Raw genomic sequence first — 72,089 nt, forward strand, 5'->3', positions numbered from 1 at the left:
CAGTTTCAGTTTCGCACGCACCATTCGTTAAAGTGGTTTAACTGTCTTTGCAGAGCTGAGCAGTTCAAAACGCTTCTAAAATCATCACCGTTGTTAGAAGCGTTTTGAACTGCTCAGCTCTGCAAAGACAGTTAAACCACTTTAACGAATGGTGCGTGCGAAACTTCCTGACGATCAGCATAGAAAAGTGTAGCACAATCTCTTTCCACCGTAAACTCAAACCCGTGGTCTTCGACTATGCCATCGCCGGAAACACTCTTGCTCGGGTAACCCAAGTACGTGACCTGGGCGTTACCCTTGACAGCAGTGAAGGGTAGTGAAGTTGACACTCCTTGGATTCGCGCTCAAATTCAAATCTACACACCTGCTCGGCCACTTCGTCAACGCCAATATCTACAACTTGCTCACCGCAACACCAACTATGGACAGCACGAACCAGTTTGTTTCATGTGTAGTCGATTCAACGTATTTTCTCACCTGTACGATCCCAACATCTCCACCCCGCAGTTTCACCAACGAGCCCGACTCTGGTACTCTCATCAGCTTTAATCTGTTTTTGTGTTTCGTGTTGTTAGCATTTGTCTTTAGTTAAGTTAAGTTTTATCATTAAGACCACAAGTTGTCGGATGATTCAAATAAACAAACAAATAAATAGTCAAATCTCACCAAGTTTCTGGAACTTCCGGTAGCCCTCTTTATCTGTTGCTTCAAAGCATCCGAACGTTTTTCATTCGCAGGGGACGTCTCCGGACGTCCAGTTGCGGGTCCTCAATCACGGACAGCTTGATCTTCCTCATGCCGATCCGACACATATCCTGGCGAGCGTCTTGTGATGATTTTCCTTGGCAGCTACGAACACGATCCTACGGTTTCATCTTCAACAGGAAATCGGGATTTACGAAAACCCCCGAAAAGAGCTCACCGGAACTTATGTTGGTTCACTCTTTAACACGATACAAGCATACAAAAGTTTACATAACTCTTTGATTAACATGATCAATTTTGACTGAAACATTTTCACAAAACAAAACTCCGCGTCAAAAAAAAAACAATTCATTCCGCAACACTGTATCTAAACTTCATGCACTCATATTTGACGGGGAAATGTAAGTTCCGTTAGAGCCCCGCTGACGTTTGAAAGAGTGGCGGACTGTGCAAACCAAAGCAAAACAACAACAAATATGAAGAAGAAATTCACAAATTTAAATTATAAAATTATTGCAAAAATGCTGTTATTTGCACTGAACTTCACTGATTTCCTAATCTTGGTGCCTTTTTTTTACCACTACACGCCAGCGGATGCTTTGAAGGCTGTGAAAAACACACCGAAAAACGTTTAAAATCGCAGACCGATCGAACGCGCTTCTTTCTCGTTTCACAGACAAGCAGACTCTCTTGTTTGCGCATAAGTCATACATTGATTTAAAATAAACATCTCAAAGCAAAAATATAATGTTTAAAATGTGATTGACACTTAACCGAGCAAATGTGAAAATATCGTGCAAATCGTTCTGTAAAAAAAAATAAACTGAAAATGTTGGGGAATAGTTAAAATTGTCACCGACATTTTAAATTAATTTAGGTGTGTTTTACGATCTGGGCGGCTTTGCGAAGTTTGACAGTTGCGTTGGAGATTTTGAACTGTGCGTGTCGCGTTTATCACGCAAGATTTTTGTTGCCGTTTCCGTCTTTGTTGTCCCTCCGATTGTGTTTGTTTTTCGATCTGGGCGGTTTTGCGAAGTTTGACAGTTGCGTTGGAGATTTTGAACAGTGCACGTCGCGGTCATCACGCAAAATTTTCGTTGCCGTTTCCGTCTTTGTTGTTTCCCCGATTGTGAGTGTTTTGTGATCCGGGTGGTTTCGTGTTTTCGAATAGTTTTTGGTTTTATCTTTCCACAGCCGGCTGTCTAAGATTGAATCATTTATTCTTAATCAATACCAAATACCGGGAATAGTCTCATCCGTATCATCCGACTGTTTGCCTTGAGAATGCATAATACATCACAGCATAAAACAACATTTTTTGATTCGCATCATCCTCTATGATGAATCCTGGCCATTACCCTTACCCACTAATGAAATCCCAAGTAGAAGTAGTTTTTTTTTCGGCACACGTGGGGAACCCACCCTTTGTAGCAACCTATGCTAACTAACATTTCCGTCCCAATCCCCCCGAGATCTACAAACTGACATGGCGGGCGCCGTTGGTTGCCAATGACTGTTACCTATTTGCTCCAGATCTAGTTTCAGCGCATTCGTACATGCTGTTGATAAGGAAAACACAATTAGATCGTTCAAGCGTACGGTCGGTTGTATTGATAGGATATTACGGTCCTGTTCAGCAACGAAGAAGGACAACCATGCTCATGCTCACCGATATTTTTTATTAATTTATTTATTAATTTATCTTCATCTTGAACAGATTGTTTTCTAACTTCTAATTATTTTCTTAAAACTATCTTTACCCAAGTAACCATCCAGCACTAAACAAAGTCTCTGTGCAGATAAGTGCATCCCTTAACTAGGATATTTTGCTTTAAATAAGATTAAATGATTTTTATTTCGCATCAGCATTTTTTTTCTAAATTTCAAGATTATGCCAAATAAGTTGACACCCGTTTTCACTTCTCCAAGACATCTGTTTTGTCATGTTGGAATTTCGCTGTCGCTGTCAAACCAAGTAAAGAATCGGAAGAGGAAATGACTATTTTGCCGTTCGGAGTGAAGAAAAGTGGTCGTGGTGTTCTAGCAAACCCGAGCATGGGTAAATAACAAGGGAAATGCGTAATAATACCTTTCTCTGGTATCAATACCAAATTTTGTTATTCCAGGACCCTTTAAAATTTGTCTTAAGGATTATGCAAGAGCAAAATGTGCTATCATACCAATTTGAGGTATTGTTTTGATATTGCAAAATTGCAGAATTTTTCAATGGTCGAACACCACATTTTGGTATTCTTTTGGTATTACAGTATTTTATCAAATTCCTCTGAAACTATGGGAAAATTTTGACCAATTTTGACAAAATAATTAATTTCGCGCTAAAATGATGTCTCAAAGCGAATGCTTTCATTGAAAACCGGAAATTTCAAACTTGATTTTAAACATTTTTGATATACCCCCTAAAGAAATGACTTGAAATTGTGGAAAATTTTCTAAGTCAGGATGGCACATTTTGGTATTATTTTGGTTTTGAAGTGTTTTATCAAATTCCTCTGAAACTATGGGAAAATGTTGACCAATTTTGACAAAATAATTAATTTTGCACTAAAATGATGTCTCAAAGCGAATGCTTTTATTGAAAACCGGAAATTTCAAACTTGATTTTAAACATTTTTGATATACCCCCTAAAGAAATGACTTGAAATTGTGGAAAATTTTCTAAGTCAGGATGGCACATTTTGGTATTATTTTGGTTTTAAAGTGTTTTATCAAATTCCTCTGAAACTATGGGAAAATGTTGACCAATTTTGACAAAATAATTAATTTTGCACTAAAATGATGTCTCAAAGCGAATGCTTTCATTGAAAACCGGAAATTTCAAACTTGATTTTAAAGATTTTTAATATACCCCCTAAAGAAATGATTTGAAATTGCGGAAAATTTTCTAAGTCAGGATGGCACATTTTGGTATTATTTTGGTATTAAAGTGTTTTATCAAATTCCTCTGAAACTATGGGAAAATTTGGACCAATTTTGACAAAATAATTAATTTTGCGCTAAAATGATGTCTCAAAGTGAATGCTTTCATTGAAAACCGGAAATTTTAAACTTGATTGCAAACATTTTTGATATACCCCCTAAAGAAATGACTTGAAATTGTGGAAAAATTTCTAAGTTAGGATGCCACATTTTGGTATTATTTTGGTATTGAAAGGTTTCAATTAATTCCTCTGAAACTATGGGATTTTTTTTATAAATTTTGATGAGATAATTACTTTTGCGCTAAAATGACTTGAAACCCAAAAATGTTAAAGCTGATTTTCAATTTTTTTTATATACCCACTAAGATTTTTTTTAAAACGTTGAAATTTGTCTAAGTTGGGATAACCAAATACTTTGAAAAACGAGTTAATCGACATTTTATTGAATTTTGGTGAATTTCAATCCAGTTTCATTTTAATAACACTTATATTTCAATCTTGTTATTTTTTAGAATCTTCAAGAACTTCAAGCACAGGCCGTTCATCAACGACGAATGCATTCGATGTGGTGAAGAATATCACTAAGAACAACAAGGAATCATCAGGTGAGTAGATTTGGCTGTTGCATATGGATCATTTCCGTTTTTTCACTAACTGCAATTGTTGCACTAAAAATGGTATGAAAATACCAAATTTTGGTATTTCTTGCGCAAATAACAGGTACCAAAATGTGCTCTTGGTTGCCCAGTAATAGATGGTAAAATACCATGAAATCATACCAAAATCATGTATGTGGAAGACCACAGGAATACCAAAATCTGATTTTCCAAGGGCGCGGGAATACCTAAAAATTAAACCATGGCAAAACCAAGTTTTGGTATTCAAGCAATGTTCAAAAATCCAGAAGACCTCAACTTGGTATTGAAATGGTTTTATTTTGAGGTATTATTTTACCCTTGGAATAACATGGTTTGGTATTGTTGGCCCTTCCACATACTGGACTTTGGTATGATTTCATGGTATTTTACCATCTATTACTGGGCAACCAAGGGCACATTTTGGTCGCTGTTATTTGCCCAAGTAATACCAAAATTTGGTATTCCCGTGTTATTTACCCCTGCTCGGGAAGACTCCGCACTCCAACTTAAACCGCAATTTGCGCCTAATCCTAACGTTCTACCACCTTCACTAGTCTCGTCTTTTCATCCGGCTTCCAAGCACCATTTCACATTTTTGATTGCCAACTGAACGTCAACAAGCCTTTTTCCATCTGTCACTGTCAAACAAAACGCACCCTCCAGAATGCACAGGGCAGTTCCATCAAAGTGCACAGTGCGCATTTCGACTGAAGTTCCCCGTTTCGAGCAGTGGTGGCGCTGTCGGCAGTGTCGCTTGACGTTTACAAGGGGGAATCGGCAAGTGGCAATTCTACCTATCTCTATTCTATGCTTTATAGCTGTCGGCCACCATTGATAGTACCAACCACTAGTGTCTTCCTTTTTATCTACAAGGACTTCGCCGTCCTGGGCTCCTAAATGTATGAAAGTATGGCACGGAACGATGACGCCGAATACCCATATTTACACAAAGAATTATAGAGCGCCCGCCGCGGGATTCGAACCGGCGACCTCTGGATTTTACAACACATTTACAGCTGGTTTTGTACTTTATATTTCTGTTTTACAGCTGAGCCTCTACTGTTGTTGCTCCACCCTTGCAAAATGTCAAAAAATTTAAGAGTTGTTGTCCCTTTCCCTCTCTCGTCTCTGCTTCAACTTAATTCTGTTTTTGGATTGTTTTCTACTTTGTCGACTCAGCTGATTGAGAGGGGAAGTTGAATTATTTGCTTGAATTTGCGGGTGATGTCGATATGATGCTGGATGCTGCTGTTGTTCGATGAATCCTGAGCCCGTGTCCTCACGGCTATTTGAGGTATGGATTCCCAGGATGGTTTTCAGAGCTACATAAACAGTGCTGTTGCCTTGGCTGTTGCTCAGTTAAATGCATGGACTCTACTAAATATGGACATAATCCAGTCGACCATGTCACTAGGAATTTTCTCTATGCATTTCTAAAGACATTTCTCTGTAGATTCTGGATAACTTATTAAAATTTAAATACAATCATTTCACAGCCTCCATAACTGCTTAAGCCGTTTAATTTTACTTTTCCACCCCACCGACCCACCGCATCTCGGAGAGTTGGAGGACGTTCCTCGGGATGTTCCCTTCAATCGCCACTTTTAATCACTACTCTGGACAACCGGGATGTTGCCCATGTTGAGTACACGAAGCCGGATGTTCCAGGTTTCACGAAATATGCATTAATGTGCCACTATTCCTCCGTATCCGTAAGTTAACGTCACCTGCTGGTGGCCACTGCAACGGTAGTAGAAGAACGCTAGTAGTTCTTTTATAATTATGAATTAAAAATAATAAAATTAAACTTACCAACATCATTCCAACATGATTCAAACTTTTTTTTCCAATCGTTAAAAAAAAATCTCAGCAGACTGCATTTTTCTCCTCGAACGATTTGTTTTGGTTTAATGGATGAGAGAGTAAGCAATATTTTTTATTTTGTTTGTTGATGCTCTCTGTTTCGCTCTTATATGGAACAAAATCGTATTTTGTTGCAGTGTTGCTAGTAGCAGCATCAAATCAGCACTATTCCGGCTATTACTAGAGCAGTTGTTTTAGAGCTAATTTGCAATCGCCTTAGCTGTTTTATGACTGATAAGCTGGTGAATGCTGTTTAGTAGCTCATTTATGATTTCTTTTAGTACTAGATGGTTACTTGGGATATCTCATGCCTTTGATTAAAAACGAAAAAATGTAAGTTCATTTGTTTTTAATTTATATTTCTAATTTCCACAAGCTATACAACGAAAACTACGAGCAACACTCACTTAAAAACATGTTACTGGCCAAAAACCTCGTATACGTGAGGTTTTTGGTCAGTAACATGCATTATAAGCATAATATTCTAAATCAAAATATGAACAATATTTATTATTTTTTAATTTCAGGTATGTTAAAACCAAAAAGAATACACCAGAAGAATCGGAGAAATTGGCTGAACTGAACAAAAATATTTTAAAACGGAAAGCTCAATTGCATGAAATCGAACAAGGACTGCCCCAGAAAAACAGCCTCTATCTAAACATAATTCTTGGTGATGTGAATGTCTCTATCCTAAATAGAAGTGACAAAGTGCGCTACAAAGATGACTACGAAAAATTTAAACTTATTCTAAATGTGATAGGTTTATTGCTATCATTTTTAAACATTGTTATTAACTATCGGTTAGTATGAACACAATATTTGTAAAGCTACATAACACATTCTTATTTATTGGTTTAGAGCGTTGGAACTGGCCTTCATATTTTTGCTGGTATGGTACTACTGTACACTGACAATCAGGGAATCTATCTTGAAGGTAATTGTATTTTTTCATCATACAGTTCATAAGCTTCATAAAAGTTGTCATATTGTCACCTTCTATTGGAATTTTTCTTTAAAAAAAAAAGAAGTACAAGTGCCGAGCAAATCTTATCCAAACTAATTCAGTCTAATTTTCAAAGACATTCCAAAGAAGGCGATTCTTGGGATCTTTAACCTAATGCTTTCAAATGACTCGTCATGAAGGGCAAATTTGATATGCAACGTTAAGATTAATGGCATAGAAAAATTGTGAGATTTCTTGTGCAATATATTTTTATTTAAAATTACAGGTGAACGGTTCAAGAATCAAAGGATGGTGGAGATTACATCACTTTATTTCTACTGCCAGTGCCGGAGTTCTACTAATCTGGCCACAAGGGGAACCTTGGCAACTTTTCCGGACTCAGTTCATGTACTTTAACGTTTACATAAGTTTAGTACAGTACATGCAGTTCGGCTACCAGAAAGGAGTGTTGTACAGATTGAAAGCACTTGGCGAGAGACATGATATGGACATTACAATTGAAGGCTTCCATTCATGGATGTGGCGCGGATTGAGCTTTCTTATTCCATTCCTCTTCATCGGATACATTTTCCAGGCATACAATGCTTGGACATTATACAAACTAACTGAACATCCAGATGCAACCTGGCAGGTAACATCTACCTATACAGCAATTCCCCTAAACCAAAAAAAAGGTCTCCGATAGGGATAAAAAAAATTTGTGGGGGTTCCTGGGCCAAAATAATTAGTCCCGTATTTTTTTGTTTGGCCATTAGGGTGACCTACATCGTGTTAGGGTGGTCAAAAAATGGCAACTTTCGTCATTTTTCGCAAAAAACACATTTTCCAAAAAATCATATCTCCGCGCCATTTCATCCGATTTTAGCTGTCTTAGACGCAAAAGAAAGGTGAGTTTGGCTATTTGAGAAAAATAGTAAGAAGTTTCTAGATTAGCTTAACATTTAAAAAATTCGCATGAAAAATTAAACAGAATGGACCATGGGGGCAGAATGGGCCAACCTTGGTTTTGGGCTGTAGAATGGATTAAGACCAACTGTAAGGCAAGGGTCAAATAACATCACCACACCGAAAACGACGTTTGAATTCATTGTATTTTTCGAATTAAAAGCAAAAATGTAAATTTATTGACAAAACCACGCAAATGTTGTTTATTTCGAGGTTCTTAACTAATCTTTCTCGAAAGTTAGATTGTTTGGAAAAGTTTGTTCAATGTTTATAATGTTACCAGGAGCTATTACGAAGGTAATCAAAAATCAATGTGGATCAATCGGACCGCGCACTGGACTTACAATCCAGAGGTCGCCGGTTCGAATCCCGAGGCGGACGCAATAAAAATCTAAGTGTAAGTAATAGGTATTCGGTGCCCTCTCCCCGTGCCATACCTTCACACTTAGGAGACCCGGGAGGCGGAGTCTTGTCGCAAAAAGAACGATACACGCCTGTGGATCCGTTGACGAAACCGCAAAAGGTTTAAGAGGACCACATTATAAGGTGTTACGTCGATTCCGTTTTTTTCAATCAAAAACCAACGGCTTGGTGGTGGGAGTGTTAAATTAAAATCCACTTGGGGGCAGAATACCATACCATACCAATCAGCTTAGAACATGTTGCTCGGTTCTGGGCTGCAGCTCGCCAGTCTCCTAGGTTGCAGATCTTTCTTAGGTCCGCCTCTATCTGATTTCCCCATCGTGCACGCTGTGCTCCTGCTCTTCGGCCTGAGCCGCCATCCGGTCGCGCGCGGTCAAAAAGCATCCTGACAGGATGGTCTTCGTCCATCCTCGCGACATGTCCGGCCCACCTGTGCCTCCCGATTCTCGCCAGGGTGATGATTGTCGGTTCTCCCAGCAGCGCGTGCAGTTCGTGGTTCATGCGCCTTCGCCACTCGTTCTGAGCTGTACGTACTCCACCGTAGATCGTTCGCAGCACCTTCCGTTCGAAAACTCCAAGGGCTCGTTCGTCCTCTTACCGCAGCGTCCAGGTCTCTTGGCCATAGAGGACAACCGGTCTAATCAGTGTCTTGTACAGGGTAAGCTTCGTGGCGCGTTACACTCGATCAGATGTCAAGGTTTCCGTAATCCAAAGAAGGCGCGGATCTCTAAGCTGGTGTCGTTGTCGGCCGTTACCAGCGATCCCAAGTACACGAATTCGCTCACCTCCTCCAGCGCATCGCCATCCACAGCTAAAGGGGTGAGTCTTGGGGGGTTAACGTCCTTTGAGCCCCTCCCTTTCATGTACTTTGTTTTCGTCGTATCCATGGCCAATCCAATTCGTCTTGCTTGCGTCTTTAAGGCGGTGTAAACCCCTTTCACCGTCTCTAAGTCTCTCGCTATAATGTCAATGTCGTCCGCATAAGCAAGAAGTTGGACTGTCCTGTTGCAAATCGTGCCTCTCGTGTCTATACCCGCTCTTCACACAACTCCCTCAAGTCCGATGTTAAACAGCGCATTGGATAAGCCGTCACCTTGTCGTAACCCTTGGTGCGATTGGAAGGGGTCCGCTAGCTCCCCTGCCACTCACACGTGACACATCACACTATCCAAGGTAGCCTTGATCAGCCGAGTCAGTTTGTCCGGAAATCCGTTCTCGTGCATGATCTGCCATAGCTGTTCGCGGTCGACTGTATCGTACGCTGCCTTGAAATCGATGAAGATGTGATGTGTGGGCACGTTGTACTCAAGGCATTTCTCGAGGATCTGCCGGAGCGAGAAAATTTGGTCCGTTGTGGCCCGAGCGCCAGTAAACCCCGCTTGATAGGGGCCCACGAACCTCCGTGTGTACGGTGTCAGTAGACAGCAGAGGATCTGGGAGAGGATTTTATAGGCCGCGTTGATAAGCGTGATGCCGCGGTAGTTGCCGCAGTCCAGCTTATCGCCCTTTTTGTAGATGGGACACAAGACATCATCCATCAATTCTTCTGGTAGTTTCTCCTCCCTCCAGATCTTAGAAATCACCAAGTGGATCGCCCTCGCCAACTGCTCTCCTCCATATTTGAAGAGCTCACCGGGTAACCGATCTTTACCGGCGGCCCTGTTGATCTTCAGCTGCCTAATCTCCTTCTTCACCGTCTCCAGATCAGGTGCCGGGAACTGTTGGTCAGCAGCGGGCGGTCCAAGTTGGGCTTCAAAGCCGTCTTCATGCGCTACATCGCCGTTGAGGTGCTTATTTAAGAACTGCTGCCACCTGTTCAACACCTCGCCTTTGTCCATAAGAAGGTTTCCCTCGGAGTCCCGACAAGCGTTGGCTTGCGGCGCATAGCCTTTGCGGGACCGGTTAACCTTCTCGTAGAACTTTCGCGTCTCGTTCTGCCGGAACAGCTGCTCCATTTCGGCGCGATCACGATCTTCCAGCTGGCGCTTCTTGAGCTTGAAGACCGTTCTCTGCTGTTTCAGCGCTTGTTTGTATCTGCCCATGTTCTCATCAGTTACAGCTCTCAGCTTCACCGCATAAGCTGCTTTCTTCTCGTCAAGTAGCCGCTGGCACTCCTCGTCGAACCACCGCTGCTTTCCAACTCGGACCGTACTACCTAGCGCGGCTTCAGCGGTACTGCCGATGGCCGAGCATATTCTGCTCCATCCATCGTTGAGCGAGGCAGCGCCGAGTTCCTCCTCCGTTGGCAGGTTCGCTTCCAGCTGCTGCACGTAGTGCTGAGCCGCAGCCGTGTCCTGCAGCCGCTCGGTGTTGAACGGCGGTGGGAGCCGGCACCGTCGTCGGTGGTACGTCGTCGACAGTTTTGAGTGCATGCTTGCACCCACCAGGTAGTGGTCCGAGTGGATGTCCGCACCGCGGTACGTGCGGATGTTCCGTATGTTCAAGAAGAATCGGCCGTCGATGAGGACGTAATCGATTTGTGTTTTTGTTCGTTGGTTAGGCGATGTCCAGGTGACTTTGTGGATGTCTTTCCGGGGGAAGAATGTGCTCCGTACCACCATACCGCGGGAGGCTGCGAAGTTGATGCACCGCTGGCCGTTGTCGTTCGTGACGGTGTGTAGGCTGTTCGGCCCGATCACCGGCTTGTACATCTCCTCCCTTCCTATGCGGGCGTTCATATCTCCGATGACGATCTTGACGTCCCTCTGCGGGCAGCTGTCGAACTTCCGCTCCAGCTTCACGTAGGACGCTTCCTTCTCGGCATCGGATGATTCCTCGTGTGGGCAATGTACGTTGAAGATGTGATAGTTGAAGAAACGGCCTTTAATCCTCAACCTACACATCCGGTCGTCGATCGGCTCCCAATCTATCACACGACTCCACATCTTGCCCAACACTACCCGAGCAGGGGTAAATAACACGGGAATACCAAATTTTGGTATTACTTGAGCAAATAACAGCGACCAAAATGTGCCCTTGGTTGCCCAGTAATAGATGGTAAAATACCATGAAATCATACCAAAGTCTTGTACACACAAAAAAATATTATGGTAATGACAAAAGTAACTTACTTTTGAATTAAAAAGTTGTTAACATTTGCTACATTAAAAGTTTTTTTCTTGTTTTGAAAATGAAAACTTTTACTGCTACAGTTTTTGAAAATCTCATGGCTCACTGATTTAAAAGTTTTTACTTTTAATTCGACTTTGAATTCATTTTGACGTTCTCGTGTAACCGTGTACGCCTAAGTCGCAAATGTAAACAAACACTTTGGTGGGTCCGGTGGTGCTGGTGAGTCTAGGACGCAAAGCAAAGCCGACCGCGGCAGCAGCCAGGACTCGGACGCGGAAACCTTCGTGAGCCAAACAGCAGCAGCGGAACGCCTTCGAAGGAGGGTGGTGCAGGAGCGGGACGAGGTCGAGTGCTCGAAAAGGACAAGGCCAGCTTCCTGCAGGAACTGCAACTGTTCCACGGCCGAAATGCGTAAGAAGGAAGCTTGGGTGTTTTATGGGGTTTGTGATTGATTTTGTTTGTTTTTGTAGGATGAGAGGTAGGAATGTGGATTCGCACCGGTTGTATTGGGTGGTGGTGGCCCGGGATTGGTGGTTGAGGGTCAATTCGCGTGAGGACCAGGGCGAGATCATCGAGGAGATGGCGCTGCCGAAGCGTTGCGTGAACAACGAGATTGCGTTGAAGAAGATTAACTTCCGGTTTTTGGACAAGTACGCGAAAGTTTATATTCACGATGGGCCTCCGACGAAAAGGAGGACGACGAAAAGCTACATAATTGGAGGTGGTCAGCGCAGATGTTGCACTCGGTGCCGGCGGTTTACAGCACCGGTGAGTATTGAGAATGTGTGCAGTGGCTAGCCAACTTCACTTACTTTCCATCTCTTTTAGCAACTTCCCGCCCACAAACACTCACGTCGCGACGGCGCAGCTTCAGCCGAATGAATCTGGACAGTGAGCCAAAAAAAATCTGTGTCATTCTCGAAGTAGGATTACGTGCTCAAAATCGAACTCCGTACCGAGGGCCTCATCAACTCCATGTTCCGGATGCGCTTCCAGGATCGGGAACTCCCCGTTCAGGCACTTTACTTTCCAGCCGGAAAACGTCGACCACCCTTCCCGAATCAATGGCCAAATCCTCCAAGACTGTCCTGATTGACGCCGGAAACGTGACCATCGTGTTACACTACTGTCGCGCGTCAAAGCCTCCATCCGGAACCGTCCAGCCTGGGGTATTCGGAAGTGACCGGTGGCGTACCGTATGAAGCAAAAGCTAGTGGAGAAGCGTTAAATACAAAAAAAAAAGTGTTTTCCTAACATACTGTTTAATTATTTTTTGTAATAAATGTAAAAAACCAAGCACATTTTTCTGAAATTATCCCTGTAGTGCTAAATGTTGTGTATTCTTGCCATAAAAGGTTTCTTTTACAATTAAAAGTAAAATACTTTTACCAATACAACGATTTTGTTCCATAAATGCATGGTAGTATCAAAAACTTTCCAACTTTTAAATTGAAAAGTTTGAACTTTCTACGAATATTCACCAACGCGAACTTTTAATCCAACGAACGATCTTTTTAAATTTAGAGTAATTTTTCTTTGTGTGTATGTGGAAGGGCACAACAATACCAAACCATGTTATTCCAATGGTAAAATAATACCTCAAAATAGAACCATTTCAATACCAAGTTGAGGTCTTCTGGATTTTTGAACATTGCTTGAATACCAAAAATTGGTATCAGCATTGTTATCCGAGCATTCGTTGGTGAAGGTTGTCTGAATCAACATGACTCGTCGCGTCCCGGCGCAAAACGCCGGCAATATTGCCCTACCTGCGGCTCAAGCAGGCAAAAAAGTGGGAATTTCCAAAAGGAAGGTTGAGGCCTCAACTGATGGCCAAAAACCGGGAATTTCCAAAAGGAAGGTGCTTTTGGAAGTGACATCGAACAGCAAAAAGACGAAAAAGAGCGACGGTACTGTACCGATGGATGAGGAGGAGGAGAACTCTTCATCGCACGAGGAGCAGCTATTGAAGAACAACAAGTTTGCTGGACTGCCTGACGAGGACCAGGTAGCGGAAGCAAAGGAGAATGAAGTGAAACAGCGAAAGGAGAAACTGCCTCCTTTTTATGTGCGGCAATCAGCAGCAACGATCGACTTTCGTGCGGGGCTGGTTGAACTCATCAAGTCTGGGAAAGTCCTAGGCAACATTCGTCTGTGTCAAGACGGATTTAAGGTGCTGGTGCAATCCAGGCAGCACTATCAACTGGTCAAGGATTACTTGACCGAAAACGAGGCGGAGTACTTTACCCATGATGTCGTCATGGATAAGCCGTACAAAATCGTTGTCAGAGGTCTGTACGACATGCCAGTGGAGGAATTAGCTGCCGAGCTAAAAGTTTTGAAACTGGATGTGTTGGCCGTGCACAAAATGAGCCGACGCAACAAAGACATCAAGTACCGTGACCAGCTCTACCTGCTGCATTTGGCTAAGGGATCGACGACGCTTCCTGAGCTGAAGGCAATTCGAGCGGTTTTCAACATTATCGTTTCGTGGGAGCGATACCGACCAGTGCATCGTGACGTCACACAATGCTTCAACTGCCTGGGCTTCGGGCACGGAGGTAAGAACTGCCACCTGAAGCGTCGTTGCGCCAAATGTGGTACCGATGCGCACATCACATCCCAGTGCATCCAAGATTCGCTGGTGAAGTGCCTCAACTGCAACGGTGAGCACTCTTCAACCGACCGAAAGTGCCCCAAGAGAGCTGAGTTCGTGAAAATTCGGCAGCAAGCATCGACGAAGAATCAGCCTCAGCGTCGTAGAACTCCTCCAGCCCTGGTGGAGCAAAATTTTCCACCTCTTCAACCGCGACGCCAGGTCCCGAACTTGGCACCGTTGCCGTTGGATCCCAGGAAGAGAGCTGAGATGAATCATCCACGGCCGGGTTCCAGCCAGGAGCCGAGACCGCCACCACCGGGCTTCAGCCAGGAGCCAAGACCAACCCAAGAACCAGCAGTTGAGGAAAATGGTAATGATCTTTACACCTCAACCGAACTCCTCAATATTTTCAAACAGATGTCCGCTGCACTGCGTGGATGCAAAACCAAGACCCAGCAGATTGAAGTGCTGACCTCGTTCGTCATCCAGTATGGATCGTAGGTCCCTCAAGCTGCTGAATTGGAACGCTTGCTCCATTAGGAGGAAGCACTTAGAGCTGGTGGATTTTCTTCGCGAGAAGGAGATCGACGTAGCTGCCATCACGGAAACTCATCTGAAGCCCGGTGAAAAAGTTTATCTGCAAAACTACAAGATCGCGACGCAGCTCGATAGGACCACCTCTGGAGGAGGAGGTGTGCTTGTGGCTGTTCATCGTGATCTCAAGCCACGCCGGCTGCCACACTTCAAGCTGGACATCATCGAGGCCGTTGGGGTGGAAATTCCCACTTCGGTTGGCCCAGTACTCTTCATTGCTGCATACTGCCCACGTCAGGTGAATTCCAGAGATGGTTCAGCAGCAAAACTGAAGGGCGATATCCAGAAGCTGACACGGCGGAGCGCAAAGTACATCATTGCTGGTGACCTCAACGCGAAGCATGAAGTTTGGGGCAACAGCAGGAGGAATCGGAACGGAGTGATTCTGCACAACGATCTGCAAAACGGATACTACAACGTTGTGAGTCCGGATCGTCCAACGAGGGTGGCTCGGTCTGGGAATCACTCAATCATCGACTTCTTCATTACCAATATGGCTGAGAACGTGGCTCATCCTGAGGTGTTTGAAGAGTTGAGTTCTGATCACTATCCGGTGGTTGTGGAGGTTGGAGCTTCCGTTACTCCGCAGCGGCAGCCAACCCGGAAAGATTACCACAACGTTGACTGGCAGCAGTTTCAGCAAGTGGTCGACAGCAACATCGACTATGATCAACACCCGGAAACTTCTGCCGATATTGATCGTTCGCTGGAGGTGATCCAGCAGGCTATCAACCAAGCAGAGGCTGCCAACGTTCGGGAGGTTCCTGTTAATTTTAAGGTAACTGATATTGACGTAGATACTAAACACTTGATTAGACTTAGGAATGTTTATAGGAGACAATATCAACGGACTGGGGACTATGACAAAAAGATTTCAGTTAACAATTTGAACAAAATCATACAAGACCGACTTGACAATATCAGAAATCAAGAATTTTCAAAACATGTAAGCCAGCTTGGGAATTATTCAAAACCATTTTGGAAACTTTCAAAAGTTCTTAAAAACAAACCAAAGCATATTCCTCCTCTTATTGTTGAGGATTCTCCTTTGATTACATCCGAGGAAAAGGCAAATGCACTTGGGCTTCATTTTGTTAGTTCACATAATCTTGGCGCTTCCATGACCAGCCGTAAAGAAACATCAGTAGCCAATAGTATTTCAACAATCAATGACTCTACCTTTGAATTTCCTGCAGATTCCCATGTTTCTGGTGAGGAAGTCAAAGTTGCAGTTAAACAAATGAAAAATATGAAAGCTCCAGGCTTTGATAACATTTTTAATCTAGTGTTGAAAAAACAGAGTGATCAGTTCTTTCAACATCTAGCCAATATTTTCAATAAATGTTTGCAACTTGGTTACTTCCCCACCAATTGGAAACTGGGCAAAGTCATACCAATTTTGAAGCCTCAAAAAGATCCAACATCGCCAACAAGTTATCGTCCCATTAGTCTTTTAAGTAGTCTGTCCAAACTCTTTGAGAAGGTCATCTATTCAAGGCTTTTGGATTTTACCAACGATAATAATATAATTTTGAACGAGCAGTTTGGCTTCCGTAAGGGACATAATACTGCTCATCAGCTTACGAGAGTAACTAAAATCATCAAGCAGAACAAGCTTGAGTCTAAATCAACTGCTATGGCTTTGTTGGATGTTGAGAAGGCTTTTGACAATGTTTGGCATGATGGTTTGATACATAAACTGTATTTATACGGTTTTCCAATGTATCTTATCAAAATTATCCAGCACTATCTTTCGGAGAGATCGTTCAGGGTTTTTCTGAATGGGATTGCTTCTGGATTATTCAACATTGATGCTGGGGTTCCCCAAGGAAGTATTCTTGGCCCACTTCTGTACAATATTTTTACATCTGATTTGCCTACTCTTCCTGGTAATGGTGTGTTGTCACTTTTTGCTGATGACACTGCCGTTATTTATAAGGGTAAAATAACCAGATATTTAGTTGGCCGTCTTCAGAAGGGTCTTGACGTTCTTTCCGAATACTTTGGCGACTGGAAAATTCGCATAAATGCAGCCAAAACTCAAACCATCATTTTTCCACTTTCCAAATCGGCCAGATTTGCCCCAAAGGATGATGTTTTGATTAAAATGAATGATGTTTCAATACCCTGGTCAAAGGAAGTTGTCTATTTAGGTCTCATACTTGACTCGAAACTATTGTTTCGGCAGCATGTAGATAAAATATTGAACAAGTGCAGCATTCTCATCAGGTGTTTGTATCCTTTAATTAACAGAAAATCAAAGCTTTCTTTGAAAAATAAGTTAGCAGTTTACAAACAAATAATTTACCCCGTTATTGAGTATGCAGTACCTGTTTGGGAGTGTTGCGCTAGAACTCATAAATTGAAGCTCCAGCGTGTCCAAAACAAGGTACTCAAAATGGTTTTGAATGTTCCTGGCTGGACAAGATCAAGTGAGGTTCATGAATTAGCAGAAGTAAAAATGTTGGATCAGAAGATTCAAGAAAAATGTTTGAAATTCAGGGAAAAATGTGCTATTTCTGAATACCCCTTGATTCAAGGATTGGTTTAGTTTATTGTAAGTTTAAGTTAGTTTTAGGTTAGGTTATGTTTTCTTAACATTTTTTTTTTTCCTCACTGTACCTAGTGTTACAAAAATGATAAATCATATACTTTTAAAGTTAAGAAAATGAACAGTGTTTAAATCACGAAAAGCAAACTAAAGCTGAAGAGCCACAGCTGACCACTTATTATGTAAACCAAATGTAATTATTATAAGAAAGATTCAATAAAGTATATTTAATTCAAAAAAAAATTCAAATTCCAAAAATTGGTATTGCCATGGTTTTAATTTTAGGTATTCCCGCGCCCTTGGAAAATCATATTTTGGTATTCCTGTGGTCTTCCACATACATGATTTTGGTATGATTTGATGGTATTTTACCATCTATTATTATTATTATTATTATTATTTGTTTATTTATTCATGTAATATAAGGCACGTGCCTTTTAATTCATTACATTGTGGCGAGAATTCACTTAGTGATGGAGTTATTCAATTTCACTTAACATAAATAAATTAATGCTAATTTTCTCAAATTTACTACACATTTTCTCAAATGTATCACTGATTCGGGTTGTTGAGTTCGGCCAGGAGTTTGCGCTTGAAATAAGGTATAGACATACTTGTTTTGATATTTAAAGGTAATAGATTCCAGGTTGAAATGCCTCTAACGAATAATGATTGACTATAATAAGTAGAATAATGTTGAGGTATTAGGAATTGTTTAGATCTGGATGATCTTAGAGGAATTATATTGGAACTAAGATAATTAGGTTCACCTGTATGCATTACTCTAAAGAGCGTGAGACATGATCTGTACTTGTAAAAGTCAGAGAAACTGCAGCCAATTAAATTTTTCTGTAAATGTGATACTCGGTGATATCGAGATAAATTGTAAACATATCTGACACAGGAATTTAGAGCCACTTTGAGTTTATTTAGGGACTCAACAGTTGCGTTAGGATATATAAAATCACCAAAAATGAAGTGTGGGTATAACAGAGATTTAAACAGTTTAAGTTTAGTATGTGAATTAAGAAATCTTGTAGTTAAATTCAATTGTTTCAGAGAGCCATAAATTTTTCCAATTTGAGAATTAATTTGCTTGTCCCAATCTAGGTTATTTCTAAAGATGACGCCAAGATTACAAGCATGATCGACAAATTCGAGCAGTTCGTTTTTGAGGAAAAGCTCTGGAGGATTTGGGGGTGTTTTGAGACGACTTATTAATAAGGCTTTAGTTTTTGCGGGATTTATTGCTAACAAGTTCTTTTCTGACCAGCTCTGTACTTTTAGTAAATCGCTATTTATTTTTCTTTGCATATCAGCAATGTTAATATTTGCATCAGAACAAAGATAAATTTGCACATCATCAGCAAAGAGGTGCACAGAACAAAATTTTAAAACTGGAGGTAAATCATTTATAAACAACGAGAAAAGTAAAGGTCCGAGTACTGAACCTTGCGGAACACCGGAGAGAATATCAACAAAAGAAGAATGATAGGCCTTAAATTAGTAACATCACAGGACGATGATTTTTTCTTAATTGGAATTACTTTAATCTTTTTCCAATCCCGAGGAAAAATACAAGTTGTAATAATTGTGTTAAATAGATGTTTGACTATTGGTAGGATGAGTGGAAGCATAAGATTAATAAATCGTATTGGAATGTTGTCTAATCCAGAAGCATTAGAAGTAATTGAAGAGATTGCATTCACTATTTCATAGTCTTCAACAGCGCGGAAATGAAAACCATCCACAGCGGCTAAATTAGAGTTAAAATCACCTTGAGAAGGCGAAAAGTTTGAAGAGAAATATTGGTTAATATTTTCAACTGAGCTGTTGCAGACAACTGGAGATTTAGTTTTACTTGCTATTCCTAAGTTTTTAATATTACTCCATAGTTTTGCCTTTCTTACTAAAGAAAGGTATAGTGTTTGCTTTTGGCTCCGACTCCAATTCAAGCTTCGTTCTCAAATCATTTCTCGAGAAATATAAATTCGAAAAATTTGCAAAAAATCATGGACGATCGATTTTCGACGCCCGATCGATTGACAATGACAGAATTGGTCTACCTCCAATATCCGAATTTTGGCGCTTAATTTACTGTAGAGCACGCGTGACGTCCGTGTGTGGTAAAAAAGTGCTCAATTTTGTGGTAGGGGGTTTCTCAGAGCCCACATTATGGATTTAAGCTCTCTTGGGCGCATTTGAAAGGGGATGTGCTGAACCTGAACCAGTTCCATACCAAATTTGAATTTATTCATTTTTTATGGGGACTCGGAGTGTGTTTTCACCAAATCAGGCGGTTTTCAAATGAAAATTCGGTCGAAAATTGAAGTATTGAAATCGTTTATTTATCCAAAAAATTGCATTTTTCCAGCCCTACATCCTCCCTAATTTTCATCCACGTCGGTAATGTGGTTCTTGATTTACAGCTTGTGGACTAATTCTCTGTGAGGGGGAAAAACCCCTAAAAAAGGTAAAAGCCAACTTTCACCATATGCCAAAACTATTCCTTTGGCATTTTATCTAATTTTTTTTCTCCACATCATAATCTAGATCATACTCGATGTTCTGAAACAAATTTGACCTCATTCGGATTTACTGTTCAGATTTTAGAAAATTTCCATTTTTGCCTTTCTTACTAAAGAAAGGTATAGTGTTTGCTTTTGGCTCCGACTCCAATTCAAGCTTCGTTCTCAAATCATTTCTCGAGAAATATAAATTCGAAAAATTTGCAAAAAATCATGGACGATCGATTTTCGACGCCCGATCGATTGACAATGACAGAATTGGTCTACCTCCAATATCCGAATTTTGGCGCTTAATTTACTGTAGAGCACGCGTGACGTCCGTGTGTGGTAAAAAAGTGCTCAATTTTGTGGTAGGGGGTTTCTCAGAGCCCACATTATGGATTTAAGCTCTCTTGGGCGCATTTGAAAGGGGATGTGCTGAACCTGAACCAGTTCCATACCAAATTTGAATTTATTCATTTTTTAAGGGGACTCGGAGTGTGTTTTCACCAAATCAGGCGGTTTTCAAATGAAAATTCGGTCGAAAATTGAAGTATTGAAATCGTTTATTTATCCAAAAAATTGCATTTTTCCAGCCCTACATCCTCCCTAATTTTCATCCACGTCGGTAATGTGGTTCTTGATTTACAGCTTGTGGACTAATTCTCTGTGAGGGGGAAAAACCCCTAAAAAAGGTAAAAGCCAACTTTCACCATATGCCAAAACTATTCCTTTGGCATTTTATCTAATTTTTTTTCTCCACATCATAATTTAGACCATACTCGATGTTCTGAAACAAATTTGACCTCATTCGGATTTACCGTTCAGATTTTAGAAAATTTCCATTTTTGCCTTTCTTACTAAAGAAAGGTATACCAAATTTGAATTTATTCATTTTTTTATGGGGACTCGGAGTGTGTTTTCACCAAATCAGGCGGTTTTCAAATGAAAATTCGGTCGAAAATTGAAGTATTGAAATCGTTTATTTATCCAAAAAATTGCATTTTTTCAGCCCTACATCCTCCCTAATTTTCATCCACGTCGGTAATGTGGTTCTTGATTTACAGCTTGTGGACTAATTCTCTGTGAGGGGGAAAAACCCCTAAAAAAGGTAAAAGCCAACTTTCACCATATGCCAAAACTATTCCTTTGGCATTTTATCTAATTTTTTTTCTCCACATCATAATCTAGACCATACTCGATGTTCTGAAACAAATTTGACCTCATTCGGATTTACCGTTCAGATTTTAGAAAATTTCCATTTTTGCCTTTCTTACTAAAGAAAGGTATAGTGTTTGCTTTTGGCTCCGACTCCAATTCAAGCTTCGTTCTCAAATCATTTCTCGAGAAATATAAATTCGAAAAATTTGCAAAAAATCATGGATGATCAATTTTCGACGCCCGATCGATTGACAATGACAGAATTGGTCTACCTCCAATATCCGAATTTTGGCGCTTAATTTACTGTAGAGCACGCGTGACGTCCGTGTGTGGTAAAAAAGTGCTAAATTTTGTGGTAGGGGGTTTCTCAGAGCCCACATTATGGATTTAAGCTCTCTTGGGCGCATTTGAAAGGGGATGTGCTGAACCTGAACCAGTTCCATACCAAATTTGAATTTATTCATTTTTTAAGGGGACTCGGAGTGTGTTTTCACCAAATCAGGCGGTTTTCAAATGAAAATTCGGTCGAAAATTGAAGTATTGAAATCGTTTATTTATCCAAAAAATTGCATTTTTCCAGCCCTACATCCTCCCAAATTTTCATCCACGTCGGTAATGTGGTTCTTGATTTACAGCTTGTGGACTAATTCTCTGTGAGGGGGAAAAACCCCTAAAAAAGGTAAAAGCCAACTTTCACCATATGCCAAAACTATTCCTTTGGCATTTTATCTAATTTTTTTTCTCCACATCATAATCTAGACCATACTCGATGTTCTGAAACAAATTTGACCTCATTCGGATTTACCGTTCAGATTTTAGAAAATTTCCATTTTTGCCTTTCTTACTAAAGAAAGGTATAGTGTTTGCTTTTGGCTCCGACTCCAATTCAAGCTTCGTTCTCAAATCATTTCTCGAGAAATATAAATTCGAAAAATCTGCAAAAAATCATGGACGATCGATTTTCGTCGCCTCGTCGACAAGTTTTTTTTTTTTTTCTTCATAGCTTATTTTTATTAGGTCCTTTTAGGTGCTACGACCAGGTTAGGACCGAGGGTCAATGGTTCAAAATTAATAAAAGCAAAAAAAAAATAACTGAAGTAGATGATCATTTTCCCGCGCCATGTGTCAACAAGTGTGCGATCACATCAATCTGTTCCTCGGGTGTCTTGCACTGCCTCAAGCGTACTCTGTATTCTCGGTAAATGGCCCACAGCTCCGACTCGCTGTACAGCTTCCGTTCGCCTTGTTGCTCCTTCGGGGTTGCACCGGCGCCGGCGCCAGTATCTTCTCGACTTCTTCCTGCGGGACGAGGATGTTTATTTCCCGGTTCAACGGACGGCACCGCTCCAGGTAGCGGAGGAAAATCGGCCGCGGTGAACGTGGCTCCTGCCGGAGTCTGTTTGTCCTTCTTCCATGCAATAGTCGTCGACAAGTTGTCAAGTTGAGCTTCACATGCAGACGCGAGCAATGCTGGCGCGTGATGCTGGCGCGTATAGAGTTTTGATACTAGATTACCCCCTTTTAGTGCAAGTTGCTTTATCGATTGCTCGTTCATCACATATCGCCTATCATTATTTTCTATGCTAAGCTTCAGTGAACGCAAACTAGACGCAAGCAGCTATCTGTTCTGAAGCCTCATGCTCATTCTTTTGCCTTTCTTTTTTGTTTTGCTCATTCTCTGATCGAACTCTGAGCGAACGAATTTCTGGGAAGCGTCCAAGCTTCCCATTAGCGTGGTTCACGTTTCTATGAAAAAGACAAAAGTTGTTATTTTGTCTTGCATCAACCGGAATATCGTTCTTTTATGTCCCCAGAAGCACTCCTGAAAATTTGAGCCCATTTGGTAAGGTCTAGGAGCTCCAGTTTTAATTAGAAATTTATATGGGATTTTGATTTATTTTCCATGGGAAACTATCTTTTTTTACATTGTATTAGGATTTTTTTTTATAAATCGATGAAATGACTTGATTCTTATAGTAGGAGATAGGTTTTGAACTGGGGAACAACTTTGTAGAACATACCAACATGCTAGGAAGTGACCCTTTAAAGATACAGATACTTTTAGATAATGGCTTTTGAAGGGGCCAGCCACCATCTAAAAGTATCTGTATCTTTAAAGGGTCACTTCCTAGCATGTTGGTATGTTCTACAAAGTTGTTCCCCAGTTCAAAACCTATCTCCTACTATAAGAATCAAGTCATTTCATCGATTTATAAAAAAAAATCCTAATACAATGTAAAAAAAGATAGTTTCCCATGGAAAATAAATCAAAATCCCATATAAATTTCAAATTAAAACTGGAGCTCCTAGACCTTACCAAATGGGCTCAAATTTTCAGGAGTGCTTCTGGGGACATAAAAGAACGAAATTCCGGTTGATGCAAGACAAAATAACAACTTTTGTCTTTTTCATAGAAACGTGAACCACGCTACTTCCCATGTGCCAGTGACAACGCACATCGCGGGTTTGGTTTTCTAGCTTCGGTACTAACCTTTTTGTGTATTAGTATTTTTGTTCATCGTACCAGCGCACCAAGGTGGTTTATTCGGTACGTTTGCGTTTGTCGTAGTGAAGTCCCACCGAGCGCTCAGCCGTTGTATGCTTCCCAATCCCAAAAACGCCTAAATGCATACTACATACTCATGCATACTTATTGAAAGCTCACAATTTTGCCTAACGCCTAAATGACAGTTTAGTGAATTACAGTAGGCGTTTCAAAGCTTTCAAGAACATTTATGCGGCTTTACCGTTACATCGTTGTTTACAACACGGAAAATTCTCGGGTGTTGAAACACTTTCTGCTAGTCATTTTGTAACCACTTTAACGCATTGGAGCAAGACGGAATTATTTTGTTTTCTCGTTAATTCTTGATATTTTGAAAAGTGCAAAAAAAAAAAACACTCAGAGAATACGAACAATTTAGCGATATGCAGAAAACATTACGAACATCGCAAATTGTGAGCTAATTCTCTGTCTCAAAAACAATGTGTTCTGATTTAAAAAATCGAAAATGTTTGTGTGCGAGCACAGCTTACAACCGGCCATGGCAAATGGGGCAGAAACCAGCGCTTTTCAGTTATATGAAAAAATATGGTTGAGTTTCGAATTGTATTATGAATGGACCATTCTTTATTTTGCTATTTCTTTGAAAAAAAAAAAATCAACTACCGTTAACTTCCTTTTGTAAGAAAGGCTCTATCTCACCCCAGGTGGGATTAAATCGGGTTTTTTACTTGGAACATTTGTGTTGAGAATACGATTGCTATGATCAGATTTAGCTTTTTCGATTAAAGAATTTACTCTATTTCTTAAAATTTTGAAATGATTTTTGTCTTCAATGGATTTGCTACGTTTCCAGTTCCTATAGGATAGATCTCTATCAATCATGGCCTTTTCAATGGCTGCATTGAACCATGGATTTTTGCGTACTTTGAACTCCTTTAAAGGAACAAATTGCGTAAATAGATTTAGCATATTTACATTGAAAAATTCTAAAAGTATATCTGGCTCAGCACAATTCAAAAAGTTTGCCCAATTTATTCTGCTGAAGGCTTCATTTAATTCAGCATAATTAATATTATTATAGTCATGATAATAAGAACGATTTTCAGGTATGGTAAAAGAAAATTCAAGTGAAGCTAGGATTAGATCATGATGAGAAATGCCTGGCATGGAGACTTGGTTGAATTTAGAAATTTGATTTGGGGAATCAGTTAATAGTAGATCAAGAAGAGAGCATCCTGTTTGATAGAAATATGTTGGTTCCCTATTAGCAAAATGAAAAGCTAGTCCACTTAAAACATCATTGAAGCGCTTTGATTTCGCGCCAGATCTATTTGGATCGGTGTTAAAATCTCCTAATAGGAAGCAAGCTTTATATTTCATTGAGTATTTTGAAATTTGTGCAGAAAGGATTTCAGAGCAATCAACAGTTGGGGGATTGTAATAGACTCCCATTAACAATTTATCATTGAGACATTCAATTTCAAGTAACAAAAATTCGGTAGAACTAGTCTCACGTACGGATTTTGATTTTTCGACAACTCTGCATTGAAGGCCTTCTCTGTAATAAACGCAAATGCCACCTCCGTGTCTATTACGATCATTTCGTATCAAGTTGTAACCATCAATTGCGATTAAAGCATCAGTAATGGAGGTATCAAGCCATGTTTCAGTAAAACAAACAACATCCGCTTTACTATCCTTGAAAACTCGTCTTAATTCTTCAAGTTTAACTAAATTTCTTGCACACAAGCTTTGTACGTTGATTTGACAAATGTTTAGTTTAGTATTATCAAAGATTGCATTTACAACAGCTCTTGTTATATATTGGTTAGCTGAGGCATTTCCAGTTGTTGAACTAGCCATTATATAGGTAAATCGAAGGAAGGCGCAAACCTAACCTGTACACAACAACAGAATCAGATTCAACATTTGAGAAAATAAACTTAATTCTAAAACTAAAACTATAATTTTTAAATTGAAAAAGCATAGAAACGTATCAAAGAACTCCTTCAAAAAAACTAGTGAATGGTGTTGGCAATAACTCACTCAGAGGTTAGGATCACAGTAAAGAACTTTGATCAGCACTGAATCAACGATAGCCGCCCGCAGGAAGGAACCAGCAAACGAAACATCACAAGGCCACGTCAGGAGGGCAGCAAAAACCGACATCTCAGCACCAACACAGCAGCAACAACAGCAACAGGCCAACATCGCAAATGGTCCAGGATCCGACAATCCAGATTGCACGGGGATATACTCGTCTCAGGGTCCACCGGAACTTAACTTTCAGGAAGGGAAAATGGAATCAAGGATAACTGGGAAACGGATTCATAGGAGAAACTTGGGGAAGGAAAAAGAAAAGCGTAAAGGGAAAAGGGTTTGTTTTGGAACAGCCGTCAGTGGCCTCCACTGGCTCGGGGGTTCAGCTCGCCCCTACGGAGTAACCACTTAACCTACCACGTCCTGCGCACCCCTACGGAGTGACCGCAGGACGCATTGTAGGTCAGGCGACCGACCCACAAGGAGTCGGGTTTCTCCTACGGCTGAGTCCTCTATCTCAGCGACACTTGGCTTGTGTCACCTACGGACTTTTAATAATTATTATTTTTTGTATTTTTTGTCGTTTTTTTATTTTTTTTTTTGATTTTTTTATTTTTTTTTGTTTTTTTCTTTTTTTTGATTTTTATTTTTTTTTGTTTTTTTTTTGGTTTTTTTTTACTTTTAGGAGAGGAAAATGGAGTCAAGGATAACTGGGAAACGGATTCATAGGAGAAACTTGGGGAAGGGAAAAGAAAAGCGTAAAGGGAAAAGGGTTTGTTTTGGAACAGCCGTCAGTGGCCTCCACTGGCTCGGGGGTTCAGCTCGCCCCTACGGAGTAACCACTTAACCTACCACGTCCTGCGCACCCCTACGGAGTGACCGCAGGACGCATTGTAGGTCAGGCGACCGACCCACAAGGAGTCGGGTTTCTCCTACGGCTGAGTCCTCTATCTCAGCGACACTTGGCTTGTGTCACCTACGGACTTTTTAATAGTTATTTTTTTTTGTATTTTTTTGCGTTTTTTTATTTTGTTTATTTTTTCTTTTTTTTGTTTTTTTTTTTTGATTTTTTTTGCATTTCTTTTTTTTTGCATTTCTCTTTTTTTTTTTTGCTTTTGGGACGGAAGAAAACATGGGAATTTTGGGGATTGGATACAAGGGAAGAATAGAAGGAAAAAGAGTAGCTTGTTGGAAAGGGATTATTTGCTGCAGGATCTCAGATGTTCAACGGTGTAGCAAGCTTCAGCAGGACCTCCTCAAGACTTGACGTGTACAACTCCATCTCTGCTGAACACTTGCTGGATTCGACCTTCTTTCTTCAGCTTGATAGCAGCAGTACGGATTTCGCGATCTTGGGGGGTTAGATTCTCATTGATGAAAATGCGGTTCTTGTTGTTGAAGCCGATGTGCTCGAGGTTGAGGTTCCTTAGGCTGAGGTACTTGCTGTAGAAGGCGTTTCTCTCGTTGCGAATGGCGAACTGGCACAAAATCGGCGGCGCGGATCCGGCAGCGATGGGGGGCTTGGCCAAACGTTTGAGATCTACCATTGGGACATCGAGTGGATCGTATGCGAGCTTAGCTGAAATATCACGGAAGACAGTCTTGAGATTTTCCGTCGGTGAGTAGGGTACGCCGGTAATGATGAGGTCCTGGTACTTCTCGACCCGTCCAATCCAGTTTGAAGCGAGATTCAAGTCGGCGCGCACTTCGACAACAGCTTCCGAAAGATCATCAATCCTTGCAGTGCACTCCGTCTTCAGCTGCGAAAGTTGCGTTTCCAGTCCATCGATGCGTTTGTCGAAATCCTGCTTGAACGAGTCCATTTTGGACTCAATTTTGGTCCAAAGGTCTTCCAGCGACATTGTTGGCACAGAATCCTTGTTAAGTTCTTTGCGGGATCGTTTGTTTTGATTCCCATTCTCGAGTTCGAACAGTGATGCCAGTGACGGCACTGAGTTAGAGCGAGTTGAGCGGTTACTCATTATAGCAGAGCACTGGAACTCAGAGAGACTTCTGAAGGGAGTATAGCTTGTGGCGTGCTGGCTGAGTTCAACTTTGTTGCGTTACGTAGTTTGTGAATGACTAGAGTTAAGTCTTTTGTTGACGTTCCCTCCGAACGTCATTCATTGAAGCGCGCGTTCTCGCTCTTTCTCGACGATTCATTCATTCCGTTTCCGAGTGCGCAGCAATAAAGACGTTGTTGAATAAACGCTGTTTTGTGAAGTTAAGCAGAAGTATTTTATTTGACACAGAAATAAAACATGGTGTCAGAAGCACTCGTGGTGTTCCGGCGTCATTGAAAATCGCGGAAGTGTAGTGAGAAAAACTCATCCCAAGCGACGAAAAGATCATTTGCAACAGTAATTTGGACAGTTTTGCAGTGAAACGTGTTTTATCCTGTTGGCAGCCATATTTTTTTCGCTCTCGCGTTGGGTTGAGTGTTTTCCGGAAGTGAAAAGTGCAGAAAAATGGATGCAGATCAGTTCGCCCAGTTTATGGGCAAGTTCCAAGAGATGATCGGTTCTCTGAAGGATCAGCAGGCGAGCGCGCCGGCAGCAGCAGCGGCACGTGGGCCTGCGGCGAATTCGCCGGCCGGAAATTCGGCGGCGGCGTCCATTCCTCTTCCGCCCCCGCTGGAGTTGGAGGGCGATATGGAGGAGAATTACAACTTCTTCGAAGGAAACTGGAAGACCTATGCTAGTGCGATTGGCATGGACGGTTGGCCCGATGCGCAGAACAAGCAAAAAGCCAGCATTTTGCTTTCGGTGGTGGGAAAAGACGCTCTGAAAAAATATTTCAACTTTGAGCTGACCGCGGCCGAGCGAGACGATCCAGCATTAGTGTTGACGGCAATCAAAGCAAAAGTGGTTCGTGAACGGAACAAGTTTGTGGACTGGTTCGATTTTTTCTCGCTCAGTCAAGAACCAACGGAGAGCATTGACAACTACCTGTGTCGACTCAAATCGCTCGCGAAAGTGTGCAAGTTCAATGCGTTGGAGGATGAAATGGTGAAGTACAAGTTGGCCACCTCGATCCGTTGGATGAAGCTCAGGTCGAAGTTGATCACCACCAAGAACTTGACGGAAGCAAATGCTATGGACTTGTGTCGGGCCGAAGAGATCGCTGAGCGGCATCCGGTTACTGCGGGTCAGCCGAGCGCGGAAGTGAATGTAGTGAAGAAGAGCAAAATGAAGTGCAAGTTCTGCGGTGCCAAGCATGACTTCACCAAGGGTGCGTGCCCGGCGCTTGGCAAGAAGTGCAACCGGTGCGGTGGAAAGAACCACTTTGAGAAAGTGTGCAAGGCTGACCGAAGAAAGAAGCTGAAGAAGAAGAAGTTCCGAGTGAAGAAAGTGCAAGAAGAAACCAGCTCGGAGAGTGAATCGACGGAAGACAGTGGTGATGAAGAAGAGGAGTCTACTGAGAGTGAAAGTGTGTCCATCGGAAAAATCGTCGACAAGTCCGGCAGCGGCGGAAATGTCTCGGCGGAACTGGAGCTGCTCCTGGACCAAAAGTGGCGGCTGGTACAGTGTGAGCTAGACACCGGCGCCAATACCAGCCTTGTGGGACGAAATTGGTTGGAAGAGATGACCGGAAGTAGCAACGTCAACCTACAACCGTCATCGTACCGGCTGCAAGGATTCGGCGGAAGCAGCATTCCGGTGGTAGGCCAGGTGAAAATTCCGTGTCGCAGAAAAGGCCGTAAGTACAACCTTGTTTTACAAGTCGTTGATGTCCCACACGGCCCGCTCCTCTCGGCAAACGTGTGCCGTCTCCTGGGTTTCGTTAAATTCTGCAACACGGTCAACTTTGTTGCGCCTAAAACCGACCAAGAACTCCTGAACATCTACCGTGTGAAAGCCCAGGACATTGTCCACCAGCATGAGGGCGTCTTCCAAGGTATTGGCAAGTTTGCTGGTGCTGTGTCGTTGGAAGTCCGCCCAGATGTACCACCGTGCATCCAACCTCCGCGACGGATTCCGATAGCGATGAGAGGTAAGCTGAAGGACGAGTTGAAAAACTTGGAGCGGGAAGGCCTGATCGTGAAGGAGACTCAGCACACCGACTGGGTCAGCAACATCGTGCTGGTGAAGAGGAAGGAGCAGAAATCCGAATCCATCCGCATCTGCCTCGACCCGATTCCGTTGAACAAAGCGCTGAAACGACCCCATCTTCAATTTACCACAATTGATGAAATCCTGCCAGAGCTGGGGAAGGCGAAAGTTTTTTCAACGGCAGATGCTCGGAAAGGGTACTGGCACGTGGTATTGGACGACGAAAGCAGCCGGTTGACGACATTCTGGACACCGTTTGGTCGCTACCGGTGGATCCGCTTACCCTTCGGAATCGCTCCAGCCCCAGACATCTTCCAGATGAAGCTCCAAGGTGCGATTCAAGGACTGCGTGGCGTCGAATGTATCGCCGATGATTTGCTGATCTACGGAACTGGTGACACGTTGCTGGAAGCGCTGGAGGACCACAATCGCTGCTTGGAGAGTTTGTTGGTTCGTCTCGAGGAATGCAACGTGAAACTCAACCTGGAGAAGCTGAAGCTGGTCGAGAAGTCGGTGAAATTCTATGGACACGTGCTTACCGACAAAGGAATACAACCAGACGAGAGCAAAATCGCGGCAATCAAGAACTTCCCACAACCCACGGACCGGAAGCAACTGCAAAGATTCATCGGAATGGTGAACTACCTCAGTCGTTTCATACCCAATCTAAGCGCAAATTTTACTGTTCTACGACGACTGATTTCGGAAAAGGAGCCTTGGATCTGGTCGGAGCGTGAGGAAGAGGAGTTCAAGCGTGTCAAGCAGTTGGTTGCGGACACGCGCACCCTGCAGTACTACAACGTGAACGAGCCGATCGTAGTCGAGTGTGACGCTAGCTCTTTCGGTTTGGGCGCAGCAATCTTCCAGAGTCGAGGAGTCATCGGATACGCATCTCGTACACTCACGGCAACCGAAAAGAACTATGCGCAAATCGAGAAGGAGCTGCTCGCTATTCTTTTCGCGTGTGTACGGTTCGATCAGCTTATTGTTGGGAATCCGAAAACGACGGTCAAAACCGACCACAAGCCGCTAGTCACCATGTTCAAGAAGCCGTTACTCTCAGCACCCCGCCGTCTTCAACACATGTTGCTGAATCTACAGCGCTACCGTCCGTCCATCGAGTTTGTGACCGGCAAAGAGAACGTGGTGGCAGATGCAATTTCCCGAGCGCCGTTTGATGAACGCCAAGCTGACGACAGATTCGACAAGCGAGACATCTACAAGGTCTTCCGGGAGGTCGAGGAGGTGAAGCTCTCCAGTTTCCTGAAAGTCAAAGATGAGCAGTTGAACGAGATTATGGAAGAATCGGCGGCCGACGCATCAATGCAACTTATTGTGAAGTACACTCTGGAGGGATGGCCGACATCCGTGGACAAGGTGCCGGACAGCGCTAAGATGTTCTTCAAGTACAGGAATGAACTCAGCACTCAGGATGGTATCGTGTACCGCAACGACAGGATTGTTGTCCCTCACTCGCTTCGACGGAAGTTGACGGAAAAGGTCCATGTCAGCCACAACGGGATAGAAGCAACCCTCAAGCTGGCACGAGCAAACCTATTCTGGCCCGGAATGAGTGCTCAAATCAAGGAAGCGGTCGCACAGTGCGGAATTTGTGCCAAGTTCTGTCCGTCTCAGCAGCATCCACCGATGCAGAGCCATCCGATACCTGTGTACCCGTTCCAGCTCGTGTCCATGGACGTGTTTTTCGCGGACTACCAAGGGAAGAGTTGCAGATTTCTCGTCACCGTCGACCACTTCTCAGACTTCTTTGAAGTGGATTTGCTGAAGGATTTGACCCCAAAGTCAACGATTGCTGTGTGCAAATCGAATTTCTCGCGACACGGAAAACCGCAGCGAGTCGTAACGGACAACGGCACCAATTTTGTCAACCGTGAATGGCAGCAGTTCGCACGTGAGTGGAGCTTCGAGCACACGACATCCGCACCGCATCACCAACAAGCTAACGGGAAGGCGGAGGCAGCGGTCAAAATTGCGAAGCGGTTGATGAAGAAGGCGGATGAAGCTGGAAGTGACTTTTGGTATGCCTTACTACACTGGAGAAATGTACCGAACAAGGTGGGCACCAGCCCCGCTGCACGCCTGTTTTCTCGTAACACACGGTGCGGCGTTCCAACCTCTGCCAACAATCTGAAGCCAAAGTTGGTATCGGGAGTACCGGAAGCCATTGAAGAAAGGAGGCAGAAGGCGAAGCAGCATTACGATCGGAAAGCAAGAAAGTTGCCTCAGTTGGAAACAGGATCTCTGGTGCTCGTGCAGCTGAACTCGGAGACAAACAAACGCTGGACACCGGGTACTGTAAGCAGCAAGCTGAACGATCGGTCGTACGTCGTGGAGGCAAACGGTACGCAATATCGACGAGATTTGGTGAACTTGAAACCACGTAAAGAACCTCAAACGCCAGAAGCCATTCCTGTTCAAGCAACTGTTCCCAACGTCGAAATGCCACCAATCGAAAGATCCAACAGAGAGTCGTCGTTCAGGTCAGCGCCTGCCGAAGCTTTGCCGGATCAAGAACTGAGCAACAGTGTTCCAGATGTAGGTGTACCAGAAGCGACCACGAAGCCGAAAGCAGGTAGAACTCCAAAAGCAGCGAAAACCCCGAAACCATCGAGATCACCCAGCGTTCCGGCAGCAGGAGAGAAGTTCAGCCGAACCAAGAGAGATGTGAAACTACCAGCCCGTTTCAAAGATTTCTATCTTGAGTAGCTTTATTTTTTTTATATAAAACAGAGAGGATGTTGCGTTACGTAGTTTGTGAATGACTAGAGTTAAGTCTTTTGTTGACGTTCCCTCCGAACGTCATTCATTGAAGCGCGCGTTCTCGCTCTTTCTCGACGATTCATTCATTCCGTTTCCGAGTGCGCAGCAATAAAGACGTTGTTGAATAAACGCTGTTTTGTGAAGTTAAGCAGAAGTATTTTATTTGACACAGAAATAAAACAAACTTAATGATTTACGAAGTGAAAACATCAGCACAAAAAGTGAAATTAAATAGAGGCAAACACTAGTTCAGCCGAGAGAGCAGCAACATCACTTTTCACTGAGCTTCGTTAATTGATATAACCCTCCGAGTAGCGATAAAGTGGAACTTTTGCACCAAAATTCACTAGATTTTGAAGGAGCACACGATTTTTATTTACTCAGCACACATCCCTTCAGGAATTTTTTCTATTACTGGGCAACCAAGATCATATTTTGGTCGCTGATATTTGCACAAGTAATACCAAAATTTGGTATTTTCATACCATTTTTAGTGCAGCAGTTGCAGTTAGTGAAAAAACGGAAATGATCCATATGCAACAGCCAAATCTACTCACCTGATGATTCCATGTTGTTCTTAGTGATATTCTTCACCACACCGAATGCATTTGTCATTGATGAACGGCCTGTGCATGAAGTTCTTGAAGATTCTGAAAAATAACAAGATTGAAAAATAAGTGTTATTAAAATAAAACTGGATTGAAATGCACCAAAATTCAATAATCTTTCGATTGACTCGTTTTTCAAAGTATTTGGTTTTTTTTCAAGTCATTTTACCGCAAAATTTATTATCTTGTCCAAATTGGTAAAAAAAATCCCATAGTTTCAGAGAAAATTTATGAAACCTTTCAATACCAAAATAATACCAAAATGTGCCATCCTGACTCAGAAAATTTTCCACAATTTTAAGTCATTTCTGTAGGGGGTATATTCAATTCAATTCGGTTTTATTAGTGAATAATCATGTTACAATCAGTTCATTCGCAGTACATTACAGAGTTTTGGAGTTCCTTTCAGCTGTGTGTTAAATCTCAATCCATCTTGGAACGATTATTGCTTATGACTAAGAGATTACCAAAAGTAAGAAAAAAATTTGAAAAAACTTACTGAAATTGCAAAGGAAAGGGGATAGAAATAGAAAAAGCTTAAACTAGACCACAGTTTTTTTAATCTATTGTAGATGTGCTTAATCATTAGCTCCCCGAGGGCCAGAAATTGCTCCGCCTTGTTACGGCAGGTCCGGAACCGCGTCATCATCTCACCCGCTAGAGCAAAAAAACTCCGGCAAGGTGAAAAGATCTTCTCCGGTTACTTCTTGCTGGGCCGCATCGCCGCTACCGGCAGCGACCACGCTGGCGAACGATCGCCCCCATCCAGGAGGGAACGCTGAGTTGTCCGCTGGAACCGTACGCTGTCCAGCTGCAGGAACGGTTGCTCGTATTCCGCTGAGAAGGGTGGGATGCTGCTGCTTTCTTCTTCCTCTTTTCCTGCTCCTCTAGGTACGCCTTGCGCGCAACGCATCCGCGGTAATTACCGGTATGGTTGCCGTCACAGTTGGCGCACTTAATGCGCGCCTTGGTGTGCTCTGCCTTGTCCCCCAAGTCCGCCTTGCACGGCAGTGCACACTTCTCCGAGAGGTGTGTTTCACCGCACTTCACGCAGCGGGCCGGGAGGTTGCAGTTCCGCGAGCCGTGGCCGAACTTCTGGCAACGGTGGCATTGCGCTACGTCCATTGGGTTTTTGGAGTAAAACCGCTAGTTTACCCAAAAACCGTCCAACGCCTTAGTCCGTCGCAGGTCTTGGATTTTGACGGTGCCGCGGTCGAAGTACAACAGGTACAGAGTGTGCGTACCTGTGACTGTTGTCTTGCGCGAGAGCACTTTTATCTCCCGTGGCGTTATTCCGGCACCCGAGAGGTGTTCCTTCAGGTCGGCGATTGGGCGGTCTTGGTAGCCCTGCAGGACTACCTTAACCGCGGTCTTCTCAACTGGATCGAATGTGTAGAACTTGAAGTTGCTACACTTCAGTTCTTTCACCACCAGGTCGAAATTCTTTTTGTTGAAAGTAATCACCTGTTCTTTCGATTTTCCAATTTTTAGACTATATTGGAGGCCTTCCAGCAACTCGTCAACATCGTCCGCCAACGTATCCAAAACAAAAATTGAAGGTGGTCGCCGTTCCTTCGGAGAATTATCTTTTTTTGTCGTTCTACCTTTTTTGCGTGCACGTCAATCATCGTCGTCGTCGTCGGTAGTGCTGCTACCGTCGGTGTTGTTGTTGTTGTTGGTTTCCTCGTCACTCAGTCTCGCGAACTTGTTACTGGTGGGAATGTTGGCGGATGTTGATGCGCCACCGGTCGACAGATTGCCGGAAGTACCTGAGCGGAGTCTGCTTCTTATAGGGCTGCGATCCTGGACACGGTAATTAGCGTGCAATAACTCCGGATCAGGTCAGCGAACGACTGGACAACGCGTACCATAGGTGCTTCGAGTACCGTAGGTATAAAATAGACCCACCAAGTGGTCCTTTAGCCTCTTGTTCAGTAACTCCGATACCCTGGCCTCCCCGCGGCGCTGGCCGGGATACTAGTAACCATTGGAGAGATCGGGTAACCAACCCCGGTGGGAACTATGGTAGTATGCTGACAGGGTAAGGGGGGCTCCACCCTCTTCGGAGGGTGTAGCTGTACCGTTAAGCTTCGAGACAAAAGCCCCCGTTACGGTGTCGAGAGAAAACCGCAGCTGGGTCCCGGAAGCTGCAAGGTGGCAGCCCCACCCCGAGACTAGGTATTCGCAGCCCTGGTTAGGCGGCATACCGAAGCGAAACACCAACTCAGAAAAACAAAAGAAGAAATTCAGGACGGATAAATCGGCATCAGACCAGGCGATGTAAAAAGGACAACGATTGGAAACTCGGTACTTGGAACGTTCGAACTCTCCAAGATCCTGCACGTGCTGGCCTTCTTGCCCGGGAGCTGCACAAGCTGAACGTGCATGTGGCCGCCATCCAGGAAGTTCGATGGCCCGGTCATGGAGAGCGAGAATTCACGGCGGTGGACCCCATCGCCAACACCTCTTTCAAGTACCACATCTACTACAGTGGCGGCGAAAAGGCGATGCACGGAGTCGGTTTCGTAGTGATTGGGGATCAGAAGAACCGAGTCATCAAGTGGAAGGTGGTGAATGACCGGATCTGCGTGTTGAGAATAAAGGGCAAATTCTTCAACTACAGCCTGATCAACATCTACGCGCCGACGAACGACAAGCCCGATGACGATAAAGACGCTTTCTACGAGCGTCTCGACAAGACCTATGGAGAGTGCCCAAGACACGATGTGAAGATAGTCATCGGAGACGCAAACGCGCAGGTCGGAAGGGAAGCCTTCTTCCATCCTGTCATCGGCAAGGAGAGCCTTCATCCTCGCACGAATGACAACGGCCTCCGTTTGGTCAATTTCGCCGCAGCCAGAGGAATGGCTATCTGTAGCACCTTCTTTGCGCGCATGAACATTCGGAAGCACACCTGGCGCCACCCGAATGGCGAATCGTGCACACAAATCGATCACGTTTTGGTGGATGGTCGACACTTCTCGGACGTGATGGACGTCCGATCGTACAGAGGACCGAACATCGACTCTGATCACTTCCTGGTAGCGTGCAAGATTCGAGCTAGGCTGTCGAACGTGCTGACCCCGCGGACGGCGAGGATAGCGCGGTTGAACGTCCAGCGCCTCGCGAGCAGCGACGTTGCTGCAGAGTACAGTCGGAAGCTCGACGAGCGGATCAACGAGGACGCGCCTACGGGTAACCTGGACGAGCAATGGGGAGCCCTCCAGAGCATCGTCAACACAACGGCTACCGAAGTGATCGGCACGACCAGAGGACGCAAACCCAAAGGGTGGTTCGATGCAGAGTGCCAGCGAGTGACGGACGAGAAGAACGAGGCCAGGAAGCGTATGCTGGTGAAGGGTACGCGCCGAAACTGTGAGCGATACAGCGAGCTGCGAAGAGCTGAGAAACGAACCCACCGCCGAAAAGAACGGGAGTACGACGAGAGAGTACTTGCCGAAGCTCAAGCACAGTACAACGCGAACGATAAGCGGAGGTTTTATGCAACTGTCAACGGTGTAAGAAAGAAAGCGACGCCTTCCCCTGTTATGTGCAACGACAGGGAAGGTAACCTGTTGACAGATAAGACAGCGGTAGCGGCCAGGTGGAAGGAGCACTTTCAACAGCTGTTGAACGGTGAGATGCGAGAGGGAGTCGTCGAGGACAGGATGAACGTTGAGGATGATGGAATAGCTGTGGACCCGCCTACGTTGGAGGACGTGGAAAAAGCCGTAAAGGAGCTCAAGAACGCGAAATCCGCGGGAAAGGACGGACTTCCGGCCGAACTTTTCAAGCACGGGAGCGCGCGGATGATCGAGATTCTGCACCAAATCGTCCAGCGAATTTGGTGCGAAGAACAGCTTCCGACCGACTGGTTAGACGGGCTCATCACCCCAATCTACAAGAAAGGGCAAAGACTCGATTGTGCCAACTATCGAGGCATCACAATCCTCAACTCAGCGTACAAAGTACTATCCCGAATCCTGTGGAGCAAGCTGAGACCGTTGACCGAGACCTTTGTCGGCGAATACCAGTGCGGTTTTCGAGCGGGTCGGTCAACGACGGACCAGATGTTCACTCTGCGACAAATCCTCGACAAGTTCCGGGAGTACAACCTGCAAACACACCATTTGTTCATCGACTTCAAGGCGGCGTACGATTCAGTCAAAAGAAACGAACTTTGGAAAATTATGCTAGAACACGGCTTTCCGGCGAAGCTAATAAGACTGATTCGTGCAACGCTCGACGGAGCAAAATCAAGCGTGCGAATAGCTAACGAGACATCAGAAGCTTTCGTTACGTTGGATGGATTGAAGCAGGGCGATGCTCTCTCGAACTTACTGTTCATCATAGCGTTGGAAGGTGCTGCTCGAAGGGCAGGCGTGCAAAGAAACGGAACACTCATCACTAAATCGCACATGCTGCTTGGATACGCTGACGACATCGACATCATTGGTATCGACCGTCGTTCAGTGGAGGAGGCGTTCGTCCCTTTCAAGCGGGAAGCTGCGAAGATCGGACTGACCATCAACACTGCCAAGACCAAGTATCTGGTTGCTGGCAGAGCGCGTGGCAGTGCAGGTGATGGTGTTTCGGAGGTGGAAATAGATGGAGAAAGATATGAGGTGGTGGATGAGTTTGTATATCTTGGTACACTTGTGACGTGCGACAACGATGTGAGCTGCGAAGTGAAACGGCGGATTAGTGCTGCAAACAGGGCCTTCTACGGTCTTCGTAGCCAGCTAAGGTCCCGCAGCCTAAGGACGCCTACGAAAATCACGCTGTACAGGACCTTGATACTCCCTGTAGCTCTTTACGGTCACGAGTCGTGGACGCTAAAGGAGGCTGACCAGAGAGCACTTGGGGTCTTTGAGCGGAGAATCCTGCGTTCTATCTTCGGCGGCAAGCAAGTAGGAGACCGGTGGCGCAGGCGCATGAATTTCGAGTTGTACCAAGACTACAAACATGCTGATATCGTAAAAGTCATCATGCACGACAGGCTGAAGTGGGCTGGACATGTAGCCAGAATGTCGGACGAGCGGGCGGCTAAAACGATATTCAGCAGCGAACCTGGACGCGGTCGTCGGCTTCGTGGAAGGCCTCGTACGCGTTGGCTGTGTGCAGTCGACGAAGATGCAAGAGCGGCCAACATTGTAGGCGACTGGAGACGAGCGGCCCAAGATCGAGCATCCTGGAAATCTTCGATTAGTTCAGCGTTGGGTCGATAGACCTGTTGCTGATAAAGTAATAAAGTAAAGTAAGTAAACTCCGGATTGAAATCATCAGCGCACACGCTCCACTATGGTACATTGGGTGGCCAAGTTTCAAAAAAGTGACCTTCTCCAAATATTTTTTGGTATTTTTTTCTCGAAAGTAAACATTCTAACTAAGAAAAATCCAAATTTTCAAAGCTGTAAGTTTGTTCGTTACGGAGATACGCAAGCTGAAAGTCAAAAAATGGAGTAAAAAACTAGCGTTTTTCGTAAAAAAGGCTGATTGTTTAATTTTAACATAGCTCAGCCATTTTAAATATTTTATTAGGACAATTATACATCATTGGAAAGGTAATGATATAAGCTTTTAAACTATTGACAGATAAAATGTTATTTCCAGACTAAAAACTGAAGTTTTCATCGTATAACTGGAGCATTTTTTTGACAAAACTTATTTTTTTGTGTTTGTTAATCGAGTACTTTTTTTGCTAACCGATGCTAAACATGAAACTAAGGTCACTTAAAAGATTGGATCATAATCTAACATTGCTGAAATTTCCAGCCTGCGATTTTTTGCGTTTTCGGAGATATGCCATTTTGAACATTTACGTTTTATCAAAATTTGCTGCAATCTACATATGCGCCCGTTTATTTCACTTGCTTTGCTACCTACTTCGTGGGCATCGTCGCTTCAAAAATCAATACCTGGTTTCAAGAAGTTCGAAATGACTTTATTGGAATTTTCTGTTGCCTACATTTAAAATTGAGTACCTTAGTCAAAATAAGGTATTCGTACCGAAGTTTCTCAAGCGAAATTGGAGAATCTCAGTTTGATACCGAAAAAGTATTCAGCAAAATATTGACATAGCATGATGAATTTCTGCGATCAATCCATGAAACTGATCCACATTTAAGTTCTATGTTGGTTAGTACAAAACATCATAAAAAGTACCTTTAACATATCCTGAAGCCGTCAGAAACTCTATAATCAAATGAATTTTCATGAACAAGAACATCAGGATTAGTAAGAATATGTTTTGTTTTTTATCGTTTTACTTCATAATTAATATTTTGAATAAAATTAATTTTTCTGTTATTTGATTTAACAATTCAAATTTTCGCAATTTATGCCCGTAAAGGGTAGGTGGGGCGTGGGGGTGGGTCTCAAGTTATATGGCATGGACTCACAAAAAGAAACACACAGCAGTAAATAATAAATATTTGACTTTAAATGGATTTATTACGCTTAACAAAATTTTGTTGGAGGGGAGGAGGGGAGGGGGGGGGGGGTGAAAGAAAGTGAAGGGAGGGGTTGTGTCCTTAAAGTGGGGATGTATTAGCTTATCCATAATTTAATAATATAAACTTGCAATACAATATATACGCAATTCTTTTGCACTTGCAAATGTATGAAAAGACTATTTATTATAAACAATCAACTATTGAAAAACATGAAAAGTCATAAAAATCGACGTATATCATTTCAATACCATACAATCACCCAAATTTGTATGAAAAAAACATTTAAAAAGCAAAAAAATAATTTGGCCGCCTGTTTGTATGGAGATGGCCCATAGTGCGCTCCCCTGCGCGATGGCGGAAGACGCGGCGGCGTTGTTTTGTTTACCTTTTTGCACTCGGCCGGTAGACGAACTTCGCGGGTTTTTCGAGGCCGCACTCGAACTGCCACGGCCACGGCCGGCCTTCGGCATGCTGGTGGAGCAAACTCGCGGGTAATCACGGTCGATTGCGGCGGAAAATTCGAAAAAACTTCTAGAGCTCTGAGCACTAAACTGCTGCTTGCTCTGGAGGATACACGCAGAAAATGAAGGGGGTATATCAAAAATGTTTAAAATCAAGTTCGAAATTTCCGGTTTTCAATGACAGCATTCGCTTTGAGACATCATTTTAGTGCAAAATTAATTATTTTGTCAAAATTGGTCAACATTTTCCCATAGTTTCAGAGGAATTTGATAAAACACTGTAATACCAAAAGAATACCAATATGTGGTGTTCGACCATTGACAAATTCTGCAATTTTGCAATATCAAAACAATACCTTAAATTGGTATGATACCACATTTTGCTCTTGCATAATTCTCTAGACAAATTTTAAAGGGTCCAGGAATACCAAAATTTGGTATTGATACCAGAGAAAGGTATTATTACGCATTTCCCTTGTTATTTACCCATGCTCGGGTATGAAGCCGGTTCCCAGCTTGTTTTCGGCTCCGCCGCTCTGGTACATGGTGAGCTCCAAAGCAGCGTCCTCCCACATCTTCGCTCCTTTCCAGCACATCTCCTGCAGTGCTACAACATCGAAGTTGCGGGGTTTGAGCTCGTTCAACAGAGCGTACTCATACCCATCGAAACGTAGCGATCTGCAGTTCCATGTTCCGAGTTTCCAATCGGTGTCCTTTTCATGCCTAGGTCTATGCCGTTTGTTCCGGATCCTTATTCCTTCTTGATTGTTCGTAATGATGTGATTTTCGGTATGCAGCCGGATTGGGGCTGCGATACCTAGTCTCGGGGTGGGGCTGCCACCTTGAAACTACCGAGACCCAGCTCCGGTTTTCTCTCGACACCGTAACGGGGGCCTTTCTCACGAGGCCTAACGGCATAGCTACACCCTCCGAAGAGGATGGAGCCCCCCTTCCCTGTCAGCATACTACCATAGTTCCCACCGGGGTTGGTTACCCGATCTCTCCAATGGTTACTAGTATCCCGGCTAGCGCCGCGGGGAGGCCAGGGTATCGGAGTTACTGGACAAGAGGCTAATGGACCGCTTGGTGGGTCTATTTTATTCCTGCGGTACTCGAAGTACCTATGGTACGCCATGTCCAGTCATTCGCCAACCCAGAATGGACCACCCTTTTCCTGCCTTATGAAAACATTCAAAGTTATGAAATTTTGGTAAAATAGATTATGTCGCTCCTGGTAGGTTCACAAATCACGTTTAATGCAACATTGGTTGATTTTTTAGTTGTTTTGATGCTTATTTGTAAAAATAGTGTCATATTTCAACATATTAACACTATTTTATTTATTTTTTGTTTTGGTAAGTTACTATTTTCATAAAAGTTTTGTGAAATTTTCCGAGGAATCCGATAAAAATATGTTTGGTCCAGACACGGTCAAAACACCATTTTAAGTTTTCATAAGTTTTCTTTTTTAACTGTTAAGCTAGATTTTTGAAACTTCTTACTATTTGTCCCAAATAGCCAAACTCATCACCTTTCTTTTGCATCTAAGACAGCTAAAGTCGGATGTAATGGCGCGGAAATATTTTTTTTTGAAAAAAGTTGTTTTTGCGAAAAATGACGAAAATTGCTATTTTTTAACCACCCTAGCGATCTTAGAACTTTTTTTTCGGTTTGGGTTTGTTCAAATATTATGTCCAGAGATTTTCAGGATTTCAGACAGAGATTTTCAGGATTTTTTCCGTTCTACAACTGTTAATTTTTTTTCTTGCCTTTGCAGATTGCAGTTTTAAGCATACTGTTCCTTATTTTATTCGTTGGAAACACAACAACAACTATGCTTGTGATCCCACAAAAACTACGTGGACGAATAAAGGAGCGATATCGTCTAATGAGTTTGTCATGGGCCATGAAAGCTCGTCAGCATAACAAAGTAAAGATTTATCAGCATCATTATTATGTTTTTCAAATTTTTAAACTAACATTTCAACCATAATTTCAGGACGACAAAACTGAGAAAAAAGACGGAGTGGAATACGATTTAAATAAGGAGTGTGATAAGGACAAATAAAAGCTGTAATTTACTCGAGTGAAGTGAAAATGAAACGAAAAGTCAAATATTTTTACATTATTTCTTTAGCGGGTGTTTGTTAACATATGGAAATATTATCTGACGATTGGCATTCATAAGCTAGACGACATGCGACATCTAGTGTTGAGTAGCAGAACAGAGCGAAGGATGATGATTGAAATTTTTGCCCTTTGAGGTTATGTATGCGAATTCTGTTTTGTTAAATTTCAGCGTTCAAAACAACTTTTGAGCAAAAATTCGAGCTTATACTTTGTTATTTTTGATGCTCTATCATTTTAAACAATTTTTTTTCAATGTTTTTTTCCAAAATCTTTTTTATTGCTTTAATTTATAGAGGGCAAAAGTTTACACTCATACTACTTGAATTTTTGCTCAGAAGATGTTCTAAGAGCTGTAAATTCAATTTTAAGTTTGCATTCCTATATAACCGAACAGCGAAAATTTGAATCGTCATTCTTCGATGCTTTGCGCCATCTGTCGGAATTATGAAGCTTTTAATCGCGAATTAATAATTATGTTTAGTTCCTACTCAAGCAAAGCTAAAGCTTTTTAATAAAGGGAGGATGAATTTTAAAAAAAATCTAAGTTCATGGTTTTCATATAACTCGTGAGAGAATAGGATTGAGTCAGCAATAAATAAAAGATTCAAAAGGAATTGCTCTGTTTTTTTTTATTTTCGCTCGACAAAATCATTTTTTTAAGGTTTCTGACATTTCGAGAAAAAAACATTTCGTGACCTTAAGAAAACTTCACAAAAACCATCTTGTTTTGAATTCGTGGATTTATATTAGAGTTTCCAAAAAAGTTTAAAAACGAAGCGTAGATATAGTCAGGGCTGCGGAGTCGGGACTTGTTTCAAACGACTCCGACTCCGGCTTTTTGAAAATAGCCGACTCCGACTCCGGCTCCGGCTTTCAGCTCGAACCGACTCCGACTCCAACTCCGGCCTACAAACTCTAGCCGACTCCGATTCCGACTCCAGCTTTCAACAAATGGTTAACTCCGACTCCGACTCCACATATTTTTAAATGTTTCAAAAGTTAGTAACTATTATTTTGAAAACATTGATAAATAGGATAATTTAAATACACTCAAAAAAATTAGTTCGCGTAAACGTGAACAGAGTTCAAGAAAACTGTTCAACTTGTATTGCACCATTCCTGGTTCTCGTGGGCATGAACTCTGTTCACGTTTACGCGAACTCATTTTTTTAAGCGTACTCTCTAAATGTCATGTTTTCCCAAGGAAAATAAGTTAGAATCACAAAACTGAAAAAAAGTGTCCAGGTAACAAGTTTTAATAGTTATTGAAACAGAAATCAAAAAAATATCTCCAGTTTTGAAGGCATTTTCAGAAGAACAATTCAGAAGTCCAAAACTTGCAATCGAAAAGAACTTTACACATTTTTATAAGGTGCACCGTTTAAAAAATATAGCCTTCCAAAGTTGAATTTTGTCCGAAAAAGTCCGTTTTTTTATTTTATTTTTTGTAATAGTGTCCTTGATTGTCCATTCCTCAAAATATTGTTTTCGAAAAGTTCAGAAAATTTCCTACTATTTTGTCTAAGAAGATTGGACCACTGGTTGCTGAGATACAGCGGATAAAAGAATAAAAGACAGAAAAATTGATTTTGTTTAAGTCTATCGTATAATCAATATATCGAATTCAATGACAAGTTTACTTGTTCAGAGCCGATAGTTTACAGAAATAACATTTTTAAATGCCTGTATCGCATATACTCAACAGTCATCAGAAGCAAATGGCATAATTATCTCGAATTGCATATTCTTTCAAAAAATCAAAATCAAACCATCCACATTAACGACCCCCGGTCTCTATTGCAAGTTTCTGCTCGAATCTAGGAGTCCGAAGGCTTGAATGGGGAGAGCACCCAAACCTCTTTTTACTCCAAGGAACCTTCCACCCCACACAGCCAAAAATAATGTAAAAATGGAAGGTTGAAAACAGAATGTTGAAAAAAATAATGATGAATTTTACCTCTATAATTGTTGAATAACGAATTTTTTTTTGTCAAACAGGTTTTACACAAAAAATGTGTAAAATTACCTAATTTTTGATGAATATTCAACATTATTTTTGTTACTCGTATACTTGAGTAATATTCATCAAATTTAGGTACAATATTAATCATCTTTTGACCCAGGGACTTTGACAACTGTCAAACGCAACGTTTTGAAAAGTGGTTGGCAGAAGCATGTCGGATCGTGATTCAACCGTCGCGTGTCCGGGAGTTTTGGTCGCTCGTGCGTCAAACAATCGTTGCAGATTCTGTGCCGTCGTCGTTGTGTGTTTTGGTGAGTTTGAGTTGGTGCTTCTTCCGGATCGGTCTGGAGGAAGGTGCCGGGTGTTTACGTCCAGGAATCGGCGCCGATTCCGTGCCGCCGTCGTCGTTTGTTTTGGTGAGTTTGTGTTGGTGCTTCTTCCGGATCGGTCTGGAGGAAGGTGCCGGGTGTTTACGTCCAGGAATCGTCGCCGATTCCGTGCCACCGTCGTCGTTTGTTTTGGTGAGTTTGTGTTGGTGCTTCTTCCGGATCGGTCTGGAGGAAGGTGCCGGGTGTTTACGTCCAGGAATCGTCGCAGATTTCGTGTCACCGTCGTCGTTTGTTTTGGTGAGTTTGTGTTAGTGCTTCTTCCGGACTGGTTTGGAAGAAGAGTCCGGGTGTTTTGGCCACTTGCGCGTCCAAGAATCCTTAAAAAGTTGTGCTTTTTTGGTTAAGTTTGGAGGAAGTTGCCTGCCGAATTTTGGGAATTGAACAGTTCATGAAGAATCTGATGTACGATCCATTTATTTCAGGATAGTTGGTTAGTCGGGATGACTTGTTTATCGTACTTATTCATCCAAAATATAATGAAAAATTGAATTTTTCAACAAACGTTAAATTTGAAGTAAATTGGTGTTCATGTTCATCTTGTAAGTAAAAACAGGACCAATAATTTCCAAAAATATCGTTTTTAATTATTTCTCTGAGTGTTATCAAATTGGATTGGTGAGAAGCATTCTTTAATGGCTCCTCTCGCGTAACACGCATCGCTTTTCGGTTTCTGGATTGACACCGCAACAGTTAAGAGTCCTAATGACAATTTTAAATATCATTAAATTTAATTATCAACTCATCTTTACAGCTTCTCAGAACAAACGACGATTAGTCGACGTCTATTTCCACTTTTAGTTAAGTTTTGTTTTCTTAAGAATATGACACTTTGTAAAAAAATCGTTTTTTATTGCAGGTGGATATTTCATGTGGGATAATATCTCAAGGATTTCAACTGGTGAAACTTCGTCTGGGAAGGTAGCTACTGCTTGCAGCATTTTTTTGGTAAGTACACAGCAAAAAATCTGATGGTAAAATCGCATGCACATCACCATTATGAAAAAAATTACACTTTGCATGTTAAATTTTTGGAAACACAAAAAAGATGCCACCGATGGGATTCAAACCCAACATTAACAGTATGGACTGGCGCCTTAGCAGTGCGTGGCCGAATGGTTACGCTGTCCGCTTTGTAAGCGGATGATTCTGGGTTCGATTCCCATCTGCTCCAACCTTCCATCGGATGAGGAAGTAAAATGTCGGTCCCGGCCTTGGTTGTTAGGCCGTTAAGTCATTCCAGGTGTAGGAGTCGTCTCCATGCCATAAACAACACACCAAACCAAGCCTACTCCGGTGGAATCGCTGGCGGTCGTTGGACTCGCAATCCAAAGGTCGTCAGTTCAAACACTGGGGTGGAAGGTTCCTTGGAGTAGAAAGAGGTTTGGGTGCTCTCCCCATTCAAGCCTTCGGACTCCTAGGTTCGAGCAGAAACTTGCAATAGAGACCACAAAAGACCCGGGGGTCGTTAATGTGGATGGTTTGTTTTTTTTTTGGCGCCTTAGCCCGAAGCACCTTTAAAGAAAACACCGTAACTTAAACATGTTCTGTCTGATGCAGACGCAAAATAGGTCGATAGTGAGCAACCTGTCGAGTTCAGACATTTATTTAAGTTGAACAAAAGTTGTCCAAGAACTGGCGTTCCGTCTAACCTTAAAGTAATATTTGCAAAAAATCTAACCCGGGTCCTTAGAGCGATCAAGCAGTTGGCCGCTAACTGATTGCCGCCCACAAAGTACCCTGAGTCATGAAAAAAATATTCGTTCGAATCAAATGTTTTATTTACGTTCTCTGAAATGGATGACAGTTCAATACCTATCCTTCCACTTTCTCAGCCACAAATTACACATTTTTTGATGCAATAATACACCCCAAGCAGCATCGCGCAACATGTTGAAAACGTCTAAGTCCAAATTAAGTTACAACAAGGGAGCAACAATGTTGCAATTCGCAAAAATGTTACATCGAAACATAGTTCTTCATCCAATAGTTTCCATTATATGCTGTGGCAACAATTTGATTTTATGTATTGATGCAACGTTTCGGTGACATTATTGTACCAATGTAGAAACAAACCAAAAACATACTTCATGTTGAGGAGCAAATGTTGCAAATTAGTTGCAGCAAAGTTTCCTTGATAAAACTAGTTGTGAACATCGTTTGCCATAGGCCATGGCAAAACACATCTTTAGTGAAAAAAACAATTTTATGCAGTTTGTCGTTTTGTTGCAACCATCAAAACACAAAAATGAAGTCCACGTTGTGCAAGCGCTTAAATAAATGGAATAAGCTACCAAAAAATCTGTCCAAACGGACTTACAGTCAGAAGTATTGGGGCATTAAGATGAACTTCTAACTAATTTTTTCCACACTGTAATTAGACACATCAGCAATTAACGAATTCACTATTAATTCTGCTGATTATGACGAGGAGGATTTCGCGGATGAGTCAAAACAAGTCTGTGTGATTATCAGGACGACCTCCGCAACACACACACGGCAAGCGTACTAAGGTGTTACGAGCCGCCAACCCGGAGCCACTAAGCTTCTCGCCGGTGGGCAGTCTTGCCCATCGGATTTCCCGTCGAGGCTCTTTCACGGTTCCGGCCGTGGCCCCAGTTCGTGACCACCCAAATCAACACCCTCCGTGGGGTACGGGACAGCCGAAACCAGCCTAGGGCTGACGGTATCCACTCCGCGACGTTTCGCACCCCTTTATTTTTTGCAAGGGGGAGGAGAACCACCCACCAAGAAACATCCGCTATCCACAAATTATGATTCTTAAAACACACCTTCTAAACACAATTCATTCCACGGATTCGTTAAAATAAACATCATTTATGATCTCACCGCTGAAATAAAATGAGAACTTTTATTTCGTTTGACAGTTCAATAGACAAATTAATGTTTGCAAATTTTATATTACCATTATGTTACCACAACGTTACACAAATTGGGGTGTTGGATATTTAGCTTCAACATCTTTGCTACATATCTGAAACGTTGTTGCAACAGAAGTGATGGTTGGCAATTTGCTTAAAAAGAAGTAAACAGGGACGTACCAAGGGTGAATAATTTAGAAATCTTATCACATTTATCCATTTTAAAAGTTTTTTTTCTTCATTCCGAATAAGGTTTTCCACTGTTAAATCGAAAGGGATTACGAAATAGAAGTCTATGGGAAAACAGATTTATTTAATTTCTGAAATGTACCTGGGGGATAGCGGGTAATTTGCACCCACTAAGGGAAAACTTTGATTGATTGATGTTTGCAAACCGCATTTCGATGCGGTTTCAGCATGTTTTGACAAAAAAAAAAAAAAAAAGAGCGAGTCCACGAACAGGGCTTACCCCTTTGTATGGGACGTCGTTTGGACCTCACCAATCTGCACTCTAGGTCAACGGGAAGTGGGGCAAATCTGGACACAAAGTTTGAAGGTTAAAAAACGTCAAAAATCGTAAAAAGGCTGTAACTTAGGCAAAATTCAATTTGACCGATTCTTCGGCTCCTTTTAAAAAAAATCCCAAGTTTTTTTCAGCGTTTTGGCTATAGTGGCAAAATAAAAGAAGAAACCCCCCAATGTTATTACATATTTGGAAAGATAATTGATTTCCTACAAAGAAATATCATGCAGAATGAACAATATAGTACCTGTACTTTCCCTGAAATAAAAATGTAGCGTGACGGGACAACATCATAAAACTGGACTTTTAAAAGGCACACTACAAAAATCGCTACAGTTTCGCCAGTTTGATTTTTAAAAACTTTTGCTCTTCTACATATTATCACAAATTAAAAAACGAATCTTTTGCTCCTTGAACTGATAGAATTGGTTGAAATTTGAGTTTTTGCCAGCCATTTCTTTCCGTGACGGGACAACGAAAGGAGCAAATTTATGAAAAAACTCCTCTCCCATTTAATGGCTTGCAGACCATATTTGGTCAATATTTTTGGCTTTTGATTTAAGAAAACGATTGAAAGCACATTGAAATTATTAAATCATAATAAAAATGATATCTTTCATATAAAAAATCACATTGAAAATTGAAAAATGTGACATTTTGGTGTAGCTTCGCTAAGAATCGGTAATTTAATTTTAAAATTAAAAATGCATCTGAAAGAACTTGAAAAATGCAACGAAATGCTGGGTGAAGCATCCCAATGAAGCATTTCCATTCGAGCAGTTCTGAGACTGATAACGCTTTGGGTAAGGCAGTTTAGCATATTAACATTCCAACGCCCAAGGCTCCAAAAAAGTTGGAACGGTAACTTCAACTCGCTGGTTCTCGGACATAACTCAACCAATCAAGATGATTCTTCTTTCCAGTGATTTGTAAGGATGTCTAGATGATTCTAGAACTTTGCAGAACTAAATTTGATCAAATCTGTAATTTTTATGATCAAAAAAATCGTTCCAGCTTTTTTTTTTCGCGTGTAAAAAAAAATTCGCCAAAAATTCCGCGGAGGCAGTCGTTTTACAAAAAGGTGGAACGATGTTTTTGGTCGCAAAAATTACAGATTTGTTCAAATCAAGTTCTGGATCATCTAGACATTCTAACAAATCACTGGAAACAAGAATCGTCCCGATTGGTTGAGTAATGCCCGAGAACCAGCGAGTTGAAGTCACCGTTCCACCTTTTTTGGGAGGCTTGGGCGTCCGTGTAAGTTGGACATGCGTTGGGCGTTCCAGTGTTAAATAGACACTTTTACTTTTAGTGATATTGTAGGTTGTACATTTTTGCTTGGGGGACCCCTTAGATCAAAATAAAATAAAATCAATTTATTTTTAAATTGCAGGTCCAATATCAGAAAATTTACACAAAAGTATCGCCTAACATATATTAAAAAGCAAAATGCCCTCCTAGTTTGCAAAAAAAAATTTCATCGCTGATTTTATAAAAGGTTCCTGAATACACCCCTGTGCGTACGAAGCGCCATGATGGTAGATTGGAAAAAAATAAATTCATAATCAATTTTCAGCTATTTAAACCAATTTTTTATAATGTTTTTTTTACAGAATTTACAGAATTGACATTCTGCATAACTTGCATTGAAAAGCAGATAATTTTCAGATATATTTGCCAACTTTTTTTTATTTTCAAACGAAAATAGCTCTAGAAAACATAGCAAATTCTAAAAATATTAAGGGCGCATGAAAAATTCACGAGTAGAATGCAATTTTACTCGGTAAACTTGAAATGGCTAAAGAAATACACCTTCTATACATTTAAGAAAACCAATTTTGTTTGTTGTCGACGAAAAATGTGACAGGTTTATTTTTCCAGACTTATCCATTTTTGTTTTGTAGCGAAACCAAAGCGGAAACATATTTATTGAGAAATTAATTAGAAGTTTGTTGCGCTTGAAATCATGTCGGGTGCACGTTTGATTTCAAGCAACCGAAAATTTCACCATAATGGTAACATATTTGCAACATATTTGTAACATTGTTGCAACACCATCAATTTCTCCTACAAATATTAGCATCGCATAGGAAACATTGCCGCAACACGTTCACAGCTATCTGGCTATTGTTGCCAATCGCGTTATTGTCGTGCGCTTTTTTGTCACCAGGAGTGTTGCGTACATGTTGCCTGAGCAATATCGGATTGTTTTGAATTAGTTGCAAATAAGGCTTGGCGACAATAAATGCTGCTTGGGACAATCTTCCGTAAAATTCAACATTTTTGCGGAAAATTTCATCATTTTTTTAGGTAAATTTCATCATTATTTGAGGTAAATTTCATCATTTTCTGATGAAAATTCATCATTTTCTTAGGTAAAATTTATCATTTTTTTTGCCACAATATCTGTCACCATTTCCTGATGAATATTACCATCATTTTGACGTAGACTTACGTCTTTGTCGAAGGTACTGGGGTGTCATTCCAAAAAACCCGGGCCGAAGGCCCTGGATTACTGCGTCATCCGTCAAACGCTTATATCTTCCTTCCCTCTAATCGAATCGACACGATTTATGTGCCATTCGATTCGAAAATTATTCAGCAATTTGCTATAAAACTTTCATTGTTGGCAAAATAGTTTAACTATTGAAACAATTGAATGTTTTAAAATGTTTTCAAAATGCTGAGATTTTGCAAGCAAAATGAGCGCTTCCCACTCACGGACGGGAATGTCAAGTACCTATTTTGAGGGGAAAATCATCCGAGCAACGCGACCGAGTGTCGGTCGCGAAAAAGGAGGGGAAGTAGCAGGCCGAAATCATACATAAGAACGTGCGCCAGAGCCCATTCCATCATTCACGTCTCAGACGTCGGATCGGCAGCAGCAGCAGCAGCAGCAGGAAAGCTCAGCCCAGAGCAGCAGCAGCAGGAGAGAGACCAGAGCAGCAGCAGCAGGAGAGAGACCAGAGCAGCAGCAGCAGGAGAGAGGGACCAGAACTGGAAAAGAAGTGCGCATCGCCTTCTCGTCGTCACTGTCAGCCAGTTGCCTCTCGATGGCCGGACCGTTACCCGAGCAGACGGAAATAACTTGGGAAGGTCAGTTTTTGATATTGTGAGAAGATCAAAATCCGTTATTGGGTTGATCGGATTAGTTGTTAAAATAACAAATTTCCATAACAAAGATTAGTTCGAAAAATAACTCAAATTGTTATTGCTCTGTTATTGCAATAACATACTAATAACATAGAATCCAGAACAATAGAATAACAAGGTTAGTTATTCTGAGCAATAGATGGGGAGCACCCAAATAACAAAAACCGTTATTTATAAGGATTGATTGCATAACAAAAAGTGTTATTATTTTATCCCGGCCGGGCAAAAAGTTGTTTCTCAGAAAAAATCTCCCTTGTTCGTACGAAAATTCTTGTTGCTTGAATTTTGTTTTTAAATGTGTTCTAAAATGTTTGCTAACACATCTTTTAAAAATTATAATTTAGTTTGAATAATTCATCCTTAATTTTTTGCTAGATATAAAAGTACCGTTATCTGGGGTGAATCAGGCTACGAGGGGCCCAAACTCGCCCCATGCTGTTTTAGTCTTGTTACTGCGAAATATTTGGATATTTTTGATCGGTTTTGAATAAAACAGACACAAGAGCATCGCTTTCCAAATTTAAGCTTTTAAGTGCTCTAAAACCTGATATCCCTATTCAGACAGTAGTCCAGATTCGCCCCAGATGACGTTAAAATGTGTTCAACATACAATCAATAGGAAAGAAAAAGTGATAGGTTTACTTCGAAATATTACTTTATTTAACTTACTTTGCTGACGATCGCAAATCCATCTTTCAGGTAAAAGTTTGTGCTAAGGTTCTTTTTTTCCGTCCATAGGTAGCCATTTTGAATCCGGCGTGCGCAAAAAAGTCTGCTCCAACGTAAAACACCAGATTGATTTCCGGTTTCCTGTAAAAAAGAAAAAAAAAGAAGAACACAAAGTATCAATTCCTAAATGACAATTTGATTATTTTAGCAGTACAATGTAAGGAAAATGTGCCTGTTCTAATAAAATTTGTAATCTGCAATTGGACGTATAATAATCGCTGAGTCATCATTAGGTACTCGATGGAAATACATTCTTTGTTGCCAAAAGTACATTATTTTTTGAGTACGCAAATTTTGCAAGCAAGCAACATTTATGTGCCTCTGATGTGTGTCTAAAATGTATATTTCCCCTTAGAGGGTTAGGTGGAGGAATCGAATAAGGAAGTGAAGAAAGGGAAACAGAAAAGTACGAGTAGGTGGAGGAAAAGTTAAATATACTTATCTAATTGACCCCGCCTACACGAACTCCGTTGCGGAACAACGACGACCCACGGCCGTTCTCGACAAGCTACCGACAACCTCACGATCAGGTCCAAGCCAAGAGATTGGCGTCGGCACCCGGCAGTCTGACCCAATAGTCTGTCGGGTTTCGCCGGAAGAATCTTCAGCATAAAAAAACTTGCAGCAGCCGGGTTCATAACCTCAAATCTGAAAAGGAACGGCATGTTTGTTTACACAGACTAACTTTCGTGGTTTCCGGTTGATTTGTTGAGGTTTCAAATGAATGTTCCGGAATGTAAACAAACCCTCTAATGCCTCACGTAAGATAAAAGAGGCTCATTTGAAAACAAACCAATCAACTAGAAATCCACTCAATGTTGTTCTTTCACGGAGTCACGGAGATCAGAAAATTACTTAAAAAGAGAGATGTTTTCGATCTAGGTAGAGGGGTAATTTCAGGGTTTCGCGAATCCATAGGTGGAATTATATTAGACAAGGATGAGTACGGAGAATGTTTGTATCGGGACGCGTATTAATAGGAAAAAATGTGTATGTTGGATTGTTGGTATAGGGGGTGGATTTAATATGATGGGGGGTGGGTATTGGGTTGTTATATTTTTTATTGATATATAGTTGTGGTTTAGTGGGTATATGGGAGATTCTTATTGAAATAGATGGGGATGGTTGTTCTAATGGTTTATTTAGAGTGTGTGGATGGAGGGTTTGTGAAGGGAGTGTGAGAAGGAGGGGTGTGTTTTGGGGATATAATGAGGGTGGGAAAGAAGAAGTATAATATATTGGTCTTTATGTTTATAATTTTTATATTGGGTTATGTGGGAAAAGTGGGGTTGGGGGTGGGGATTTGGGGATTAAGGGGGGGGGTAGGGGAGGGAGGGGGGGAGTGGGGAGAGGGGGGGAAGAGGGGGGGAGGGGGGGGGGAGGGGGTGGAAGGGGGGGGGGAGGGGGGGGGGTGGGGTGGGTGGGGGGGGTTGGGGGTTGGTGGTGGGTAGGGGAGGGGGAGGGTGGGGGGGGTGGTGGTGGGGTTGGGTGGTTGGGCGTGTTTGTGGGGTGGGTTTGTGGGTGGGGGGGTGTGGGGGGTGGGGGGGGGGTGGGGGGTGGGGGGGGTGGGGGGGGGGTGGGGTGGGGGGGTGGGGGTGGGGGTGTGGGGTGTTGTGGGTGTGGTGGGTGGTGGGTGTGTGGGGGTGTGGGTTGGTGGTGGGTGGGTGGGGGTGTGGTGGGTGGGTGGGGTGTGTGGGGTGTGGGTGGGGTGGGGGGGGGTGGTGGGGTGTGTGGGTGGGGTGGAGTGGTTGTTGGGGTGGGTGGTTTGGTGAGAGGTTGGTTTTGTGGTTTTTGGTGTGGGGTTGGTGTTGGTTTTTTGGGGTGTGGTTGTGTGGTTATGTGGGTGGAGGGGTGGTGGTGATGTGTTGGGGGGGTGGGGTGGTGTTAATTTTTTTTTTGGATTAGATATTTTGGTAGATTTGAGTATATTGGATTTAGTGAAAAGAGTAGTATTTTGTATGAAATTAGTAATGATATGGGAAATTTATTAGATGATGTGGGTGGAATTATGGTATTTTGAGTTAAGAAGAAGGTAAGTGACGACGTTATGGTCTGTCGAATCAATAAGAATGTCAAATTATAGGTCTTGGTGTTGGCTGGATGGTGAGAACGTTCGGCCTACGAACACTGATCGGCGGTTGCCCCTTCCTAAAAGCTACATACGCTATCTTTAACAAATTCATCTCGGCGGCAATTTCAAACTGATAAGCCGGACCTGTCAATTCTGTCCCTCATCCGGGCAACCGCCGCTCAGTGTTCGTAAGCCGAACGTTCTCACCATCCAGCCAACACCAAGATCTATACTTTGACATTGCTATTGATTCAACGGACCATAACGGAACGCTGAACAACTACACCATCGTCGTCACTTACCTTCTTCTTAATCTCCATCTTGACAGTAGCGCCAACACCCACAATAATCCGTCTTTCACCTGCGGCCATCGTCGATGCCGTACGCTTCCACACCTCGTCATTTTTCCGCTCCAAGCTCAGCACCCGGGACTAGTTTCGAATTTGCTCGTCGATTTCGCTAATCTTCTGCTCGACCGTTGAATCCTCTTCCTCTTCCGGGGGATGTTAATTAGATCCCGGTTGATGTTCACACGAGCACTGAAGAAATCAGCCGGAAGAGAACCGCCGTCGTCTTTGGCGGCCGGTTACGCACTCGAGTTCTTCTGAATTTCCTCCGGGGACGTCTCGTGGACCGGGCGAGCTTGTGCCGTTAGAAGTTGACGTGGAACTTCCACAAGGCCTCGGAACGGATCACCAAGCGGCAAAAAACGTAAGTTAGAAACACGGTATGGCAAGCTCGCTGTTACCACCATTCCAACAACTCCCCAACGTGGAAATTCCGGATCTTTTGCTCGACGTTCAACCCCACTAACTCCAACCGGACGGCGCTGGTTCCGTGCGCCTTAAACACTTCCCGTTTCCACACCGGCCAGAACCTTCCAAGAGACGGGCACGTAGATCCTCCCGTCGTTGGAAATTGGGCGATCGTAGTCCCATCGTCAACACAAAATAACAGCAACTTTACGCAAATCACGCGATCTCACAGGCAAATAAAAATCATGAGGGCTAACCAAAACAAACAAAATTTGACAGTTCTTCCAATCAGGCGGTACCAAGCGAGGGATAGGACACAGTTGCAGGTGCCATTCACAAACAACGAAATCGTTATAAATACATATCTATAAATATCGAGCAACCACACTAAACCCCTGGTTTTTTAACACCTTTTAGTTTGACCTGGGTACACTGAAAACCCAACCATGGTAGTTGCTACCATATTGTAGGGTTAAATTGAGAACACACACCGACGTATTTTTGCTAAAAACATTCCGTGCTTGAATTGACTGATTAACGCAGTCAGTTTTACTATGCCGAGAGCGGTATGGTAATTTTAACCCTCCAATATGGAAAGAATGATAATGATTTCGTAATTGCTACCATGCAAATTTGTGAAAGCATGGTACATTTTACCATATTTGCGTTTACTTCCACCAGAAAGCCACAGTTAATTTAATAAGCAGCATTTTTAGCAAATGTTCTTAAAATTACCATGGTCGGGATTTCAGTGTAGAACGGCAAAACAATCTAAATTGGGTACTAAAGCTCTATGTCAATTTTTATGTACAACGGTAAAAAACACGATTAAAAACCATTTCTGATCACTTTTTTTTTCATTTTAATGCAATTTTTTTTTGACAAAACAACATTTTTTCGATGGATTAACTATGGTCCCCTTGGAACGAGCTGTCAAGTAGGAGCTTTTCTGTCAAGAAGGACCGCGAGGTTAATTTTTCAAAATTGATTTAAAAATCCATTTTAAACTCTTTGTGGTCGTACAAAGGGTCATTGTACTCAGAAAAATAAGCTTTATCGCTGTAAACAATAATATCAGCAATCTAAGCTTCATTTTAGGACCCAATTGTCCAATGCGAGTTTTTTCTCCGTAAATTGCTTTTAAATTAATCGCGAAAAAAAATCGAATTTTTATCAAAGTCCTGCACAAACATGAAACTCACAGGTTATGAAAATTATTCTAAGTGCCGGAAATTGAAAAATTCTGTCAGTGAGTGGAAATTTTGCTACGTCCGGAAAAAATCGAAATGAGCACAAAATAATTATTTCATTATGCTCGAGTAAAAATATGCGACATCGGCTAAGAAAAACATAACTTAAACTTTTATTATCGTATTATTCTTAATTCCCAATGGAATATCAAACCAATAACAGTTCCTGTTATTAAACAAGAAAATGGAAAAACATAACTTAAACTGTTATTATCATCTTATTTCACATTTCCAATAGAACATCAAACCAATAACAGTTACTGTTATTATGAAATTAAATGGAAAAACATAACTTAAACTGTTATTATTATGTTATTCCACATTTCCAATTGCATATCATCTCAATAACATTGTTTGTTAAAATAACAGAAACTGTTATTGATTTTTCTTCAAAACATTATTTACAAGAATATTTAATAACAGTTTCTGTTATTTTAACAAAATCTGTTATTGAAATGACATGAATTTTGTTATTACCGTCTGCCCGGGTAGGGTCTTTCGTGGTTGCTGTGGTTCGGAGGTGCTTCAATCCCCATCCCTCGTCCCACCCGGGACGAGGCATCAACAAGATGAGGCGCGCGCCTGCTGCCTTCCGCCGAAAAGCCTCTCGTGGGTCAAGCCTTGGTTGTTAAACAATCGGGACATCCAACTAGCTCGTCGCATTCGCGGCGAGCGCTTCTGAAAGATTTACGTCTCATCAAATTCTAGTGTTGAAAGAGTTGCCCTCGTCCCCCCCGGGACGAGGCAGCGAGCTAATTTGAATTTAAATTTCAGGAACAAATTTTGGTCTTCGGGGGCGACAGATTGCACAGCTTTCTGATGCTGCTCTCGCCCCCAACCCCTATGCCCCCTCTCCCCCCATTCGGCTCGCTAAAATTCCTTCGTCTCTTTCTTTCCTCTCTTTGCCGTTCGAATGGGTGTTCCTTCCAATATATGTAGCTAATTCTTCAAATTAATATATGGAAAACCCACATGTCCACATATATAAATTTTACGTAAGTCTACGCCATTCCGGTTATGTCTTTGACATAACTACTTTGACTTTTTTTTTCTGTGCAGTGTTTGAACTGACGACCTTTGGATTGCGAGTCCAACCGCCGCCAGCGATTCCACCGGAGTAGGCTTGGTTTGGTGTGTTGTTTGTACTTATGGCATGGAGACGACTCCTACACCTGGAATGACTTAACGGCCTAACAACCAAGGCCGGGACCGACATTTTACTTCCTCATCCGATGGAAGGTTGGAGCAGATGGGAATCGAACCCAGAATCATCCGCTTATAAAGCGGACAGCATAACCATTGAAATTTTGAAATTAAATATGTCTTTATTGAACTTTCTTATAATAATTACATTTCATTTACATTCTAAGTGGTATGGCTACATGCTCTTCATCTTTGTTATATTTTTCGTTTTCTTATTAACTGTTCACATTCATTTATTTACTTCAAATTGTTTTACATTTTCGCATTAAATCGAATACATTTGGGTAAAAAAGAAAAAAAAATCGCTTTAACAACTAATCCTAACTTAAAACTAAAAAAGTAAATTCATTGAAATATTCAAAATCATTAGAACGAGTAAACTACGAACTGTATTTTAAGATAAATCCTCCGAGCGTTCTTACTTGTTCCGCACGAGTTTTGCAACCACGCAGTGTTGTTGTCATCTCGATGAAAATGTTCAGAAGTTCTTGTGGTGAAAACAGGTCACTACTGCCTTCATCCGTTGATGCTGGTTGGTTTTCCTTCGTTTGCTGACTGAAACCAGGAGGTGTTGTATTCTCTGCAACTCTTTGCCGCTGATTCAACGGCAATGGCTGCAGATTTGGAACCACTCGAACAGATCCCGCTCCAGGTGACGCCAAAGCAGGAAAATCCACGTCCGTGTAAGTTGGTGGTGTTTTGCGACGATTTGGTTGGTGCCTCGTCGTCGCTTGCTGCCGAATTTTCACAAACTCAGCTCGTTTTGGGCAGCTCCGATTCTTGGTAGAATGGTCGCCGCCGCAATTGAAGCATTTCGCTTCGATGTTCTCGTTGATTGTTTCGCAAGCTTGAGTTTTGTGCTCACCTCCGCAGGTTGCACAACGACTCTTGATGAAACAGTTCTTTCCACCATGTCCAAACTGCAAGCAATTCGAACACTGTGTCACGTCACGGTGCACTGGACGATAACGTTCCCAAGTCACGATGATGTTGAAAATTGCCCGAACTGCTTTCAGCTCAGACGGCGTTGTCGATCCTTTCTCGAGATGAACCAGGTACAGTTGATCACGATACTTGATGTCCTTGTTGTGTCTCGTCATCTTGAAGACTTCGACCACGTTTAACTTAAGAGTTTTGAGCTCTTCTTTCAGCACACTCACATCCATGTCATACAGGCCACGGAGGACCTGTTTCATGGGGCGTTTACCTGGATCGTCATGGCTGTAGTATTCAATCTTTGTGTTGTTCAGGAAATCCCGAACGTAGTTGTAATCCTTTCTGGTAGGTAGCAGAATTTTGAGTCCATCAGCACACAAGCGAATGGAAGCTCGTAAAGCACCAGATTTGATAAACCCGGTTAGCCACTTTCGCACCGAATCCGATGACGATGTTTTCACAAAAATGGGTGGCAACTTTTCCCGTCGTTCAAATTCTTCCTTCTCGCTCACGTCCACAGGGAGGGTAGCAAACTGGTTTCCAGACAATTTTTGAGCGTCCTTGCTCAAACTGCCTGGTTTTGCAGGTAGCGCTTCGGCATTCTTTAGCTTCTTCAAATCTGCTGATCCTGCTGGTGAGGACCGCCTCTTTTTCTTGCCGTGAGGCATTTTTGCACTTTTGAGCACTTTTTTGGTTTGTGAGGGACGCACGTCTGACTCGCTTCTCTGCTGATCGCAGACTCACAGCATAACCATTCGGCCACGCACTGCCATATTCTTTGAAGTGCTGTAATTGTATTGATTTTATAGATTTTCTTAGAAAAAGTCGGAAATATTATTTTAAAATGGCTGTATCTCGAGAACTACATCAGCAAACTTTCTGAAACTTTGCCCAGAGATACTTGATACTTACATGAAGCAACATTCATCATTATTTCGAAATGCATATTCTTTAAAGTGCTGAAATTGTATTGATTTTATAGATTTTCTTTGAAAAAGTTGTCACTTCCTCATTTTTGAAGTACACATGAGACAAGAACAAAAGAAATATTAAGAAGTTGCGTTGGTATTGGTCTCCCGTCCCCAATCCCCAAAGAAGCAAACCATCTTAAGGTCCGTTTCCAATGGAACCCAGTAACAAATCAAGCCCTCCCAAACCAATAAAACATTCAAGTTTCACAAACAAGAAAATGACAAAAAGGGGAGATTTGCGTTTACTTACATCTATTGCGATGATCTTACGACTAGGTGACGTCCTTATGAACTAGTTGGCGGGCCTAATCTAGGTGTGGGGCGTGTGTGTGTGTGACGTGTATCCCACGGCGGCTGCGGCTTCTTCGATGAACTGCCCGGGCAAAATCCGCGACGGTGACCAGTGCCCAACACCGGTCATCCCCAGCGTTCCCCGCCGTATTACCGTAGCAGGACGCCAACCACGACACGTTCCACAGCATCACGGCTCCAGCCGACATGGTGAAATTAGAGTTGAATATGGATAGAATAGAAGGCCTGCCAGCACAGGGTGGCGTTAGTTACAGTCACTACTTCGCTAGTTCTTCACTCCGGTCGCTCCAGGCTTGCTTACCGATCTCCTGTGTCGCTTCAATCTACTCGACAAGCTCCATTGTAGTTACACACAGGCAGTAGTCGTTCTCCCTGCACATGCGGTGCAAACCGCGTTCGATGTTGCGACTATCACTACACATGTTTAAGCATAATTAAATATCGGTCAACTTCCACCTAACTAGGGCAAGATCAAGATTACCTGCCCACTGTGGCCTCGTGGCTGTTAAACACAGTGCCGCAGATCAAGTTTTGGCCTTCTTAGGCCAGCCACGCTCTATCAAGATAGAAAATTAAGTTATAACAAAAGATCCACTAGCGACCACGCGGTCAACCACGTACACCAGTCAGACTCCTAATTTGCACACTTCTCCGGACGAGTCTCGTGGGCCTCCAGAACGAAGAACCGGTCTGCTTGACTTTCAACTGGTAACTGATATCGATGTTAGTGCGCCCCACGCCTATATCGGTTCGCAATCGGTTTCGGTAGCTCACTCTCTCCCGCGGGATTACACCGTCGCGTGATTGTAGAGATAACAGTTTCACGGTGGAGCACTGCGAGTATTAGTGTTGGCTACTAGTGTGGTTGTGCTAGAACCTCGATCGGCCTTCTGCTGTTGAGTTTTGTCCATTTGCACATGACACCCGTCTAATGTGCACTTGTTTCCACCCGGTAGGTAAGAGTGTAGTCGCTTCAGTCGTGGCGCGCGAAAGGGGATTACGCGGATAAGAACACCCAACACTTGTCTATGGGTGATCTGACGACGATCGTGTATTGTGTGCGTGTTGTCGAGAGTAGTGGAGTATAAATTTATGATAAGACAAAGACAACTTCAATGTTTTATTAAATTTGGGATGTCTAGGGGAACACACCTATCTATTTTCTCGGACATAAAATCATCTGCTTGTCTGGGTTATGAGTAGTAGGTTACAATTTTGAAATTTGGGTAATCTTCTGGGTTATTGATAACTTTTTGTTTCAAATTAGTGAACCAAGGTGAAGTGGAATCAGTAAAGATAGCATATACTGCTCGGCTCAAAGTATCACAGACAACATTATCTCTACCTTTTCTATGCTTAATGGTCATCGCATGGCCTTGCAATAGCACTGACCAGCGAGACAAACGTGAACCTGGCCTCCACTTAGAATCTCGAATATAAGTCACTGCAGAACAGTCTGTTATTAACTCAAAATGTGAACCCTCAACATAAGTTCTGAAATGATCAATTGCTTCCAGTGCAGCTAATCCCTCTTTTTCTGTCGCAGCATATTTCTTCTCACAGGCTCTCAACTTTCTGGAAAAATAGGCAATAATATGTTCTTTCCCCTCAACCTCTTGCGTTAGGATACCTGCAATGGCAAGATCACTTGCATCAGTTTGAATTTTAAATTCTCTCGACCAATCAGGATTAGCGAGAACAGGTTCAGACATGAGACATTCTTTTAGTTTAATAAAAGCATGTTCAGCCTGATCGTTCCACTGCACCTTCTTGGGTTTACCTTTAAGCAAATCTGAGATTGAGGCTGAAATCCCACCAAAATTTGGAATAAAATTACGATAATATCCCGCCATCCCCAAAAATCTGCGAATCTCCTTTGGAGTTTGTGGTCTAACAAACTTGGAGATCGCTGCCACTCTCTCAGGGTTGGGTTGATAGCCCTCTTCAGAAAGAATGAAACCTAAATATTTGATTTTACGCAGACAGCATTTACATTTATCAATATTCACAGACAGATTTGCTTCACGTAAACAATCGGACACAATTTTCAAATACTTCACATGATCTTCAAAAGTCTCTGTTGCAACAATAATGTCGTCGAGATAGGAAAAAATATATGGCTCGTACATTCCCTCTTTCAAAACTTTATCTTAAATCCTGGACAAAGTTGCACTACTATTTATTAGCCCAAAAGGTTTTTTTTTTATTGGATGGCCCACCTCTTACCCATACACATCTTTGTAGCATGGAAGGATTACGAGCAGATATCTTTCGATAATTCAATTGTCCGTATTTGAGAGTGTCCTAAATCTAACTCTACTTCCGTGTATGCCCATCCGTCTCTCTCATTTGTCATCTCAAGGCGCTCATACTTTCAAGAGTCTTTTTCATTTCACCAGATTGCTTACATCCACTTTGGGTACTGGAATCATTTCCTGTTCCACACACATATGAGCACATAGGGGTTTACCGCGCCCAGAATCGCGTTTCTTTGGACTGTTTCATATGCGGCCCTGTGTCATCCTCATTAGGACGTGAACCGATATAGAGAAGCCGACCGTCATGACATGCTCTCCTTCACAGCCACACCTATGGGATGCCACTTCATTCCAAAGGTCTCTGCCTTACAAAAGGTTTACACAGTTTCTTGAACTCACGAAGATTAGTTGTCGCTCTCGTTGACTCCGGTAGCATGTTGAACAAGTTGTATCCTCTGTAGAATAGCGAGTTCTGTGTGCACGATTTCTTAAAATTCAGCAATCTGATATCTCCTGCTTGCCTAGTAAAATGTCGATGAACGTCTCTTCCGCACTGTACAGTTTTTGTCAAGTATTGTGGTGCCAATCCGTTAACAACTTTAAAAATAAACACTAATGTACTATACTCCACACGTTGCCTAATCGACATCCACTGCAGAGAGTCAAGCATCAAAATTCTTGGTGTCAATCTGTCACATCTAAGTATCATCCTCATAGCTTTACTCTGTACGATCTGCATCCTCTTCCGTTGCTGGTTCGTGGCAAGAAACAGAATTGAAGCGCAGTAGTCAAAATGTGATGTAATCAGCGTTTTGTAGACCATAATTTTGTTGTCAAACGATAGGTAGCGATTGATTCTGCACAGGACACCCAACTTCCGAGCAGCTTTCCGAATAGTGTAGTCCACGTGTTCCGCAAAAGAGAGCTTTTCGTCCAACATTACACCAAGGTACTTGATGGCATTAACCCGCTCGACCAATTCACCGTCGACAGATATTGTACAGTTACTTTCACTCCTCCTTGTTGTCACCACCATGTATTTTGTTTTGCTGACGTTCAGTTTCAGCTTCTTCCATTTCAGCCAATCCGCGAACACTGCCAGCTCGTTATTCATGATCTCGTAGCACTCGTCTAGTTTGTCTCCAGCAATATATATCACGGTGTCGTCAGCAAACAGGTTAACACATGCCCGCCTAAGTGCTTTCGTCAGGTCGTTTATGTAAAGGATAAACAGTAGTGGTCCCAGCACGCTCCCTTGTGGAACACCTAACTCTACTGCTTCTGCTTCTGATACTGTGTTGTTATACCGTGTAATTTGGGTTCTGTACTCCAGATAGCTTTTAAACCACCTCCAAACGTCCCCTTTAATCCTGTTTCGCCGCAACACTTCCAACAACTTCCGCCGATCAATAGTTTCAAAAGCACGTTTCAAGTCAACAAACACCGTCAGGATAAACTTATTGTTCTCGATAGACTGCTTCCACTTCAGCATCAACAGGTTAAGTGCTGATTCACACGAGTGCTGCTTTCTGAATCCTGATTGTTCCTCGATAAGTAATCCGGCCCGATCAACGTACTCCACCAGCTGCTCCCTTACAACCGTCTCCAAAACCTTCTCGTAGATTGGCAGCATGTTTATTGGTCTCCGGTCTTCTGCACGCGTCGAGTTCGGTACCTTCGGAATCGGCACCACCACAGATTTCTTCCACTCTTGAGGGAAAACACCCAGGTTCAATGAACTGTTGATAATATCGAGCAGCTTATCTCCTACAACATCCATAGCGTCCTCCAACACACGTTTCGAGATGTTGTCGACTCCTGCACAGTTTTTCATCGCTGCTACAATCGTTCGAAGCTTTTCCATGGAAATGGGTTGGAACTGGCTGAATTCCGAGATGTCCAGCGTACGCACAGTTGGTAACGGGTCTTGCTGAGGTTGATTCACAGTCGGGATGGAATCGTGTATCTCCTTCACACTCTTGATGAAGTAATGGTTCAGTCTGTTCGCCGTCTCTTCATCGCTGCACGGCTCAGTTTTGTCGTCGAAGATAATTTCCTTTTCGGGCGTTCCTCCAGGTTTTATCAAATCTTTTAAACATCTCCATAACTTTTTTGAATCTCCACTGCAGCTCTGAATCTCTTGCTGAACCGAACTATTTTTCGCTTTTTGCAGCTCCCGCACGTACTCATTCCGGAATTGTTTGTACCGTTCCCAGTGTTCCGCGCTGTTCGTTGTCTTGAAAATTTTGTATGCTTCGTCTCGCTTTAGTTTCACCGCTTGTAAGTGTGGAGTAAACCACCGTTTGGTGTCTGCTGAGCGTCGCATACGTGTTTCCGTAAGTTGTCCTACTGCTGTTGCTAGAGCTCTGCTAAACTGCTGTGCTTTTCCATCCACCGGCAAATTGTTTCTCCACAGGGTCTCATCACACAATAAAGTGTTTTGCAGCCGTTCCTTAGAATACTTTCTCCAGCATGTGTACTCCGTTTTCTTCTCCGGCATGTTTATTTTACAAACTCCTTCCACGTTGATTCCCAATGTCTCGTGATCTGTAATTCTCCAATCTGCTAGTACTTTTACAGTACAGTCTTCAACGTTTGCAAACACCAAGTCAATAGTAGTGCGGCTTCTGACACTGATCCGAGTGTGTTCCAAAACTTTTTGCTCTAGTCCAACTGCATCCGCAATGTTTTTCAGGTCCCTTGAGTAGCCTTCGTTATTCCAGCAGATATTGAAATCACCACTTATCACATTCGTTTTGTCATCCGCCATAACTTGTTGAAGCCAGTTTTCAAAGCTGTCCAAGAAATCCCTGTCGCTGCTGCTAGGTGAATGATACACTCCTCCAAAAATTCCGTTGAATTGATGATGGTGAATCTCTATCGCCAGCATCCAATTATCCCCCGCAGTCTGGTTCGAAACAGTTGTCGCTCGTAGGCGATCGTCAACAAACATTGTCACTCCTCCAGTGCGAGATGATCGCGAGAGACAGTTTATCATGTTGTACTTCCGAATGTTGTAGTTCTCCAGATGGTGCGATGCTGTCAGGTGCGTTTCCGTCAGGATAACAACTTTTGGCTCTAGTTTCTCTACGAGATCCACCAGCTCATCAAAGTGCGACGATATTCCAGCAATGTTCATACTGATGACTTCCGGTTTCTCTGGTTGCTACAGCGTGAAATCGACTTGTTTTTCTCGTCGTTTTTTGAACCTCAAGTAAACAGGACAGTCGACACTCCAGGCAGCATGGTCAACGGCAATATCCAGCTTCTGTTCTACACGGCACTTTTCACAGTTGATACATTTTTCTTGGGTCGCTTTACATTCCTTCACGCGATGATTTTCGCTGCAAATCGGGCATATCTCACTTTCCACTTTGCAATCAGCACCTTTATGATTGAATCCACAGCACTTGAAACAACGCAGAACGTCTACACCGTCGAAAACACGGCAACGGTCCCATCCAACGTTGAGTTTTTCCAGCTCCATCACCTTAAAGAATGTCGCAGCGTCCAGTTCCACAATCGCAGAGTACTGTGCATATTCTCGCCTTGGGTTGCTCAGGAACTTCCGCAGTTTGAAGTGCTTGAGACCTTGAAAGACGTCATTCTGGCTGACCAGCGTTTCCTGTAGTCCTGTAGCCCAAAAGGTAATCGTTTGTATTGGAATAAACCTCTTCCTATTATTTTAAAGCTACACAATCTCCTAGACTCCTCAGACAACATCACTTGCAGAAACGACTCCTTTAAATCTATCACAGAAAAGTATTTGTTTTTGCCTAAATTACTGATAATCCTCATTGTACTAGCCAATGGATAAGCATCTCTTATTGTTTTCGCATTTAATTTTCTAGCATCAAGACACAGTCTCATTTCCCCACTTTCTTTCTGTACTGGAACAACATGCAAAGCCCAGTCAGATCTTGAAGGTTCTATTATTTCCATCTTAAGTAAACGATTAATTTCTGTATAAACTTTCTTCTGAATCGCCGGTGAAAATGGGTGTGGATTAAGATGAATTGGAGTGCTATCACTAAGTTCAATTGTGTGTTCCATAACATTACACGTTTCTAAAGTCCCTGGTTTTGACACCTTGAATGAATCAGAAATTACTTTCATTTGCTCTGCTTGTTTAGCAGTGAGCATATGGGCATCGAGATTAAGATTTCGACTATATTCAGTATTGTTAACAAAATAAGTTGACTGCTCAATACAACAAACATTATTACGATCACAACCAGAAAATGACAAAGTAATATTAAACAGTTTAAAAAAATCCATCCCAAGTATGCACCTGCTGACTAACTCCGGTGCAACTAAACAAGGTAAAATTTTAGTAACTCTATCCACATTAAAAGGTACATCAACAAAACCTAAAACTTCCATCGGATCACCACTCGCTGTCGAAATTGAAATCTCATTCTCTAACGGTTGAATCTCCAAAAAGCTAGTAAGATTTCCAAAATTTTCTCCTACAATTGACACATTACTACCACTGTCTAACAATCCATGCAGTTGCAACCCTAAAACATTGAATTTTAGAAAATATCTCTGATCACCACTAAAATCCACACAAACTTCATTCACACTTTCTAATGTCCTTTCATATTCCCTATCAGAATGCTCTGAATCCGACGCACACTCTCCGCCCACATCAACTTCATCTGCTATTTGCTGAAATAAATCTATCATCGGTTCAGTTCTACAAACTGGAGGATTTGCGGGGGAGGGGAAAACCACCTCCTTCAATTTTCCCTTCGCCTGTTTTTTTCCTCACAGAACGGACACTCCTCATAATGAAATTCTGGCAAGCCACAAAAATACAACAAAAAACATTGCGACGAGAATAACAAGTACTAAAATGATGTCCAAACTTACGACAATTTAAACAAATTCGACCATCAGGTTGTTTGTAATAATGCAAAATTTGATCCCTATTCAACGACCTCCACCCATTCTCTGGATAGAACTCTTCTTGCGTTCTTCCTCTTTGTTGAGTACCTTGATTTCTGTTTGTATTCTGGTAACTTTGTTGTTGTTGTTGGTTGTTTCTATAGTTGTTTTGATTGTATGAACTTGACTGACCTGTATTTGATTGATTTTGGTTAAACTGACTAGTTCTTGTTGTACTTTGGTTTGTCTGATTGTATCGGTTACTATTTTGATGATTTGTTTGATTATTTCTTGTTGTTAATTGACCTACATGACTGTCCCTATTCTCACGACTTTGATTAACTACCTGGCTCTGATTTTGTTGATTTTTCTTGCGCTCATGAGGTTCTTGCGGTTTGTAACTCGTAGATGGTCCTTCCGTAATGATTTCGTGAATATTTTGATTATCAAATGACTGTACAAGACGATTCATCAATCCTTCATTGCAATTATCAATTCTGCCACAAAGATCTTCCAGCTCATTGATGCTCATTCCCTTTCTCTTAATTAGCGCCAACCTGTCCCTGTAGTGCCACTTCATTGTGTGCCAAATAATATCAAATTTGTCCTCCTCAGCTATCGGTGTAGTTCGGCACAAAAAGAACTGCTCCATCCTGACCAAAAAGTTTGAAAATGTTTCATTTTTGTTTTGTGACATAGAAAACGATCTCACTTTAATGTAATGATCAATGTTGTTCGGCAGGTACTGATGTCTCAAAGCATGAATGAAAAAATCCCAATCTTCATTCCTAAAAGTCGGCCACTTCGAAACAAACCAATCCTGAGCTGGCCCAACCAGTAACAAATGTGCTGACTCAAAAAGCTCTGATTTAGTCACCCGCTCAGAATGAGCAAAAAATTCTACTCTGCGCAAAAACAAATTTAACCCTATACCATTGTCTGTGCCACTGTATTTGATGGGCCACTGCGATATTGGCAAAGTCTTCTTATTCGCCCTACCAGAAGTGTTCATGTTGTAAAACAACGGATTATTTGAAAAATTAACATTATCAAAAGAAGCTGATTTTATGTTAAATCCAGGTGGCAAAAGTTTTTCAGAGTCATCCGGCTTAACATCATCTAAGTTAGGTGGCTTATCAAGGTCCAAATCCGGTGCACCTCCCTTATCATCTTTAGATTTCGATTTCTTCTTAATCTTCTTCCCTGACTCATCTTCCTTCTTCTTGTTTTTCTTATCTTTGGATTGTTTTGATTTTGATGATTCTGGTTTTTGAGGATCAGGTTTTGGGGGATCGGATTTTGGGGAATTTGGTTTAGGTTTTGGTGGCGGCGGGGGAGGATCAGGGATGGGACTCTTCTTCTTTGCTGGATCATCTTTTTCGCACCTTTTCTTCTGCTCTTGTGATTTGCTTGCATAAACTTCAGATAATTTCCTCATAAATCTCGGCGAAATTGTCAACCTTTTGATCTGCTTGGGGTTCATTTTCTTAATACTCATCACCGGACTAGAACTTTCAACACTAGGTCTATTCCCGTACTGCAGAATTCTGCAATTCTGCACGAAATCGGCAGCAGAGCGTTCCCGTACTTTTCTGCAACAAAAGTAACTTTTCTCTCAGGCAGAACTTCTGCAATGAGAGAGACAGAAGTTGCAGCAAATCCGTTCCCGTACTTTTCTGCAAACTCTATCTTCTCTTTCGTGTTGAAAAGTAACTGCAAGTTGGTGTGAGTACACGCTTACATAAAATTTGCAAGTTGGGTTAAATCAGGCATTTTATTATTATGTAGTTGTAATAAATTTGATGTTTTATTATTACAAAATTTAAGCAGTCTTTTTGAAAGGACGTTTGTATATTTGGAATTGATGGATTTGGGGTATTTTTTTTAATGTTTTTATTGAGAACTATATTTTATGTTAACGATTTCAGGCTTAGTTCAACAATGTAATGATATAGCGAATTTATTATTTTTAGAGTTAATACAGTTTATAAGTAAATCCAGTATTACAGCACGGCTAATACCCCAACAAACAATTTGTATCATAAAAACAATTGTTTTTAAATTGTTTTTAAAAACTTTTTAAAGACATTTCTTTTGAGTTGAAATATATTTCAAAAAAATATTTGTTAAGGAATTGATTTTTGATCTTAAATTGCTTTTGAACAGACTAAATATGTGTGTTAAAATAATAGGTAAATGTAATTGGCAAATTATAAATTGTACCTGTGACTGTGCTACCAATTTGTATTTTTATATGAACCAAAATATTAAATGTATTTTGTTGAACTTTCAATGAAGGAATCATAAAAAGGTATTAGACTGTACCAAACAAATAATAAATATAATTGATTATATGATTGATGACCATAATTTTTTTGCTGAAACATAAGTTACGTTGTTTACACATCATATTTTATACTATTAAAAATTATTTTGAATTTTATTAAAAATTATACGGTATACTTAAATTCTTAAATTCCTAAATTCCTAAATTCCTACATTCCTAAATTCCCAGATTCCTAAATTCCTAAATTCCTAAATTCTTAAATTCTTAAATTCTTAAATTCTTAGATTCTTAAATGCTACCATCTTGAATCATAAGAAATACACTTATTTTGGAGTCATATTTAAGGTTAGAAATGCATATTTAGAGGATTTAGAGATTAGAAATTTCGTAGAGGTCTTCCCGGTCATCGGGTAATAGAGTATAAACTATCTATTTTTTATAATTCAGTTTTTGATTTTTTGATTTACAAAATTTTTAAATTTTACTTTTTTCAAAAATTATATATTTTTTAAATTTTTTAACTGTAGAATTTGAATTTTTGATGTTCTATTAAATATATAAAATTTAGATTGTTTTTTTATTTCCGATTCAAAATACCTCAAGTCTGAACTTTTATATTTTCAACCTTTTTTTTTATTTTGATTTTTTGAAATTAAGCTTTTTTTTAATTTTTAACATTTTGAATTACTTATTTTTTTTATGCTTTGAATATGTGATTTATTTATTTTTTCTAAGATAAATATTTGCATTTTAAATATCTCAAATACCTGATTTAATTTTTTGAGCTTCTCAATTAAAAAAAAATATTGTTTTTTTTTTTATATTTTTATTTATTATAATATGATTTTCTTAATTTCCGAGTTTCTAAATTTATGTGTTTGTGAATCATTTACTTTCTAATATTTTTTTCAACTTTGCTGCGTCACCGTTGTTCTTCCATGTGACATCCATAATTTATTTATGTTATCCTGAATAAAAAATCCTTCAAATTGTCTGCTATCAAAACATGTATTTATGATCCCTTCTATATTAAACCTTTGTTTGTCATTTTATTAAATTATATTTGTTGAACGTACCTGCAACTCTCATTTCTATTTTTTACCTTATGTAAAAGTTTTGAATTGTTTCTAATGTATAATTTCTACCTAAGCATAAGCATCTTTTGAATAAAATGTTGAGTTGCATAAAAAATAAGTCCCCGTTCTAGAGGTAAACTTCTTTCAATTATTATTTTTGTCAATCCCTTTTTTTAAATAATTAAAAAAAACTTTAATACCCAATTTGAGTAAATCCACTCAACTGTGTACAATATTGCAGAAAAAGTACTGGAACGCGCTACCCAGGCAAAAGTTTTGCGGCTTCTCTCCTTGCAGAACTTCTGCAAAAGAGAGAGATGAAGAGAGCGAACTGAAGAGTACGGGAACGTGCTGCAAAAAAGTGACTTATGCTGGCTGCAGAATTCTGCAGAAGCTGCAGAAATTCTGCAATTCTGCAAGTACGGGAATAGACCTACTATCTCCCGATTTACTACTAATTTCACTACTTTCACTATCGTTTTCACTGGATGACTCAGTATCATCACTTTCAATCTCCGATGAAGTTAAGAAGATTTCTTCTTCTTCTTCGTATTCCATAGTGTCCTTTTTCACTTTCAACAATCACAAGCAAAAATAAATAAATTAAAATACACAGCACTTTCTATAAAATTCAATTGTTAATACAAAACCAACTGTTACATGAACGACACTTGAGAATCGACCTTCTTTCTATTCACATCCAATTTCCGCTAATATCAATAAATGTTCATGCATGCTAACTAAATAATTCCAAGCAATTTTTTTTTATTTTCTTTTTTTTTATATTTTTTTTTTGATGGAATTAGTTCACCAAGAATCCTTGACCTCCAAAAAATCGTTACTCCTCGGGGTCATAAGGCATCATCGTCATTGACTCAGCGCTGTTTCCAGGGAACCTTCCATTAGTTGGAACCCTATTACTGACCTTCATCGTCGGTGGACTCTAGTCTCCAGCGAGGCCGGTCTCATCCTGACAAACATCTTCCTTTTCAAAAAATTTCTTATTCAAAAATAGTTCAACGCATGCCAAATTATAGTTCATAATCATTTATTTACAAATCAAACCATTTGAAAATATTTACAAATATTTACATTTTTACAGCAAAAAAAAAAAATCACATTTTCATCAAGAAAAAAAAATTAAAGCATATGTACAAGTAATAATGCTCATAGAAATAAATATCACTCATGTTATCAACACACTGGTTAAACAAATATCATTCATCAGTTTTCAAATTTACCACAATTATTCACTTTTCTAATTTATGTGTGTGTGTATTTGTTTCCATCGTTGGTGATCTCTTGAAACGATCACTTATTCCTAGAAAATTAGAATTGGAGAAGGAGATGTATTATTAGTTCAAATTATGTACAGTATTCCAAAAAAAAAATTCCAGGTTATTTACAAAATTTACAAGGAAAAATCATTCCAAATTATTTACAATATGTACAACTTATGTTAAAATTATTTACAACATTAAAAATTAAAAATTATATACAAAATTAAAAAATAATGTTAAAAGCTACAATATTTACAGAAAATCTCTCCATTTCCTTCAAACCGAAAATTGAATGCTATTAGCAAAATGGCTGATTACAGAACAATACTGGTTGAGATTGATTCCACTGTACTTTTATTAACGTTGGGCGCCATTTTGTCACTTCCTCATTTTTGAAGTACACATGAGACAAGAACAAAAGAAATATTAAGAAGTTGCGTTGGTATTGGTCTCCCGTCCCCAATCCCCAAAGAAGCAAACCATCTTAAGGTCCGTTTCCAATGGAACCCAGTAACAAATCAAGCCCTCCCAAACCAATAAAACATTCAAGTTTCACAAACAAGAAAATGACAAAAAGGGGAGATTTGCGTTTACTTACATCTATTGCGATGATCTTCGAAGCTGTTAATGTAAAGTAACTTAAAGTGAAATATGTAAAGTGAAACCTGGAAATTGTAATAAATATCATAAAATTTAACCATATACTATTTTAAAGCTGTCAAACAGCTTTGGGCATAAGACAATTAACTTCTTCAAATAAAATCTTAAACGATTCTTTTTTTCAGCCTAAAGAATCTAAAAAATATAGAGAAAAACATTTTTTTTATTTAAACAACATTAACAAAAATAAACCAGATTTTGATAAATGCTCATTGTTTTTATGACATTTAACAGTTACAATAAACAAAAAAAGTGATATTTTTCTGTTACCGTTCTATTACGACCTCCTGCTCGAGTCGGGTATGAAAAACATAACTTAAACTGTTATTATCATCTTATTCCTGATTTTCAATGGAATAGCAAACCAATAACAGTTCCTGTTATTATACAATAAAATGTTAAAAAATAACTGTAACTGTTATTATGATCTTATTACACATTTCCAATGGAATATCAAACCAATAACAGTTTCTGTTATTATGGAATCAAATGGAAAAAACATAACGT

General features: G+C 41.4%; 2 protein-coding genes and 1 long non-coding RNA gene across 3 annotated transcripts; 2 read left to right on the top strand and 1 right to left on the bottom strand.

Annotated features, from left to right (window-relative positions):
* Nucleotides 1-6,437: 6,437 nt before the first annotated feature.
* On the top strand, nucleotides 6,438-42,611 carry LOC120428522 (transmembrane protein 120 homolog). The gene is made up of 6 exons (XM_052706157.1): nucleotides 6,438-6,478; nucleotides 6,673-6,948; nucleotides 7,007-7,082; nucleotides 7,378-7,743; nucleotides 41,645-41,797; nucleotides 41,867-42,611. The coding sequence occupies exons 1-6, from the start codon at nucleotides 6,453-6,455 to the stop codon at nucleotides 41,933-41,935; spliced, it is 966 nt and encodes a 321-aa protein (XP_052562117.1). The 5' UTR covers nucleotides 6,438-6,452; the 3' UTR covers nucleotides 41,936-42,611.
* Nucleotides 11,828-12,782, top strand: LOC120428524 (AT-rich interactive domain-containing protein 2-like). Its single transcript, XM_039593553.2, has 3 exons — nucleotides 11,828-11,963; nucleotides 12,023-12,320; nucleotides 12,381-12,782. Exons 2-3 carry the CDS (start codon nucleotides 12,024-12,026, stop codon nucleotides 12,432-12,434), a joined length of 351 nt encoding a protein of 116 aa, XP_039449487.1. The 5' UTR covers nucleotides 11,828-11,963; nucleotide 12,023; the 3' UTR covers nucleotides 12,435-12,782.
* A 28,201-nt stretch (nucleotides 42,612-70,812) lies between the features above and the next one.
* On the bottom strand, nucleotides 70,813-71,532 carry LOC128092402 (uncharacterized). The gene is made up of 2 exons (XR_008211731.1): nucleotides 71,179-71,532; nucleotides 70,813-70,963 (listed from the first exon to the last, which is right to left on the bottom strand). It is a non-coding gene; the product is annotated as an uncharacterized LOC128092402 (long non-coding RNA).
* Between the last annotated feature and the right edge of the window lie 557 nt (nucleotides 71,533-72,089).

Source organism: Culex pipiens, chromosome 1 (assembly GCF_016801865.2).
Source record: "Culex pipiens pallens isolate TS chromosome 1, TS_CPP_V2, whole genome shotgun sequence".
In the NCBI taxonomy this organism is placed as follows: Eukaryota; Metazoa; Arthropoda; class Insecta; order Diptera; family Culicidae; genus Culex; species Culex pipiens.

Bases quoted from the DNA above. Each gene is read 5' to 3' on its own strand.
- LOC120428522 (XM_052706157.1), top strand. From the start codon at position 6,453: ATGCCTTTGATTAAAAACGAAAAAAT. The intron at 6,479-6,672 runs GTAAGTTCATTT...TTTTAATTTCAG, and splicing joins TTGATTAAAAACGAAAAAAT to GTATGTTAAAACCAAAAAGA. The intron at 7,744-41,644 runs GTAACATCTACC...TTGCCTTTGCAG, and splicing joins ATCCAGATGCAACCTGGCAG to ATTGCAGTTTTAAGCATACT.
- LOC120428524 (XM_039593553.2), top strand. From the start codon at position 12,024: ATGAGAGGTAGGAATGTGGATTCGCACCGGTTGTATTGGGTGGTGGTG. The intron at 12,321-12,380 runs GTGAGTATTGAG...CATCTCTTTTAG, and splicing joins GCCGGCGGTTTACAGCACCG to CAACTTCCCGCCCACAAACA.